Below are 70,225 nucleotides of genomic sequence, written 5' to 3'. Positions count from 1 at the left end.
ATCATGCGGAAACAACCATTAACCCAGGATTACATATTATTTACACATAATCATATAGCATAATTTAGATGCATACTCTTTGTTGCGTGCCCTCCCTAGCTGCGCCCGAACCGAGCAAGAACAAGTCTTTAGGACTCCAAGTGTCGTCCCTCCGTAGATAGTCCACAGTACGTCCGGATCCGCCTTAAGATTGACCAACTAGAATCGCCCTTAAGGTACTAGAATTTTCGGCACTTTTGAGCAAGATGTGTGGCTGAATTTTTCTCTCAAAAACTCACTTTGAATACTTTGAAAACTCGTTATAAATTGTGAACCCAGGCCACATATTTATAGGGGTATGGAAAGGGAATTGGAATCCTATTCAGATACAAATTAATTAAACCTAGAATCCTACAAGAACTCTAATTTAATTAATTTATCAAATAGAATTAGGAATTTAATCATTAACCGAACTCTGCACGTTTTAGGAAACGTGCACGAACACAAACACTTACACACGCACACACGGCAGCCACGATGGGCCGCCCATGCGTGCGCACGAGCAGCAGCCCACGCAGCGAGGCCTGCGCGAGCTGCAAGCCCACGCAGCTCCCGCGCGCGTTGTGCGCGCTGTGCGCGCTGCCACGGCCTGCTGGGCCTGGCCTTGCGTTGGGCCTGGCGTGGCTGTTTGTGCGGCGCGCTTGGCTTGCTGGGCGATGGCCTGGCTTCGTGCTGGGCCCTCGTCCGGCAGGCCTCGTCCGATGCTTATTCGTACGATACGCTTCCGATTAAATTTCCGATTCCGGAATTCATTTCCGATACGAACAATATTTAACATTTCCGATTCCGGAATTAATTTCCGTTTCGAACAAATATTTAATATTTCCGTTTCCGGAATTATTTTCCGATTCCGATAATATTTCCGATTCTGACAATATTTCCGTTTCCGGCAATATTTCCGATTCTGGTAATATTTCCATTTCTGATAATATTTTCCGATACGTACCATGTTTCCGTTTCCGGCAACATCTACGACTTGGATAATATTCATATTTCCGATACGATCCATATTTCCGTTTCCGGTAATATCATCGTTTCCGGAGTATTCATTTCTTGCCTGTGACGATCTCAGCTCCCACTGAAAACAAGATCCGTCGATTCCGAATATCCATAGATAGAGTATTTAATGCCATTAAATACTTGATCCGTTTACGTACTATTTGTGTGACCCTACGGGTTCAGTCAAGAGTAAGCTGTGGATTAATATCATTAATTCCACTTGAACTGAAGCGGCCTCTAGCTAGGCATTCAGCTCACTTGATCTCACTGAATTATTAACTTGTTAATTAATACTGAACCGCATTTATTAGACTTAACATAGAATGCATACTTGGACCAAGGGCATTATTTCCTTCATTAGCGTGGGCTAGGTATTATGATGGTCTCCCGCGTTGGGCTGTAGCTACAAATGGGTTTGTGGGTCTTTCTGAAAACTATAAGTTGTGGATGAGTTCCGATGACAAGGATGTGAGGACCGAGGCTCGTAATGGGGAGCCGGCTGAGCTTTTGATACCTCGTATTCGTGTTAAGTATGAGGGTCCTGATTCTGCCAGACCTCGTACCTATAGTTTTAAGACTGTGAAAGCTCGTCCTGATCGAAAGCGAAAGGAAGTTCTTCCCCGTTCCAGTGTCAGGCCTAAAAAGGTGCCTAACATGAAGGGGCCTGCTGTTGTTAAAAGAAATGCAAGCTCTCGCGGAGATCGTCGCCGGAACAATGTATGGGTTAGGAAGGCTCAGGCGCCTGTAGAAACAGTGGCTAGTCCAGTTGATGATAGTAATCCTTCTCCCACCACTGTTTGTGCCCTTAAGGCTGAGCGGGCTATAACTGAGAATGTTTCTAAAGCTTTGGCATCTTTGGAAGTTAGTGTCCAGGAGCCAGTTCTTATGGAGATTGATATTGGGGCAGCGCAGAAGACTATGGGGGTGGATCCTGCGAACATTGCTCTCTTCAAGACTTTATTTGATGATCCGGAAGAACTAGAGTAGTGTAGTTCTTTGCTAGGGTGTAGGTGCCCTATATTTATTTCAGTTGTGTTTGTTTTTATTCCTAGCACTTTGTTTTCCTTCTTATTATATTTTAATAAAGGCGTATTTTTAGTCTCCATTCAATTTTGTTTATATGTCTAACACTTTTTACACAAAGAATATAATTTTTTTTATTATTATTTGGACCGAATCCTTGGTAAGGATTGCCTACGTATCTTGTCAGAATCAGGTCGCGCGTAGTTCTTAGCTTTAGAATAAGTTCTAGTATGCCGGATTTCGGTAGATATGTCCCGAAGTGGAAACATATTACTTAATCGGTCAAATGAGTGAAGTATTTGCCATTATTTTCATCTGCCGTTTTCCATAGGTTGCGTAAAATTCGACCAATTTGTTGGTAAACCTATTTGGATACGTACTGTACCCCCCAAGTGTTCATTATTTTTCCGTTGTGTGCGGATAAAATGACGAGCACTTTTGAAAAAAGGAAAACTTTTGGCAGGCAGAGAGTTTCAACGCCCAGGCTGGGGCGTCAGAAATTTCGGCGCCCAGCCCTGGGCGCTGAAAATAACTTGGGCGGTCAATTTTGACGTTTTTGCTTCACATGTTCTTGCGTTTATTTCTATTTCGTTTTTTTTGCCTTGATATTTTGCTTCGTAGTTAAAGTTAATTTTGAGGCTATTTTGGAGGCTTTTTTGACTGTTAGCGTGAAACGCATTTTTGTCCAGATTAATTTTTTCTATTGGTGACTCAAAACAGTTTTGAAAATGGAGTTAGGGTGCGGAACTTATGAAGATCTTTGTGGAGGGTATGATGGAATCTATGTGAAACAGCTGTCGGTGGATTCTATGTTTTATGAATTTATTTTTTTGGTAACATTCGCATTTGTTTTAAATTTTTGCTCTCCTTTTGATTTTGGGTTGCATGGATTGGCTCTCATGATGACGTTGGTTGGCTTTTTAGGGATAGTGTGGTTTATTTTATGTGTTTCGGGAACTGGTTCACATGGCATTATTTCAAAACCGAGTGGGTTTTGTTTATTGGGCCTATAGTGGGCCGCTTCTTTATTTTTTTTATTTTGCAAATACATTTGGTGTTTATTTAGTGTTAGAATAAAATTTTTAGGAGAAATATTACGCCTTTATTGATTCGGAAAATAAGGAAAACACACTGAAATAAAACCGACCCATATTCTAAAGGGCCTTAGGACCATCTAAAGTCTCTATTATTCTTTTCTATCAATCTAAAGAACTACTAGGCGCTTTTTACTAATGGTGCTCTATGTGGCTCAAGCCTGGGGTTTAGTCTCATAAAACTTTGGTCCTTCACCGGTACTCATCTTGAATTCCATTCCTTTTGCGTTGACCCACTGATATGTCTTCATCCATCCGTTCCCGACCTCTTCTAGGGTTGATGCAGGAGAGATTAACCGGGTTGGATCGAAACCTTCATCTTGTAAAGCTAGGGTAGTCATCACAGTCTCGTTCTCCATAGGCCTCGATTCGTTAAACAATGTCCATAGAGCCTGGTTGTCCAATATTTCAGCTGTTTTAGTCTTGGTGAGGTGGGGTGCCTAATCCAAGGTGTGGCAGTCATGGAAAATTTCAAATCCGGGTTTTAGCAAGCCATCCTGAACGAAGGGTTCAGGGAAATCACAGCATGGGTGTTCTTCTCCTTCCCGAACAAACATCCCGTTAAGGGTCCTTTGATATGGGGGAAGGAGGGTGGTTTGTTTGGCTTTGTTAAGGCTTAGCCTAGATAGGCGGTCAGCAATATCTTCCTCCGTTGGTTCATAACCTAAGCCAAAGGGAGTAGATTTGTCGGGAAAAGGATGGAATGTGCATTCCTTCTTCCTTATGCCCAATGGGGTTCCTGGGAAATAACCTTGAGCCAACAGCATTCTAGGGATGACTCGGGATGCATGCGGGTCTAGGAATGCTGGATCATAATCTTCGATGAACTGGATTGATTCTTCCATTTGAAACCCATAAAGGTCATCTGCAGTTTCGGCCGTTCCAACTGACATCGAGAGGAGGGGCGCGGATTTCTAGTATTACCCCGTTATGGTTAAGTTTAACCATTTGGTGCAAGGTTGAAGCCACACCTCCTAAGTCATGGAGCCAAGGTCGCCCCAAGAGGAGGTTGAAAGTGGGCTTGATGTCGATTATTTGAAACTCCGTGGTGCGTGCCACAGGCCCAGTTTGTATGGTAAGGTTGATTTTTCCCAACACAGGCCTTCGGGAGTTATCATAAGCTCGTACCCCTTGTGAGGAGGTTTGGAAGTCATCGCTTCCTAGCCCCAAGCAATGGGCGGTTCGCAATGGGCAGACATTGACCGCCGAACCATTATCTACGAGTGCTAGGGGGATGTTTTGTCCTCTGCATCCAACCACTAAGTAAAGGGCTTTATTGTGAGCACCCCCCTCTTTGGGTAAGTCTTTATCAGTGAAAACTATGGCCTTTTCTCCGGCATCTCTCGTGACATGGCTAACCAATGAGTCAGGTGTGATATCTGTGGGTACTGAGATGAGGTCAAGTGAGCGAATAAGCTTTTCGTGATGTTCCTTTGAAGTACACATAAGATCCCAGATGGTAATCTCAGCCTTGGTTCTTTTCAGTTGTTTCAGGAGAGGATTTTCAATGACTTCCGCGACGGTGGCGTGCCGCCCGTTCTCAGGAGTTTGCCTAACCGGGATGTCGTCCATAGGAGGTGGGTGAATATCCGGTTGGTATATCCTTCCGGATCGGGTGAGGTTGTCGACCTCGGGCTCCTGAGGGGTGGTGTCAATGAGAGCATACCCGGGCCAAGTTTCAGTGAAGAGGTCCTGGCCCGAGACTTGAGATAGGTAGATATCTTCAGCATCATCGTTCCACACACCGCACACTTCCCCCTCGATTCGATCCATAGGTACCACAGCGAGTGGTGCACCTTGAGGTGTAATATACACCGTGGGGTCGAAATTCTCTGGTTGGTCGAGAGAGATGTGACAAGAGCCGAGTGGGCTCTTGTTGTTGTTGGGTTTGCCAACGTTAGGGAGAGGTATTACTTCATCCTCTATCATGTCCTGGATCGTATGTTTTAGATGCCAGCAGTTTTCAGTGTCATGCCCATTTCCTTGATGGAATTTGCAGTAAGTACCTTCGACCCAATATTTGTTTTTGACAGGAGGGTCACGGGTGGGGCCTATAGGTCTCAACTTTCCTTGATTGGTTAGTCTTTCAAAGGCTTGTACCAAAGTTGACCCGAGTGGGGCAAACTTTCGGTCTCGGACCCATCTTACAGGGTATCTTCGGGCGAGAGCCTCTTCTACAGCATGGACTTCTTGAGCTTGGGGTGTGTTACCCCGATTATAGGTGTTGGTCTTATATGCAGGTTTGCTCTGTATGGTTTTGGCGAGGTCGTCCTCGATTTTTATTCCCACATCATAAACCCTTTTGAAAGTGTCGAGTCCCAGGTACCTAAGGTGTTGTCTGTAAGCCGGGTCCAAGTTGTCAATGAATTTTTGGACCAATTCTGTTTCGGGAGGCCTATTGATTAGCTGGGCCGCCTGGTCCCTCCATCTAGCAAAGTAGGTTGTGAAACCCTCATTTTTCTTTTGGAAGAGAACTTCCAGCTCGCGCATGGTGACTTGGAAATCCATGTTCGACGAGTATTGCTTGATGAAGACATTGACAAAGTCTTCCCAGGTGGGGAAGAGCTTAGGGTCCTGGTGATAGTACCATTTGAGCGGCACAGGTTCCAAGGACAAAGGAAAGGCAGGTAGGTACATGGACTTGTCCACGCCTTTCAAGTTCATGGTATTCACAAAGCTCAGTAGATGATCACGGGGGTTGTCCGTGGCCTTGAACTTTGGTAAGTCAGATGAACTGAACTTTTCTGGTAATTTGCCAGAAAAAGGTTCAGGCTCGAGGGAGAAGTATTTGCTCCCCATGGTTTTCCGTAGGACCATTTTTTCGATCCTCTTCTCGTTTTCGAGGTCATTTTTGGCTTGCGCAGCCGCTAAGGCTTCGTTTTCCATTTTCAGTTGGCCCATGAGTTGGGTCATTTGGACCATCTGGTCTCGCAAATCTTCGATTGACATGTTTGGAGGTGCGAATCGAGGTTGGGGAAGCGGAGATCCTTGAAATGAGGGACGACGGACGGAGCTTGGAGTTACTAGACCTGGTGTTGGTGATGTATCTTCGAGACGCACTAGCCGTTGATTCCCTGATCGGCACCAAGTGGCAGGACCAGTCCTAGGCATAAGATAAGCTAAAGTTTAGGTTCCCAAAGTTTCAGGCATTACTTAGTCTAGACTTCGACTCTCTAAATTGGTTTTTCACTTTTTCGCTCTTTCTTCTGTCGGTACACTTTTTTTTGGGGGTTTTTTTTTTTTTGGTCATTCTTTGGATTTTCGAAACACTTGCCTGTGTGACATTCATATTTGTTAGCATGTTCGGTTTTGGGGCCGAGCATTGCCGTCGTAGGAGGCCTAACGACGACACAAAGAGTTATTAATTTTTCGCGAGTCGCCTTTTGAAATCGAGTGCTTTTCTTACGCCCTCGTAGCAATTCTTTTGATGAACATTTTTTGTGCTACGTACTTTCTTTTTGCTTGGGCACCGAGGCTGCTGCGCCTGACCAGAAAGTCAAGCAGCAACTTCAGCGCCCAGCAGTGGGCGTGAGAAATTTTGGCGCCCAGCCAAGGGCGTTGAAAATGCGTCCCTGGCTGGTTCTCGTTTTATGTTTTCTGTTTATGCAACTTCGATTTGCGTGCTTTCCTAATAACGTCCTTTACGCGTAACAGCGTTTGTGGGATTCGTTACAGGCCATCCCGAGCGTCGCTTATTTTGTGGCGATCATTCGGGTTTGCGGAACACGTGTTTCGGTATAACTCTTTGGTAAATTAGTCTATGAATGTTTGGGAAATTTTTAAGGTCATTGGTTTTCTAGGATAGTTTGTCACACACAATCACATATTTCGCTACACATAACTACATTACAAACATGGATTTGAAAATTAAATATGCCACGTAGTTTATGATAGACTTCTATATGTAGTATTTGCGCCTGGCTTGGTACCGCTTCTATCGTAGATCCAACACGTGCCCCGGTCGAGGTAGTGTCTTCAACAGACGAATTTCGCTCAAGAGGCCAACCCGCAAGTGCAAGCCAAGGGGGCATGCAGGCAAGAGGGACCTAATGAGCGAGCGATTGGGTTCGGGATAGGTGTACTACCTGCACAAGTACCGAGTGGGAAACATGCGCGGCGTATGCACCCCCCTATTGGCGAAAAAAGTTATCCTTAGTCCCAACTCCCGAGGGAGCCGAGATTCGTTATGATGTTCTGCCCGTTCACATTAATATGCTGATTTTCAGGTCGTCCGAACTTGATGGGGAAATAAACGCGGGGTAGGATCGTTTCACCCTTCGGCTATTTTGATTACCTACAAGCACGAGTATTTCCTTTACTGTCCCCAGTGGAGTCGCCACTGTGAGGGGGTCGAAAAAGCGCGAGGCTAATGCGTGACCTTGTCCCTCGTGGGTGTGACGATTCTTTTTATTCAATCAAGTGTAATTGGATTTCCTGTGAGTATACACCCAATTGACTAGTAATATAGGAGTCGCCATTCAGTTTTTAACGACAATGAGAAAAACTGACAAAACCCGGTTATCGTGACATAAAGGGAGTGCAATTATGTTTGACCACGATGGCCGTAGGTTCCCTTGTGATCCCTGGTGTTGGGATCTCTCAATATACACCCGCAAGGTAGAGATTGAGGGTTCGGGGGACTGTAACTACCGAGAGGAGTAATTCGCTCGTCGATAACTCCAGAGGCAGGATATCCTTACTAGCTCAGCATAAATAATTGAAGGGACATGCATTAACTATTAAACTAATCTGAATTGATTTTAGCAATATGCAACATATAATACTAATTCGATCGTGATTATCTGATTTAAATAGCATTAAGGGACCTAGCATGATAATCCGATTTCCCAAAAATATTATATTTGTTAGGCGTGATAGAACAATCAAATTAGGTTAGTTTAACAGTTCATAAAAAGGGCGAGGAAAGTAGTTAAATCATCGAAATGGGACACATTACGACGCACCCTTGAGAGGTGCGTCACGGTTCTCAGAAAACTAACCACTTTGACTTTGCTATTTCTCCATTTTATTTAACGAATCTCGATTATGGGACAGGATACGTTCTGTTCGATTTATGGATCGATTGCGACAGAACGCGTGAACAGTTTCGCAGCGAGAGGCTTAGGCTCAGGGGTTTAGAGTCAATACTCAGAATATATTATGTGTTGTTGTGTGTTTCACGTCGAAACTAGGGGCCTATTTATAGGGAAGAGTTCGTGGAAAGATAGAATTGCAGAGTTCTAATCCGCAAAGAATTAGGAAAAGAAACGTACCCAGGTATTTTTAGCGCCCAGGCCTGGGCGCCGAAGATTTAGGCGCCCAGAGCCAGGCGTTGAAAATAGGGTCTGGGCAGTTTTTGTTTAGTCAGATTCGGATTCTAAAATCCGTAGAGTTTGATATTAATTTGAGTCTTTTAGCGCGTATCAATTTGTGACGGAATGCGTCTGGGCCCTTTACGAACTCTAGGCTCGTTAGGATTTTAATTAATACGTAACTCTTATTTCCGAATCCTATTAGGAATAGGATTCTCGCAGTTTTCTATCTCATTTAGGATTTATGTTGGAATGCAACACCTAATTCTGACAGGTTTCTATCTTTTATGATTTGCCACTTTTAGAAGCTACCTTTTACGGCAGTTACTATTTTTAGCAGGTTTCCATAAATAGCAGGTTTCAGGTGAAATGAAATAGGGAATCGAGATTCGTTTATTTTATAGGAGATGCGTTGTCAAGTGGAGTTTTTATGCTTTCATCATCGAACCTTTCCCTTGCGGGAATGGGGACAAAAGTAGGTGTCTACAAAACTATTTTTAGTTGATTAAAATAAATTTATTGTAATTTATTCAAGGTTTTGATTTTATTAAATAATTAGTATAACATTAATTATAATAATTAAACTAATTAAATTAAATTACGAGAAAAATTATAAGCACGAAATTAAAATTATTAAATTTGTCACTCAACAGAAAATCAAAATAAAAAAACGCACACAATGCCCCAATGCCATAGCATGCATGCGCAAGGCCAAGCCAAGGCCAAGGCCCATGCCTCTCCAAGGCCTAACATCAGCAACACACAACACGCGAGCCCCATGGCCGAAGTCCTCTCTTGGCTTGCCGCTGCCGTGTGCTTGTTGTGAGGGTAGCATGGAGCAACACACCTAGCCAGCGCCCACTCCATCGCTGCCTTGGTGCATGTTGCAGCAGGCGTGCAAGGCGCTACGGGCACGCGAGCGTGCAACTCGCCCAGCATTGCCTTACACTTTCTCTCTCGCCCTTGCTTCACTCGCACACCGTACACACAACACATTTCGTAGCCCGCACGCGCGCGTCTATGCCTTGCTCACTGCAGCAGTACTACATGGGCGACGAGCACCCTTGCTCGCCGTCGCATGCACGCACCATTGGAACACCCCTTAAGGGTCGGGTAACACTAAGCTTTCCATTTCTTCGTGCGTGCAAGTTTGTGAACGATTCTATAAAATCAAATTTTTATAATTTTCAAAATTTTATGACAAATTAATAATTCATATTAATTTCATAAATATTTAGGCGATAATCGAAGATTCATTAGAATAAAATTCAACAAACATTAGGGATTAAAATTAGGGTTCTTAAAACTTTAAAGATTCAAACTTTAACAAATTTTAGGTGGTCTTTTAATCAATAGATCCCAATTAAATAATCAATTAATTATGAAAAATTATATCAAATTCCAAATTATTTGAAATGCAACAAATTAATTATAATTACAAATTAGGTTGCATAATTAACAAATTTAAATCTTGAAAATTTTAATCTTATGCAATACGTCATATATTAAATCAAGATTATTAAATAAGATCCGCAGATATTAATTATAACATCATTAAAATTATAATTATCCATCATAAAAACTAAAACCTCCAAACAATCATAGTTATGCTTCGAATTTGGGAATTCTGGGTTCGGCAAAAAAAATGTCAAAACTTTAAAATGCTGTTTACATGCGGAATTCACTATAAAATCATAAGATTCCGATAAGATTCCGATGAGTATTGACAAAACTATAATTAAATAATCGTGTAAATTTGAAATTAATTATCACGACATGCATTAATTCACCCCTTTAATTCCTTGCAAATTTGTAAAACTTTATCCATGTTAAGTATAAGTGATTATGCAATTAATTAGAGGCTCGTGATACCACTGTTAGGTTATGAACAATCGAATGTCATGCGGAAAAACCATAATTGTCAGAACCCAAATTAGTTGCACATAATCAATTAGGATAATTCATTTTACATATTTTGTGATGTGTGTCTTCCCTAGCTGTTCCCGAACTGAACAAGAACAAGTTAGAACACCAAACGTCGTCCTTCCGTAGAAAGTCCACAACACGTTCGGATCCGCCATAGGTTCAACCAACTAGGATTTAATCTAAGGTATTATTAATTCGGGATCTCACTTTTATTGTGTGTGAGGGGGTAGAAAAATAGGCCGGGCGTACCTTTCCTAAGAAAGTGGCCCGAACGACTTTCTCCTCGGGATGTGGCAATCATATTAAGTGAACAGGAACTAACTATGGGCGTTAGCCTCTTTTTACTAGTCTTTAGGAGTCGCCATTCAGTTTTACAACTACATTGAAGAAAATTGACAAAACTCGGTTATCGTGATATGTCCGAAGAGCAAACATATTTGACTCACAACTGCCTTAGGTTCCCTTGTGATCCCTAATACGGAGATCGCTCAATGTACATCCAACGGAGTAGAGATTGAGAGTTCCGGGGACGTTTACTAATACGGTGAGTGCCCATCATTAGCCCACGCGGTGGTCCTTGCTAGTTCAACGTGACAACGAAAGGGACATGCATTATGCTACATTACTAATCCGACTTGGTTTTAATGCACAAGTAATTAACTAACAACTGTCAAAATAGTGATTTAGGTTAATTAAAGGTGCTTAGCAATACCAGTTTCTCCAGATATTATCTTATTAGGCGTGAATAATATAGCAGATTATGTGAGCATATTTATAATGGTGGAAAAAGCTATTAAAATGTAGATTCATATTACAGTATAATGTAGGCTATACTGTGGTTCTCTAGATCACTAACCACTTGTCTTTGCTAGCCTTCCTTTTCTGCTTCGAACTTCTTGGTAACTGACTGACTATTTGGTGAGATTCTTCCAGAATTTTCTTTGAATTCCTTAGTTTAATCTCGAGACTCGGTCAGAAATTTGGCAGTATTCAGGTTGGATTGAGCGATTATACGGGCAGGGTCTGCTTAACAGTGTGTTAATGCGGAAAACGGTTTGCAGAAACTGGCGGATTGAACTTCGGTCAAAACTCAAGATTTTAGGTGTTTGGGATGGTAATTGGTTCGTAACTGGTGATTGGTGTCGTTTCCGGACTTTAGAGGATCATATTTATAGTGTAGCAGGTCGAAATAGGATAACCGTTTGAAGAGATTGAATTTTACTGAAAGGCAAATGGTTGCGCCAGAATATTTTAGCGCCAGGTCCTAGGCGTGAGTAAATTCTCACGTCCAGGGCCAATTTTTACTTGTAGATACATGCGTGAAAGATTTATTGCGCCAGAGTTGGTGCGTTGGAAATCTTTCACGACAACTGGTATGCGTGAAATAAATCTTGCGCACAACACAGTTTACATAATACGAGTAGTTTACTTTTATTTGATTCATAGCTAATTAATTATTTTTAACGTTTTAAGCATTTTTATTAACTTTTATAATATCGTTGACTTTAAACTTAGCATCTGGTTAGTTAATTTCGCACATATCACATAATTTCTACACGAAACTAACAATTAGCATGAATTTAAGCTTAAATATGCACACTTAGTTTATGTAAGTCTCTATGGTATAATAGGCTTGAGTGTCAAAAGGTACCAAACCTATTTCCAATTCCCCGACAGGCCTCTGTCGAAGTAGTCGGGTTCTTTAACGACTTTTATCAAGGCCTATTCGGTAAACGCTGGAATGGCACGTATCGAGAAAGGACCTATGAGATAAGCGATTTGATTTGGGTGGATGTGCTACAATGCGAATGGGTCGAGTGGACAACATCCGACGCGCGTGCACCCCCCGGGTTAATAGGTGTCCTTATTCCCAACTTCCGAGATGAAACATGTCAAGGAAGCCAGAATTATATGTGGTTCTGTTCGGTCAAACGATTACATTGAATATTTCAGGTTGTCCCAACTTAATACGGAAATAAAGGCGGCGTAGCTTTAGATTTTTCCCTTAGTCTAGGTCCACTTACTACTTTTGCGATTATTTCAATATACTCCCCAGTGGAGTTGCCACTGTGAGGGGGTCGGAAAAAGACGGGTTTAGGGCCTCTTTCGTTCTCTTCCCTCGCGGATGTGTGGCAAGCAATATTAAGTAAAACGGGACTAACTGTGGGCGTTAGCCTCTTTTTACTAGTCTTAGGAGTCGTCATTCATTTTTAAAAAACATTGCAAAAAACTGACAAAACCCGGTTATTGTGATACGGAAGTAAAAGCTGAAAGCCCAGGCTTACGTATTTGACCAACGGCCGTAGGTTCCCTTGTGATCCCTAGTGTGGAGATCGCTCAACATACATCCAAAGGAATATAGAGATTGAGGGTTTGGGGGACATTTACTAATATGGGGAGTGTCCAGTATTAGTCCATGATGCGGTCCTTACTAGTTCATGTAACGAAGACGGGACATGCGTTACACTACATTACTAATTTGTATTGCTTTTAATGCACAAATATTAACTAATAATTGTCAAGAGGATGATTTAGAGTGATTTAAGGTACCTAACAATAATCCGTATTGTTCAAAAAATATCTTATTAAGCGTGATAAATGTATGGGTTTACAGTTAAATACATAATAAAAATAGCGGAACAACCCTAGAGCCAGGAATCATGTATAAAGTACAAATCAAGTAGACTTACGTTTGTAGCGTGTTTTCCCTAGATTAAACGTATCACGAACACGAACTCCAGATGTCATTCCTCTACTTGGTTCACCGACACGTTCAGATCTGTCTTGAGATCGATGGCTTAGAAGTCACTCAAGATTGTTTGCTTTTGGGATGAACACTCTAATGGAGGCACAGAGAGAATTAGGGTTCTCACTTGCCTTAGGCTAGAATAATGTTGTAAAATTAGAATGCTGAAAACATAGGTTTTAGGTTATTAAAATAACCTTTTAACCAACCAAGCTAACCGGCCAAAACCGCAAGGCCTTGACCGGCCAGCTTGGCCCACGGCAATAACACGCATAGCAGCGCAACCAGCAGTTGGGCCGCGGGCCTTGGCTGCTGCTGCTGCTGCCCCATTTATGCGCGCATGGCCAAGGCAGCAAGGCCATGGGCCCTTGTGCCTTGGTGCCTTGTTGCCTTGTGTAGGGGGGTTTTTTATTTTTTCCCCGTTTCCTACAAGGGGGTTGGCACGCGACGGTTCGTTTAGAGAACCGTTGAATTGTTTTTTGCACCTCGAAGGAGTCGCCACCAAACTTTATTTTAGGTCCCGTTTGGGAAGAGCGCAAAATGACTCTATTTTTGGATAAGGCCTTGAATCCTTGAAACGGATGGGTGAGATCCGGGCTCGGGAACGAAAATGCTTATTCAGCGAGCTTTAGAAATATTCAAGTACGTTGGCACAACATTATTTCGAAAATAAACCCTAAGATTAGACTATGTGGGTTTGAAATTTAGAGCAAAATAGAATTTCTAATTGTACGGTGATCACTTTGCTTTAAAGATTGATTTAAGGAACCTAAGGTCGGTTTGTCCAAAAATATCTTCGTTAAGCGTGATGTAACCTTTGTATTTTGTGGTATTTAGGTTGTTGGTGATGAAAGCGATAAAGCACATAAAGCACATAAAGCAACATCATAATACTAAATAAAGAGCGGAATTAGTAAATACAAGACCCACTAGAAAAGGACTAGGGAGTAGGTCCACATTGCCTAGAAATGGACTAGGCAAGTAAAGGTGCGGAATTGAAAGTGCGAAATTGAAATTGCGGTATTGAAATTGCGGTATTGAAAGTGCGATATTGAAAGTGCGATATTGAAAGTGCGATATTGAAAGGTGCGTTAATGAAATTGCGATATTGAAAGGTGCATAATTGAAATTTGTACTTGGGCACATGAGATTCGAACGCCAAGCGGCTCCTTAAAAATAAGTGCGCCCGACACGAATTCAAAGCCAAAAATCTCAACTTGGGAGAGGTTTCTCAACCCAAATATCCTAGATCTTGCATATTAAACTTGAAATTGAAAGCTTGAATATTGAAATGTTTGAACTTGAAATGATTGAAATTTGAACTTGAAATGATCCTAGTTTAGAGAGGTAGTTACCCTAAACATGGTGGGATCTTTGAAATTTGAAAACTTGAACTTGTATATTGAAAAATGGAGTCTTGAATCTCAAAAGACTAAACCTTTAAATGCTAAAAAGGTGTCATCTTTGATTACTCCACACTTGAAGGTGATTCTAGTTCAAAGAGATGAATGTAAGCAACTTTGAACATCCTTGAATCTTGAAAGTTTGTATTTTGTATTTTGAAAAAGTTTGTATTTTTGAAAAAGCATGTATGATTGTTGCAAGTGGTGTTTTTTACGGCAAAAAACACCAACTTGCTAATCATTTGAAATCAAAATAGCATGATTGATTGAAATGGGATTCGGATTTACCTAGTTAGGCTTAGGCACGAGCTTTTAATTGCTTTTGAATTTCGGAATTTTGTATGTGTTTTTGAGGAGTTTTTGAGTTTGTATTGTGAGGAGTAATGTCGAAATTACGAAGTTGTATGTGTTGTGCTCCCCCTTTTTTCGATGGCAATGAGGGGTATTTAAAGGAGGGAATGGTGCAAAACGCCAGCACACGCCAGCGCCTGGCGCCAGGCCAGCGCTGCGCGCTGCTCACGTGGCTTGAATGCCGCCAAAGCAAGGACGGGGAATCGTCCTTGTTTTGTCTTGTAATGTTGTACCCGTTGTACGAATCGTACTAGGTTTGGAGTTTTGTATTTGCTTGGAGGTTAAGGAATCGTTTAGCGTCTAAAAACAAGCATTTCTCGGATTTTTGAATTCCGATTTTACGGGGCCCGGCATGCTCGGTTTTGTGGGTCGGCGCCTGAATTTGACTTGCCTTATATGATTTTGAGTGGAAAAGGCCTAGTAAAACCAATGGGATGGTCCACTAATTGAGATTGTACTCGAATCTTGAAGTTGGATTTTGGAAGTTGTATTTTGTACCGAGTTCCGGGAGGGGAACGGCCTCGGGGATTGGATTTTGGACCTTGGATTTTGGAGGTGTTTTTAGAAATTGGGATTTCCGCTTGGAGTTATTCCAATCGCCTAACAAGGATAATGGTATCGTCATCATCCCAAAGGGGAGACACAAATTAGGTGTCTACAGAAGCCCCCACTTTGACTGAGCGTTCGGTTAGGAAAGCGCAAGTCAAAGTATTTCGAAAGGGACGGAGAATGGTCAAGATGTTCTGCAATCGAGACCACTCTTTGTACGCCGGTACCTGCATAAAACCGGCGTTAGAAAAAGGATAGAGGCTACCTCGGTGCGGTTGGTGATGACTCCGATTTGCACTTGTATTTTTCCGCCTTCAGTTCAGGACGGAGCTTGGCATCGAAAATTTAAATTTTTGAATCTTGAATTTTGAACTTTGACACCCGGAGTTAATCCGTTGGGATGTGCTTTGCTGGGGATAAGAGCTTTTTATTGGCCCTTAAAATTTTTGAATTTCGACTGACTTTCCCGGAGCTTGGGTCCGTTGGGAGTTGGGCGCCTGAGTCGTTGTATTTTTTGGACTTTGTATTCTTGAAATATTCATCTGTTTGTAATTGGAGATACAGGTGTATACCCGTATTTTCGACGGATGGTTCGATGCGACGCTTGATGCTTGGTGCGGAAGACCGTAGCAGCAAAGGACGTGCAATCAGCACGGGAGACCGCGCGCGCTGCAGATTTGCGCATGCAGCAGGTCTGCGCAGGGCGCTGGGTCGGTGCCTGGCGCAGGGCTGCACTATATAATTGCCCCTTGCCTTGCCATTTTGAGGCACATTCACTTGAAATTCTTTTGCTCTTTCTCTCAAAGGTCGATTAAGCTCTTCCCTTGGTCTTGTTCTTGCATTGTCCATGTAAGTTTTTCATGTTTTTGCTTATGAAATAACTCTAGGATTGCATGTAGTTTTGATTTTCTCGTACTTTGAAATGATGCTTGTATGCTTAAGTTTCTTGAATCTTGTAGAAAACTGTTTGATAGCCACTTGAACTTGAACTGTTGGAACTTGTACTTTTGAAATTTTTTTGAACTCGTATTTTCTTCGGCATGGATAGCCTAGGCGTTGATGTAGAACTTGTATACCTACTTCGGCGTGGGTAGCTTAGGCGTTGGTGTAGGAATTTGAATACCTGCTTCGGCGTGGATAGCCTAGGCGTTGGTGTAGAACTTGTATCTTGAATTAGAGGTCCACTGGGGATTTTGTTTTGCATCGTTTGACCTTGTGTGGGCCAGTATAGGATAGCCCCCAGTTTAGAATTTTGACACTTTGTATGCTGCTTGATTTAGTATGCCTCGTCACACTCGGAGAAAGCTCGCTGAATCATCTGTGGTTCGAGCTGCTGAGGAAGACGCTTCGGATGACGAAGCGGCTGCAACAAATGCCCCAGGTGGGGGTATGGTTCCCCGAGATGCGCCGGCTTTCCCTGGTGCTGGTTGGACCCCTTCCAACCTGGTGTTTCGGCCGGATTGGCATTTGTCTCAGCGGCCTCGCGCTGGCATGGTGAGTCTCGTACTGTGTTTTGAATTTTGTATTTTGTACTTGTATAGGTCTTGAGCTAACTCGTTCACCTGTAGGCCGATGGAAAGTCGTTCCGTACTTACTGGTCCTTGGTGGAGGTTCAGAGGGCCTTTAAAGCTCTCCGTGCTGATGCAGATGCTATGGAGATTTGGTCGCAGATGGGCCTGGCCGATTTCTAGCGCACCATGGGAGGTTCCCCGAGGAGAACGGGGATTAAAAACCGTTTGTGGGCTTTGTTAGAGCGGTGGTGGGATACCACCAACACTTTCCACATGGCATGGGGAGAGATCACTGTTACCCCTCTTGAGTTTGCTATGATTACAGGTCTTCCTTTTTCTGAGAGGAATTTGACCTTTGATTCTGAGCTGACGTGGCGCTCGACCATTGCCAGGGATTTGCTCGGCCCTGTTGTTGATTTGTCAGAGGACGACTCCCACGCTTCTGTGACGGTGCTTGTGGATGCTATCTATGGTGAGGGTGTGTCCGCGGAGCAGAGGGTTAGGCTCTTCCTCCTTGTCTTGGTTAGCAGAGTGATTGCCCCGAGTAGGAACAGTCGGGTGCATATTAGCTTCTTGTCCGCTCTGAGGGACTTGAGAGCTGTCTCGAGTTATAACTGGGGTGGTTTGGCATATAGCCACCTCTTGTATGAAAAGGGGCGGGCCTCCCGGACTGCACTAGGGAGTGACCCGAGCATGGCTGCTCTATGGAGCGTGCTTGAACTTGACTGATGTTTTGTTTGTTCCTTGAAAGATTTTGATCTATGAGCACTTTCCGACTTTGGCGTCGGAGCGTACTAGAGATGCGGCTTACCCGTATGCTGCCTCTTGGATAGGAGCGGTGCGCATTGGTGTGGCCCTGGTGGCTTCTCGCAGAGCTTGGAGAGTTTTACCTGCTGATAGGGTAATATTCTTGTACTGTTTTTCTCTCTTGTATTTGTATTTGTACTGTTGCATGAGTTATCTGCTTTGTAGGTGGTATGGCGTCCTTTTGCCAACGCGGTTGTACCTGCCTCAGTTGCTCGTGCCCATTTCCTGTCTGGGCGGCGGGTTTTGCTTCCAGGGGTGTACCGCCATATGTGGTATCTGGGGGAGCGGGTGTCCCCTCAGCACAATTCGGGGGAGAGACTTATCCCGAAGGACCCACCAGGGTCCATGCTGGCGTTGGATGAAGAGTTGGCCCGGCTCTATGTGGAGGCTAGGGGCGATGTTGTTTGCCGCTCTTGGAGGGATTTTGTATACAGGAAGGGGAGCTATGATGACTTCCTGAGGAGGTTGGCTCCACCAGTACGCTTCGTACTGCCGGTGAGCTTTGAACCTTGTATTCTTGTATTCTTGTATTGATGTATTGATTGGATGATTGTATGATTGTATGATTGTATGTAGGAGGAGGAGGTTGATCCTGAGGACATTCCTCATGCTGATAGGATCCTCCGCTATGAGAATTCGGACGGGGAAGAGGTGGTGGAGACCATTCCTTGGGCTTCTCCTCCGCACCGGAAATCATATGATGTTATACCTGAGCATTACGCCCCTGTAAGTATTGTTGCATTTTCGAAACTGTTTGTAACTTGTATTTGGAAATTGATCTTGAATTTTGTATGCAGGCGCCTCGGGTGAGAGTGCGTCGCTAGATGCTCTTGCTTGATTCTTGGAAGAGGCAGTGCGCCAAGCTGACCCGGAAGCTTTCTGGCCGGAACAGAGAGGTGCCTCACTTGATCTTGAAACTTGTATACTGGAAATTCCAACTGGGAAATTGATTCTTGAAATTGTATTTTGTATAGGAGCGCCGTCGAGACCGTAGAGACTCTATTGACAGGGAGCCTCAGGCTGGGACAGGGGTCCGGTGCTGGTGCTCATCAGAGGCATTTTGATGCTGAGCGGGGAGCTTCCCCTTTTGTACATGTTGATCCCACCAGGCATTCATTTGGAGGTGCTAGCGGTTCATGGCCCTTTGTTCCTCCTTCCGGCTACTACTTCGGAGGAAGTGGTCCTCAGCCTTGGGGTGCGGGTTCATGGGCTTGCTATGCGGAGATGGAAAGGATGCGTCAGGCTCAGATGTTTGGTTCGTACCCGTATATGCCGATGCCGCCGCCTTATCAGTATTCAGCTTCCCCTTTTGTACATGTTGATCCCACCAGGCATTCATTTGGAGGTGCTAGCGGTTCATGGCCCTTTGTTCCTCCTTCCGGCTACTACTTCAGAGGAAGTGGTCCTCAGCCTTGGGGTGCGGGTTCATGGGCTTGCTATGCGGAGATGGAAAGGATGCGTCAGGCTCAGATGTTTGGTTCGTACCCGTATATGCCGATGCCGCCGCCTTATCAGTATTCCTCTCCTCAGTAGGGAGTTCATCCCTCCACTGGCACACTTCGTATCTCGGAGGAGGATCCTAGTACCCCTGGGACGGAGCTGGATCGGGAGCTGGAGCGCCTTAGGAGGCGAAACAGGGACAAGGCGCCTGTGGTTGACGTCACCGCTGATGATGACTCAGACTGACCCTGCATGGCAGCGAGTTTCGGCTTGCCTGGGTTGATTTTGTATAGGCCGGATTGTATTGTGTTTGTATGGATTGAAACTTGAATTTTTGTATGGTTTGTATGGCTTTGAACTTGAATTGGTTTGAAGTTTTTTGAAGATTGGCTTTTGTATGTTTGAATGCTTGAAATTGTATGCGTGTTGTGTGCCTTGAAATTTTGTAGCTATATGCATGCATGACAATTTTGCGAAAAATTTTGAAAAAATTTGCCCATTTTTTCAGGTGTATGTACCCACTATAAGCCCCCACTTTGACTGAGGTTTTTTGGTTAGGAAAAGCGCAAGTCAAAGTATATTCAACTTTTGCTAATGCACATGCAGACTCGACTTAGGACGCCGATCTAGGATTAGAATGCTTGAATTTTGAAAGAAAAAATGATCCGAAATCTGCCCGAAGCGTTGATCCGGACTGCTTGAAATTGCGCGGCTTGCGGCTTTGGAATCTTGAATAATGGAGGTTGTACTCTGCTGTCCGAAACACTAAAGAGTGTGTACTCGGAGTCATAAGAGAGGACGGTGGCCTCGTCCTTTGGTGCAGGCTTCCGGCGTCTGGCGCGGGCTTGGCGCCTGGCGCCTGTGAGCTGTCGTGCAAGCCAAATCTTGTATAAATAGGGAGCATTTCGGATCGTTTCTTGTATCAATCTTTCCCTGCTATCATTGCATACTGCTTCCTCACGAAGAGAAAATATGGCTGTGTCCTTTGAAGGTGCCTTGAACTCGTGGCTTGGTTCGCTAGGCAAGTTGGAGAAAAGAGAGCTTGATGGGATGCATCTTGGGGTGCTCGTCTCTTTCCGGTTTGTAAAATTGGACTTGCACTTCATTCTTGCTGCTCTGGAGGCTTGGGACCCGAATCATCATGTCTTCCGCTTTGGAAATAATGAGGTATGTCCCCTCTCTGAGGAATTTAGTGCCATATTGGAGTGGCCCATGATGCTGGAGCCCTAGTGTTGAAGAACACTTTTTCTTGAGCTTTGAAAGGTATTTGGGCCTGAAGCCCCCACTTTTTACTGTTGTTGTGTATGGCAGAGGGGTGGATTTGTCCCTCTTTGTCACCTACTTTGCTGGGCTTGATGTTCCCAAAGTTTTCCGCTTGAGAGCCTTGAGTTTTTGTATATTTGCTCGCTTCCTCTTTTCGTAGCAGGGGTTTGGCAATGGCGATGCCTCCCTAATTGAGATTGTAGAGCAGTTTGCTAATGGTCGGGACCCAATGCCACTCGTGGTTGGCGAAACATTAATGGGCCTTGACATGCTGAAGTCGGACCCCTCTTCATTGCCTTTTAAAGTACAAATCAAGCAGACTTACGTTTGTAGCGTGTTTTCCCTAGATTAAACGTATCACGAACACGAACTCCAGATGTCATTCCTCTACATGGTTCACCGACACGTTCAGATCTGTCTTGAGATCGATGGCTTAGAAGTCACTGAAGATTGTTTGCTTTTGGGATGAACACTCTAATGGAGGCACAGAGAGAATTAGGGTTCTCACTTGCCTTAGGCTAGAATAATGTGTGTAAAATTAGAATGCTGAAAACATAGGTTTTAGGTTATTAAAATAACCTTTTAACCAACCAAGCTAACCGGCCAAAACCGCAAGGCCTTGACCGGCCAGCTTGGCCCACGGCAATAACACGCATAGCAGCGCAACCAGCAGTTGGGCCGCGGGCCTTGGCTGCTGCTGCTGCTGCCCCATTTATGCTCGCATGGCCAAGGCAGCAAGGCCATGGGCCCTTGTGCCTTGGTGCCTTGTTTCCTTGTGTAGGGGGTTTTTTTATATTTTTTCCCCGTTTCCTACAAGGGGGGTTGGCACGCGGCGGTTCGTTTAGAGAACCGTTGAATTGTTTTTTGCACCTCGAAGGAGTCGCCACCAAACTTTATTTTAGGTCCCGTTTGGGAAGACCGCAAAATGACTCTATTTTTGGATAAGGCCTTGAATCCTTGAAACGGATGGGTGAGATCCGGGCTCGGGAACGAAAATGCTTATTCGGCGAGCTTTAGAAATATTCAAGTACGTTGGCACAACATTATTTCGAAAATAAACCCTAAGATTAGACTACATGGGTTTGAAATTTAGAGCAAAATAGAATTTCTAATTGTACGGTGGTCACTTTGCTTTAAAGATTGATTTAAGGAACCTAAGGTCGGTTTGTCCAAAAATATCTTCGTTAAGCGTGGTGTATCCTTTGTATTTTGTGGTATTTAGCATGTTGGTGATGAAAGCGATAAAGCACATAAAGCAACATCACAATACTAAATAAAGTGCGGAATTAGTAAATACAAGACCCCCTAGAAAAGGACTAGGGAGTAGGTCCACATTGCCTAGAAATGGACTAGGCAAGTAAAGGTGCGGAATTGAAAGTGCGAAATTGAAATTGCGGTATTGAAATTGCGGTATTGAAAGTGCGATATTGAAAGTGCGATATTGAAAGGGCGATATTGAAATTGCGATATTGAAAGGTGCATAATTGAAATTTGTACTTGGGCACATGAGATTCGAACGCCAAGCGGCTCCTTAAAAATAAGTGCGCCCGACACGAACTCAAAGCCAAAAATCACAACTTGGGAGAGGTTCAACCCAAATATCCTAGATCTTGCATATTAAACTTGAAATTGAAAGCTTGAATATTGAAATGTTTGAACTTGAAATGATTGAAATTTGAACTTGAAATGATCCTAGTTTAGAGAGGTAGTTATGAACAACCCTAAACATGGTGGGATCTTTGAAATTTGAAAACTTGAACTTGTATATTGAAAAATGAAGTCTTGAATCTCAAAAGACTAAACCTTTAAATGCTAAAAAGGTGTCATCTTTGATTACTCCACACTTGAAGGTGATTCTAGTTCAAAGAGATGAATGTAAGCAACTTTGAACATCCCTAAATCTTGAAAGTTTGTATTTTGTATTTTGAAAAAGTTTGTATTTTTGAAAAAGCATGTATGATTGTTGCAAGTGGTGTTTTTTATGGCAAAAAACACCAACTTGCTAATCATTTGAAATCAAAATAGCATGATTGATTGAAATGGGATTCGGATTTACCTAGTTAGGCTTAGGCACGAGCTCCCAATTGCTTTTGAATTTAGGAATTTTGTATGTGTTTTTGAGGAGTTTTTGAGTTTGTATTGTGAGGAGTAATGTCGAAATTACGACGTTGTATGTGTTGTGCTCCCCCTTTTTTCGACGGAAATGATGGGTATTTATAGGAGGGAATGGTGAAAAACGCCAGCACATGCCAGCGCCTGGCGCCAGGCCAGCGCTGCGCACTGCTGACGTGGCTTGAATGCCGCCAAAGCAAGGACAGGGAATCGTCCTTGTTTTGTCTTGTAATGTTGTACCCGTTGTACGAATCGTACTAGGTTTGGCGCTTTGTATTTGCTTGGAGGTTAAGGCATCGTTTAGCGTCTAAAAACAAGCCTTTCTCGGGTTTTTGAATTCAGATTTTACGGGACGGGGCCCGGCATGCTCGGTTTTGTGGGTCGGCGCCCGAATTTGACTTGCCTTATATGATTTTGAGTGGAAAAGGCCTAGTAAAACCAATGGGATGGTCCACTAATTGAGATTGTACTCGAATCTTGTAGTTGGATTTTGGAAGTTGTATTTTGTACCGAGTTCCGGGAGGGGAACGACCTCGGGGATTGGATTTTGGACCTTGGATTTTGGAGGTGTTCTTAGCAATTGGGATTTCCGCCTGGAGTTACTCCAATCGCCTAACAAGGATAATGGTATCGTCATCATCCCAAAGGGGAGACACAAATTAGGTGTCTACACCTTGCTTGTGGGCTTGCTTTAGTGTTTGCTTATTAATTATCATTTGATAATTCATTCATGGTTTCGTACTTGGTGATCCATTGTCGTACAATACGATTATTCGTTTCGCCTAACTTACGAATATACGCAATCACGATATACGATTTCACGATCCAATGTTAAAATCGTATATTTATGTTTTTCGAACTAATTCCCGAAAAGCTATAAAATGAATTTCCGATTCATTTAATCCAGTGACCTGTTACATGCCAATGGTGTGACCTTATAGGTTCAGTCAAGAGTAAGTTGTGAGCCTAATATAGATTAGAACTCACTGATCGGAAGCATTGCTCCAGCCAGCTGTTCCGATCACTTGATCTCACTGAATTAATTGTTCGTAATTAATCTGAACCTTGGTATTGGACTAATGCACCTTGGGTAAAGGACATACTTCCTTCAGTCTCCCACTTGTCATTCAGACCAGTGTGCATTCCGATTCCTTTGTCTCTTGGTGTTACTTACTAAACATAAGGTAAGATCCAAGCCATCCTTATTAGGTCCAGAAGTACGTGTTTCTCGAATTACTGAGTTTAACTGTTAAACTTTTATAGAAGGTTAAGCGTTAACCATTCTGAGCACGACTATGCATTTTCACAGTATCCAACTCTTCGAGAGGCCTTGTACAACAACAACACCATATCCTATCAAAGATAGGAGGACAATCCCTTCTTGTAACTTATGAGCAACTTACTTTGATTCATAGTACGCCCAATAACTGCTTTTATAGTCTCCTTTTACGGTGTGACGTTTAGCGAGCATCAAAGCGAACTAATTCTCAAACAAGCAGCATAACTACTCAGGTTCTGAGGAATAGGTTCCAATCACCATTAATGAGAACTACTTATGACATGACTTTAATCTCTTAAAGTGTTCCCATGCTCAATCCGATACAAGATCCAATAAGTATTTATGCAAATGATTTCTGACATCCAGTCCATCTAGTTCAAGAAACTGAACTATAAATCAACTTGCAATCTAATCTTCATTAGTCATTGGTCGTCTAACCTTTCAATGACCTGGATTAGGGATCCTTTTGTGATTTAATATTCAAGTTCACTTATGGGTGTTTCTTTGTCAAAGAATCCATCTTGACATCCCATTTGAATGTTCTGAATCACTTGGACTTCATCATTTAATACTAAATCAAGATTAAATGACATATGAAATATAATTTCATAAATGATAAATGTTTAAACCGAATGCTTACCAATTTGTGGGCCTCTAACCCAAAATGAAGCATTTAATGTTTTACAGATTATAGGCCTTTCACCCAATACTTAAAACATTCATGGAGCTCAAATTTGATTTCATTTCTGCATATGAGTGTTGTCTCTCATTCGGTGCAGAGGTTTAGTTTATCATACTTTTCTATTCTTAGCATCCTTTCTATCGAAAGCCTTTCGAAGTAAGATGAAAATATCTTTGAACATGTTTATAGAATGATCTAGTCTTTCATCGCTGTTAGAATGATTCTCATATTCAAAATAGAAAATCATCCAGATAGCAGACTTGTGATCAACTTGAGTTCATTGAGGAACTCCCACTAGAAACAATTCCCTTTCATTTCTTCTTAGGCAATAATTTCAATTATGCAGAATTGTAAATGATGCTAACCTCTTGAAATACTCCAACCAGTTCACATAGATGTGGGTGATACATCTTTCAATTGAGAACTTGGAAACCAATCATTGATTCAGTTTCCCATGCATTACATATGGTTTAGAACCTATGTTACCACCTTTTAATCACGACGCCTAATTGCATGTGTATGTTTGTGGTCTACCTAACAACAAGATCCAACTTTTGATCAGGTTATGCATGTAGCATCAAAACTTTATTCATCTTCACTTCCTCTTATCAAGTTGGGTGAAGGACATATTGCCTTCAATAAATAATCTGATTAAGTTTGACAGATTTATAGTTGTGACTAAAGCAATAAAATAGATTAGGGCACTTTACAATATAGTTTTGGCTATATCGCGGTTATCATAAAACTAACCACTTGACTTTACTCGCTTTCCTTTTATGAAACTTACTTTCCTTGACTCGACTAGTCTCTTGGGCAGGATCCAGGCTTAATTTAAGTGCTTAGACGGGTGTCCGCTTAACAAGAGTTAATACGGCGAAACTACAAAATATACGGAGTGTACGGGACGATGATAAGGACGTATAGAGAACTTAGGCTTAGGCTTATAACTTATGGATAGCACGAGATTTTGGTTTGGTGCCCTTTATTCGGCTTATTAAGGCCATATTTATAGGAGAATAGTGCCGTGAAAGATAGGAATAATCAGAGTTGGAGGACAACTGAAAAGCTCTTGTGCCCAAGAAGATTCTTGCGCACAGTATGGGTCCGCGAAATATTTCTCGCGCACAAGTATTTGCGCCATATGTGCTTCAGAGTTTGTTTTGGATTTGGACTCAAGCGGGTTCGTGAGATATTATTTGCGCGTGGATTTGGACGCGAATGATGAGTTGCGCTGGGCCTTGTGCGCAAGAAACTTCTTGCGGACAATCTGTTTTCCACGCGTTTTATCCACTTTAAATGAGTTTAATTCGGTTTTATTCTGGATTAGAACTCTTTTATGCTTATAATCCTTATTTACGAGACATTTTCAACCAAAACTCTTCTTAATTTTAGGAATTTAATTGGAATGCAACTAAAATTCTTTAAGCTTTTAAATCACTTTTAGGGATTTAATTTGAGTGCAACTAAGAGTCCCTGATGTAAATCTATCTTGGACGGTTTACTATTTTTAGTTGATACTTAGGATGGCAGCTACTATAAATAGCAGTTACTATAAATAGAAACATGGGTTTGGGTAAATGAATCAGTCAATCTTAGAACGTTTGTTGCTTGATTAGGAATACATTGGTCAAGTGGATGTTTTGTTTCATCATTGAACTTATCGTTTCTAGTCAGAGGCCAAATGTAGGCGTCTACAATAACAAATTAACTAAAATAAACGTAAAATATTGTGTTTTTTACTTGTTTTTTTTTTTTTTTTTTTTGCGTTTTTTGCAGCATGGTGCTTGTATAACCATATAAAATTAGGGTGTGATTAAGAGTAAGACTAAGTTTAATTTGATAATAAAAAAAGAAATATTGAAGGGCTGAATCTTTTTTTTTTAACTGCCTTAATAGTTGCTTTCATGTTTGTTAGAGGAATCCAAATAAATTGTTGTTGACTTTTGGTTGTCACATGCATTGGAATTTCCTTATTTGCAATATCACCTTAAATATTCAGGTTTTAGAACTATTACAATTTAAGTTTTAGTTAATTAAGTTAAATTACAAACTTATTAAAGGTATTATAGTCTATTCCATAGGGAACACCAAAAATTATTTACTAAAATGATATCAGGAGTTCCCTTATAGAATAGAGATTAACTAAAAGTGAGACGGTTAAACGGGGTAACTTTTTTTTGACGAAGTTATACGAAGTGAGTAGAAAGTCGTCCAAAGGTATAATTTATGGTTCCACCGCAATAACGCGATAAGATACTCGTAGAAGTGTAAAGGTAAATTTGCCAAAAAGGACATTTTATAACCCAAATTTTGCGAGAAAGGACCTTATTTTTTTTTGTTGTGAAATCACACCTTAGTGTAATTTTTTTTGCGAAAGACAACCAACGACAAGTTTCCGGCATTGTCTGAGCTTTTCCGGGCATTGACTTACACGTGAGCAGCACGTGTGGCTTTATTCCAATTCGTTTATCATGAGCTCAACTGTCAAAATACTAGAGAATTTCTTGAATCACTTGTTAAAAATGACACAACCTCGATGAAAGATGCAATTTCTAGATTACACTCAGTTTCTGAAGAAGACGTGGTTTCAATTAAAAAAAAAGTACTTTTAGAATTCGGTTAGCTTCAGAAGAAGACAAAGAGAAATTGGGTGTGGTTAGAGCATCCACATTCAAGGGATTTCACCCTTTCCATTTGAGCAAAAATGGAAAAGGGATGGTTCCCATGAATGTTAGATGTGTCTCATAATTAGAAAAGAAATGGGGAGGTAAGAGCATCAACACTCATGGGGAAAAGGCTAGGGATACACTTGGTGTACAAAGGTATCTTGCACACCACCAATTATAATTTGCCACCTCACAAATCCCACTAACAAAGAAGAGGGAAATTAAAACTAAATCAGTGATTTTGGGCAGTATTTTTTTTCACCAAATTGCGCTATAAGCTCATTAGGAGCGGGATAACTTTGGTTGAGCGGGAAAAATTGCGCCATGGGGAAGGGTAAATGGCATCATCTCCTTCAAGCTTTCAGGTTCTACAAGTTCCCTTTCTGCCATTGATAACTAGAGAAACCTTCAATTACATATTTAAATTTCTGCAATTACAGATTATTTTTTCATAAAAATCCTCATTTACATATATAAAATTCGTGGAAGGATTTTCGAATTGGGATGAGTTCGTGTGTTTAATGGACTCTTCTCTTTCACTCTGCCTGTATCCCCTCTTCAATCCTTCTTCCACGATCTCTCTTTTCAAAACTCCTCTGTTAGGTCTTTGTTCGTTGGCTCACCTCTCCCTCTCAAAATCCAAATCCGTCTAGATTTGTCAGTGTGTTAGGGTTTTGTACAAAATTGGAATCGCGTAATTTGATTAGCCGGAGCTTTAACTGAAAAAAAATTAACCAGCGGTAGTTGTATGGTGATTGAATATTTCGTCGACAGAAGCGGCGCTTTCATCATTCACCATGTCCTCAAAGTCTCTCACTCCTCCGTTGTTGTCATTTTTGTCTCTTTCTCTCACTACAATCGCATTATCCGCTAACTGGTATGTTCAGCCCCCTTTTTTTTTCTTGCTATAATCGATTTTTAATGGTCATTTCTTGTTCCAATTGCATTCAGACTTGGGAATTCGATTCAAATTATGTTATGATTTTAGAGTTTAATTGTTTTGGTGGTTTGCATTTTTGATTTGCTTGAATTTAGACAATGATGCAGTTTGAGAATTACTTAGGGTTTAGTTGACAAGTTGTTAATTTTATGCTTTTGTTTTGTTGGTTTTCCAAAAAGGGTTTTGGATTTTGTATTAAAGTGAATTGAGATTGGTTATCCAGGTTTTATATAAACTCTGTAAGTTTATGGTTCCATTTAGAATTTTTCTATGGGGATTGGGGTATTTAGCTACTTGTGTATATGACATTGTAATTATAAGGTAGATTAGTCATTTGAATGATATTCCATGGTGTCTTTGTGACTAAAATGTAGAAGAAGTTGAGACTTATATGAGATGAAAATATATTTGATATTGTATTTTTTACTATAGAAGGTAAAAATGTTGTGTTTGTGCTTTTGCTTTAAGTTCAATGTTTGATCGGATAGCTGGCCTTGTCTTGGCATTTTGTGTTGTAGTGGTGTTGTTGGATTGATGTCCCTATTCTAAGAGCACATCTTCAAGTGCGTGTGCTTTGATCCCATGTTCTCAATGACATTGAGATACTTGATATGTTTTTTCTTATTCGTCAAGGAATCCCTCACCCATCTCGGACCTGGTTAAAAGGTTGCTTCTCGAGGACAAAAATGCCCCAGCAAACAACTCCAGAGTCACAGTGCCTCCGTTTTATGAGGTGAGATTCTCAGGATTTCCCATTTGTATAGTCTTACTTTTGATGTGCGCTGATAAAAGGATGATGTAAGTTACAAGAATTGTAGCAGTGTATTATTGATAATTGACTGGTCAACTGGCCGGTTATTAGGTTTTTAGAGGATAGTAAGAAAGAGAGTGGCTTTGTGCAGTGCCACAGAATGTATAGCAATAGGCTTAGATCAGTTAGTGCTATCTCATTGAGATGTTACTTCTGGTTATAGTTGGATACCTCTTGGCTTGATATTTATTTCTATGAATCATTCTTGACACGGGAGTTTCAACATGGAACGACAACTATGTTTATTCATAGATGTGACATCAAGGTGTGGAAGGGGGATATCTTTAGAACTGTACATCTCTGCACATTAGACATGGAGTTTAGTTCGAGTATAGTGGAACTGATAGGTTTGATGATCATTTTCTAAACAAATCCACTCAACCTCCTTGAGTGGTTCAACTATGGGATACTATGGGACTGCAGACACTTGAATTAGTTCCCAAAACATCATAATTATTACCTTCCAGCTCACATCATATTATATGTGAAAGGAAAATATGCCCATATCATGACTGAAAGATTATGAAAATAATCTAACAATAAACGTAGAATGATGTCCGTGTATCTTTTACTTGAAAATCATATGAAGTATGTCACATTATTGAATCCTTGTCGGAGTCTGTTTCCTTATGCAGAGTCTGTTTAACTACAAAAAAAGATAAGCTGGAGTGAAGGAATGGATTCCAATCTCTTCCATTCTTTTTCTTTTTTAATGCTGCTTGGTTCATTTTCTCCTGCTCTGATCTTTACACCACTGTTTCAGCCCTTACCATTTTCTCTCTATCTATTTTCCAAGTCTTGTTGTGATTGTTTGGTTGCTGTTAGTTTGCAGTCAAGGAGTTAGGAGGGAAGCCCTGAGTTTTTGGTTGTTGGACTATTGTTTTCTACTGTTGGATCTCAGGCATTGGAATATGTTTGTTGATTGTTCCTGATGTGAAGATTTGTCCATGTTGTAAATGGAGCAACTCTACTAGATATGTTTAAACCTATTAGCTTAAATGGTAGAGCACTATGCACATGCATAGGGGATGTAGGTTCGATTCCTACATAGGTTGTCTGTAAAAGTAATTAAAAAAAATAACTCAAAAATAAATACAAGAAACTCTAACTACGCTCACCCGTGTTCAATTCCTAACAAGAGGCCGAAAATAAAAAATTTAAAGTGTAAAAAATCATTTTATGGGATCATATTTCAGTCATAAAAATATCAAAATATTGGATGTACATTTTTTCAACCTTAACATGGATTTTTTGGGAACTCTTTGCTCTTATGTAGTTATGGGGACTATCAGATTTTTTTTCCCTCAATATAAAAAGGGTTTTATTGGTGATATAAGATTGGTTTTTTCTTATAATAAATATTACATATTTTTATGGTTATACAAGTGCTTATAATAAAACATAACGATACCAGAAAACAGCTAACGATCTCCAAAGAAGATATTTTTCTTACCGTATGTTTGGACCTGTATAATATTTACGATCTCCAAAAATAATGACCTCGTATGTTGTAGATAAATTGTTTAGGTTGTAACTTTGAAAAGTTAGGTTACATGTTGATTTTTTTTTTGTTAACCTTGATTATGATTATTCGGGATCATTTTACATTTAAAGAAATAAAATTTAAATAAAATCAAACTCGACTAAAATAGATGTGTAACTCCTAACATTTTTAAAATAACCTAAATTGTTCATATCCTTTATAATACACAATAGTTTTTCTACCACCAAGATTGAAAAAGTTAGCTGCAAAACATTGTGTTAACTTTGACTACCATTTTATGAGATTATTTTACCTTTAAAGGAATCATAATTAGAAAACATCTCAAACTCAACAAAATTAGATTAAGACAATTTCATTTCTAAAGATTGACGTGCTGATACCCCTTATCACAATGGTCATTGTTACGCTGCTTTAACTTCTACTTTAATTGTGCACCTGTGTTCGATTCCTAACAAGAGCCCACAATTTTTTTATTTAAGTATTAACAACCGTTTTATGGGATCATTTTAATCATGAAAAGATCAAAATTTGGATGTTTTTTTCACCTTTAACTATGAGTTTTTGGCTACTCGTTGCCTTTATGGGACTATCAGATAATTATTTGTCCTCATTATCAAAAAGATGTTGGTTGTTGGAAATATAAAATTGGATTTATCGTTTAATTATGTGTTACATATTTTTATGATTAAACAAGGGGTTACAATAAGTTTAATGATACCAGAAAATGTTTACCGATCTCCAAATTAAATTTTTTATTACTGTATGTCTAAACATGTAAAATAGTAACGATATCCAAAAAAATCAACTTCGTACATTGTAAATAAATTCTTTTGATCATAACTTCGAAGAGTTAGTTTTTAATTACTAAGTTTAGCTACGATTACACATGATCATTTAGCTTTTGAAGAAATTGAATTAAAATAAAACTAAATTCAAGTAAAATAGATGCGTAATTTCTAACATTTACATAAACATCTCAGTTGTTTGCTTCTTGTTATAATACAAAATTACGACCCACCACCAAGATTGAAAAAAGTAGCTAGAACACAAAGTGTTATAACTTTATCTATGATTAAACGGATCATTTCACCTTTAAAGAAATCATAATCAGAATTCCCAACCTCGATAAAATTAGACAAAATTATTTTGTTTGCAATGACTTACGTGCTGATACCCCTTGCTACAATGGTCACTACTATGCTGCTATAACATATACTCTAATTGCGTGTACCCGTGTTCGATTCTTGTCAAAAGCAAAAAAACCAAAATTTTAATTGTGACAAACCATTTTATGAGATCATTTTAGTCATTAAAATATCAAAATGTTGATGCTTTCCTTCACTTTTAACTATGATTTTTGTAAGGTTAAAGACATACGAAGTATTACATGGAATCATTACCCATATATAGACGAATCATATGAGTACATGCATTTTTTTCCAAGACATAATAATTTTTTCGATGAAGCTACACATGATAATTAAACTCAAAGCCTAAACTTTATTGTTTACAACAAAATATATTGTTTGAAACAACATTATATTATTCATAATATCTGAAGATTAAACTACATCTAAGGGTTTCTGATATTCAAAAGATTGTTTGTTGCACGCATCTACCATTATAGTCCACATCATATTCTTTTCGAAATAGCAAATCATTACTACCATATAACTGGATGAAAGATAACAATAATTGGATAAAATTTATGGATAAACTTACAAATAATCCCATAAAAAGATTAAATACATAAAGAAAGGAAGTATGATTCTGCATTTCTATTGAGATTAAAGTAGAATCTTTCCAAGTTTATCAAATCAGAATTTTGATTGGAATTAAAGATTCTTATTCTAAAGAATACATTGTTGGTTTATTAGATTTGAATTCAATTTGAATTTCTTAATTACAAACTTATAACATCTTAAATTAATTAATTTGGGATTTACCAATTGCAAATTCATTAATTTTGGATTTCTCAATTACAAAGTAACCACCGTGAATCCATCCAAAGAATAGTTCCATTGCGCGACGCTTTTAGTGTACTCCAAAAGGTACGGTAGTGGAAACGTGAATTAGATCTCTGGCGGCGCTTAAAAGCGTAGTAAGTCTGTAGCGACGCTAATCATATGTTTTACCGATGCAAAAGAATAGCGTCGTAATAGGGGGTAGCGGCACAGGCAAAGAGAGCGCGTTTGAAAGCGTCAGTAAAAGCACTTGCGGCGATTTTATGCGTCGTAATAGACATTTATAAAGCGTCACTAGAAGCCTTTTCGGTACTAGTGAGCTAGATTTAAATAACTAACTAAGTTTGACTACGTTTACACGAGATCATTTAACTTTTGAAGAAATTAAATTTAAATAAAACCAAACTCAAGTAAAACAGATACGTAATTTCTAACATTTTCATAAACATGTAAGTTGTTTGTTTCTTGTTATAACGCAAAATGACGACCCACCGCCAAAATTGAAAAACACAATGTGTTATAGCTTTATCTATGATGAAAATGATCATTTCACCTTTTAAAAAAATCACATTTAGAATTCTCAACCTCGGTAAAATTAGACAAAAATATGTTTGTTTGCAATGACTTACGTGCTGATACCCCTTGCTACAATGGTCACTACTATACTGATATAACATATACTCTAACTGTGTGTGCTAGTGTTCGATTCTTGTCAAGAGCAAATAAAACAAATTTTTAATTGTGACAAACCCTTTTTATGGGATCATTTTGGTCATGAAAAGATCAAAATGTTGATGTTTTTCTTCACCTTTAACTATGATATTTTAAGTTTAAAGATATGAGTATCAGTACATGCATTTTCTTTCATTATCCATAGACGAATCATATGAGTACATGCATTTTTTTTTCAAGACATAAAAAAAAGTTTTATGATGAAGCTACACATGATAATTAAACTCAAAGTCTAAACTTCATTGTTTACAACAAATACATTTTTTGAAAAACCATTATATTATTCATAATATCTGAAGCTTAAACTACATCTAAGAGTTTCTGATATGCAAAAGATTGTTCGCTGCACGCATATGTCATTACAGTCCACATCATATATTGTCGAAATAACATATCGTTACTGCCATATAACTGGATGAAAAGATAAACAAAATTGGATAAAATTTATGAATAAACTCACAAATGATCCCATAAACAAATTCAATGCATAAAGAAAGGAAGTATTGTTTATTATCATTCCGTAAATACTAAAAAGAAACCATAAAACAATAATAACATAAAACAACAATTTCCCAAAGAAAAAAAAAGATCCACATATAAAGGATCGAACGCAGGTCTAGGGGCAGTGTAAAGATGATCATATAAACTTTGTTGTAACCAGTTTGGCAAGGGGTATCAGCACATCCATTTGTGCTAGAAAATATATAATATATTTGAGATTTTGAGAATATAGATAAGGTTTTATAAGATTCGAATGTTTATATTTCATAATACATCAAATGATCCCACGTATTAAAGTACATACTTATAAAATTTAATTTTCATTAAAAAAACATACGGAGTACTTCCTAGTAAAAATATAATAAAAAAGCTTTTTTTTTGCCAATAATCCTTTATTGAATCAGGACCGAATATTGTATTATTATCTATGATTAAAAAGGATGATTTCACCTTTAAAGAAATCTTATTCGAAATTCTCAAACTCCGTAAAATTATATTAAAAATTTTCGTTTGAAATGACATATGTGCTGATCCCTCTTGCTAAAGGGGTCACTACTACACTGCTATAACATCTACTCGATCTAACTGTGAGAACCTGTGCTTGATTCTTGACTAGAGAAAAAATAACCAAATTTTTAAATGTGATAAACCAAATTATGGGATCATTTTATTCAATAAAACATCAAACTTAATATTGAATGTTTTTTTCACCTTTAACTATGATTTTTTGGTAAATCGTTATCTTAATGGGGACTATCTGATAAATAATTTACCTCATTATAAAAAAGAGTTGGTTGTTAAAAATATAATTTATTTTTTAAAAATTATATACTGCATATTTTTATGATTACACAAAGGCTTACAATAAAACTTAATGATACCAAATTTTCTTTATCAATCTCCAAATGAAATTTTTATTACCGTATGTCTAAACCTGTAAAATAGTAACGTTATCAAAAAATAATAACTCTGTATGTTGTAAATGAATTATTTAGATAAAACTTCGAAGAGTTAGCCTTTAATTACTAAGTTTGGCTAAGATTACACAAGATTATATAACTTTTGAAGAAACTAAATTTAAATAAAAATAAACTCAAGTAAAATAGATGTGAAACTCCTAACATTTTCATAAACATCTACTCAGTAAGTTGTTTACTTCTTGTTATAATACAAAATCATGACCCACCACCAAGATTAGAAAAGATAGCTAGAACACATGAATGTGTTATAATATTATCTACGATTATAAAGGATCATTTCACCTTTACATAAATCATATTTAGAATTCTCAAACTCGGTAAAATTAGATTAAAAGATTTATGTTTGCAATGACTTACGTGCTGATACCCCTTGCTACAATGGTCACTACTAAGCTGTTACAACATCTACTCTAACTGCGCAAACCCGTGTTCGATTCTTCTCAAGAGGATAAATAACCAAATTTTTAATTGCGGATCAAAACCATTTTACGGGATCATTTTAGTTATGAAAAGATCAAAATATTAGATAATATTTTGGTTACTCGTTTCCTTTATGGGGAATGCACCCATTGCTTTTATGGGGAATTAAAGATAATTAATTGATGATTGTTGGGAACTGAAAACAAATTTGAAATTCAAAATTAAAATTTCAAAATACATTTCAAATTTCAGTTTAAAATTTTCAAAAGAGATAGAATCTTTTAAAATTGAGGTGGCATATTATAAGTGGTGGTGTGCAAGATGCTCTTGCACACCTTGTGTACTTCTATCATCATCCCACTCATGGGGAACCCATGAGTTTCTCTCCCCTCTTCTCATTGGTCCAACTCACTTTTCACTAACTTTATCACATAACCTTCCCATTTCACAATTTCATACATACATTCATTAACCTCCCCATTTACCTTCTCTCTCCTACTTTTCCATACCCCACTACCTTTTCTAATAAATAAGATTTGTTATTAATTAAATCAAAATTTGTTAATTATAATTAAATAATTACCATTTAATTAATCGGATTAAATAATTAATTGTAGTACGTTAAAAAAAGCGGAATTTTTAATTACACTAATTTAATCGTTAATTTCTATTTGATCGTTAATTTAATCATTAATCGCGCTGATGTTGATGATAATTATGGATTTTTTGATGTGTTGAAAATATATCAATATTGGTCTCTATTTATAGAGGATAAAAAAAATATGATTGTTGGTGTTTTTTTTATTTTTTAAATACATTGTAATTTACCGTTAATTTAAGAAACGATAATATTACCGTTAGAAAATGTATGATGTTGTTGCTGCTGATTTCATCCAACGGTGATGTTGGGTTTTTTTGCTTTTTAAAAAAAAAAAAAAATATTAATACATGTGGGCTGATTGAGAGCATTGCCCATCCCACTTGCTTAGTTTTGGGACCACTTCAATATTGGAAGCCTCCCTTCTTATTTGCCTCCCCATTTTTTTGAAGATTATGAGATACATCTCACATTCATGGGAACCCTCCCTTTTCCATTTTTGCTCAAATGGGGAGGGTGAAATCCCATGAGTGTTGATGCTCTAAATAAAAAGGGAGGCTTCCAATATGCATGTGGTCCCCAACCTTAAGAGCATCCACATTCATGGGGAACCCATGAATTTCTCTCTACTCATCTCATTGGTCCACATCACTTTCCACTAACTTTATCACATAACCTTCCCATTTCACAATTTCATACCTACATTCATTAACCTCCCCATTTACCTTCTCTCTCCTACTTTTCCATACCCCACTACATTTTCTAATAAATAAGATTTGTTATTAATTAAATCAAAATTTGGTAATTATAATTAAATAATGGTCTCTATTAATAGAGGATAAAAACAATATGATTGTTGGTGTATATTTTTTTTAATACATTGTATTTTACCGTTTATTTAATAAACGGTAATATTACCGTTAGAAATGGTGTTGTTGCTGTTGCATTCCAACGTCATTTAGGCATTTTTTGGTTTTTAAAAAAATAAAAATAAAAATAAAACGTGTGGCTGATTGAAGGTAGTGGGAAACCACTTGGTCAAGCTTGGGGACCACTACCTTATTGGATGCTTCCTATATTATTTATCTCTCCATATCTTTTCTAATTATGAGACACATCTAACATTCATGGGAACCATCCATTTTCCATTTTTGCTCAAATGAGAAGGGTGATTTCCCATGAATGTAGATGCTCTAACCAAGTGGTTTCCCACTTCCTTCAATAAGCCACACGTTTAATTATTTAAAAAAAAAAAAAAAACCAAAATGCCCAATTACCGTTGGAATGGCAGCAACACCTACTCAATTTCTAACGGTAATATTACCGTTTCTTAAATAAACGGTCAAAATACTATGCATTAAAAAAAAAATACACCAACAATCATATTTTTTTTATCCTCTATAAATAGAGACCAATATTGATATATTTTCAACACATCAAAAAATCCATAATTTTTCATCATTCTTAAAATTTTCCATCTTTATAGTTATGGATCTCAATCATCCTAATTATGAAAATAGATATCAAAGAAACTCAAATTACCAACAAAATCCAAACCAATCAAATCCAAATTACCAACAAAATCCAAATTACCAACAAAATTCAAATATTAATTTTGATCCAAACATGCTAAACAATCCTCAATTCCTTGCTACGTACCAAGCATTTTACACCAGAATACTTCACAACATTCCTCACCCGGCACACTACGTCCAACATCTCCACAAGTAGATCCATATCCCACAACTCCCGGAGGTGACTGGAGTAGCACCAGAATGCCGTTTGAGAACCAATATCCAACGCAATCACTCGGTGAGGATGAAGATGAAGATGAAGATGAAGAGGAAGTTCAAGTTCAAAACAATGAAGTAATTAAAGTTAATAAAGGGAAGCAGAAGAAGGACATGTGGTTTGCAGAAGAAGAAAAATACTTGGTGCCTGCTTACATTAATTGTTCCGGTGATCCAGAGAAAGGAACAGATCAAAAAAAGGAAGCGGTATGGAATGAAATCAAAGGATCTTACGACGCATCAGTTGTTAATAATCTGAATGTCTTGCACAAAAGAACCATGAAATCTCTTAAAAAGCGTTGGGGTCAAATCAACGAAGCTGTTACTTCGTGGGTTGCAGCACTTGGTTTAGCTGAGCGTATGCAAGCTAGTGGTGAGGTTATTAACGACCTAGAGGAAAAAGCACATGAACTTTACAGACATAAAAGGAAAGATGGTCAACCTTTCATATTTCACCATTGTTGGTTAGGAATGCAACACCTTCCAAGATGGATGCATGGTAGAGATTCAACCATTGTGAGTGAAGGGAGTTCTAAGAGATCGAGCGATGAAGCCGGAATGCCAAAGCGTCCCGACGGGGTGAAGAAAGTGAAAGCCCAGAAGAAACTGAAAGGTGTTACAACTAGCTTGGATGAATTCAACAACACTTTAAGTGGGATGTCAAATGAGCGAGGTATGATAAGAAAAGAAATGTCTGATATGCTCGAGTACCAAAAACATCGAGATGAAACCAAATTGAGGTTTAAGATGTTTCAATTTTTGATGACAAAGTCGCATCTTGAACCATTTGAGGAAGAGTATCTTGCGAAGCTGAAGGAAGAGTTTATGAAGTAACTCATGTTTTATGATAAACTAGCAATTTTGCCCGTGCAACGCACGAGAGCGTCATATGAATTAGTTGAAATACTTAAACAATTCGTAATACAAACTTTAGATGAGGCATCAAAAAATAATTTTTGTTTATGCTACGACAAATATTTGATTAGCGTAAATAGAACCATTTTACGTCTATTGATCTTTCTTTACATTAAGCTACGATTATTATAAAATTACTTCAAACAAAATTTTGGGGAAACAATCAACGACAATGGTATAATTTTGAAGGATAATGTAACGTACAATATAATTTCTCTAAAATAGCAAAGAAAAATATTTAGCAATGAACATAATCAAAACAAATGAGAAAATTTGAGATTATACCATAGAAAAGAGGAACATACATAAAGTAAAAACATATTACCTTTGAAAATTGTATGATGAATTGGTACGGGGTAATATAGTTTGTTGTGTGAATGATATAACGAATAATGGTTGGTAGTCAAATTTATTTATAAGGGGCTTGGAAGATGAGGGGTTGATGGTTAATTGGGAAAAGATGTTTAGTTTTCTTGTACTCTTATTATTTTGTAAGTTAAGAATTTAAAAAGACTATTAAGTAATAACGTATCAGTACTAATATAAAATATTATTTTTATTGGCATAAAACATTAATTAATTAATCACAATTTATGTTAGTCTATTGATTAGTGATTATGCCTAGTTTTTTTATTATGAGTGTCTTTTGAGTTGTTTATGTTTTGGGAAGTATTGAATTAACATTAAAATGAGACAAACAAAAAAGAAAAGGAAAAATAAAAAAATGGAAGATAATGGAGAAGGTGACACATGTCAGTGATGTAACTATGGTTTGGGTTTTTAAATACTAGGTATAGATGTAATTGTGTTTTAATGCTTAATGTAGTAGTATTTTATGATTAATGTACTTGTATTTTAGTGTTTAATGTAATCGTATTTAGTTAATTATTTATTAGTATTTTATGATTAATGTATTTGTATTTCAGTGCTAAATGTAATCGTGTTTTCGTTAATGGAATTACTAATAAATTAAAATTGATATCTTATCCACTGACGTTATAGATTGCATTCTTATTTTAATTATATACTGGATTCTCATGGATAAATTACAATCTTATCTTCAAAAATAAAGGATGATAAATCTTATCAACAGAAATAGATTGCAATCTTATCCACATAGATAGAATGCTATCTTATCCGTAGACAAAGATCGCAATCTTATTTGCAGAGATATGGAATGCAAAATTATCAGTAGACATAGATTGCAATCTTATCCGTATATGTCTATAAAAGAAGAATTACATTGCACTTGATTTTCACAACAACCTTCTTCTTCCAACAAACACAAAAGCTTTCCCCTCTTCAAGTTCCTCACAAACATGAACCCAAATGAAAATTCTTCTAGCTCAAGTGATGATTTCTTTGATGACTATGTTAACAATATCATCGCTGTGAATGAGTGTCTAGATGAAGAAGAAGATTACATAATTGAGCAAGCTGCTCGATTCATTGTTGCCCCCAATCGCAGAAGAATCCAGCAATAGAAGAAGATCTTACAAGAAGAGTAGGTACATTGATAGAGATCGTGAAGCTGCAAACACGAGGTTAATGAACGATTACTTTGTTGATCGTCCATTATACCCAGAATATGTGTTTCGACGTAGATTCCGTATGCGTAAGCATATATTCCTTCGAGTTGTGGAGGCAGTTACTGCAAAACAACACGAATACTTCCAGCAACGTCCCGACGCTACTGGGAAACTAGGAGCCACTCCTATCCAGAAATGTACGGCAGCGTTGAGGATGCTAGCCTACGGATTTGTAGCTGATTCAGTTGATGAGTACATCAAAATAGCCTAGTCAACTGCAAGAGAAAGTCTTGTTCACTTCGTTAAAGGGGTTCGACAAGCGTTCACAGAAGAGTACTTGAGGAGGCCTACTGTTATAGATTTGCAAAGCCTCCTACATGATGGGAAAAGACGGGGCTTCCCAAGCATGATGGGTAGTATAGATTGCATGCATTGGCAATGGAAAAACTGACGCGTGCTTGGAAAGGATTATACCAAGAAAGGAGCAAATCTGCAACGGTTCTCTTAGAAGTAGTTGCCTCTGCTGACTTGTGGATATGGCACGCATTTTTTGGAACACCTGGAACTTGCAATGAAATCAACGTGTTGCAACAATCTTCGGTGTTTGATGATATATATCAAGGTAAAGCTCTTGAAGTGAACTTTACAGTCAATGGGAATACTTTACCAAAGGGTACTATCTAACTGATGGGATATACCCTAAGTGGGCAGTGTTCATCCCAGCTATTCGAATGCCAATGAATCCCGTGGATGATTTATTCACCCAGCGCCAAGAATCTGTCCGAAAAGATGTGGAGCGTGCCTTTGGCGTTCTTCAATCACGTTTCGCAATAATACAAAGACCAGCTCTTGTATGGGACGGACACTTGTTGTGGGAGATTATGTTGGCTTGTATAATTCTTCATAATATGATTGTTGAGGATGAGCGAGATACATACCAGAATTATCATGACATGTCGGAATTTGAGCAAGAAAACAAGACAGCGATTTCCGGATCAACTCGTACAAACTATTCTGTGCAACCTGGTCGATTTAATGGTGTTGGACTTGACCAATATATGGAAAGGAGAGCTGACACATGGGATAAAAATGTTCACAATGCCTTACAAAGAGACCTGACTCAACATCGATCTTTGGCAAAATTGTGGCCCGTCTACCGATGACGACTGATTATCTAAATTATTGGAATCTTTAAAAAAAAAAAATTGTATGGTTTCATGTCTAATTCATCTATGTTTCTTTAATGAATTTATATTGTTTTATTTCTAAACCAAGTTTCAAATCTTATTTATTAAGTATTTATTTGTTCCAATGATAAAAATTATCATCAACATCAGCGCGATTAATGATTAAATTAACGATCAAATAGCAATTAACGATTAAATTAGTGTAATAAAAATTACGTTTTTTTTAACGTACTACAATTAATTATTTAATTATAATTAATAAATTTTGATTTAATTAATAACAAATCTTATTTATTAGAAAATGTAGTGGGATATGGAAAAGTAGGAGAGAGAAGGTAAATGGGGGAGGTTAATGAATGTAGGTATGAAATTGTGAATAAAGTTAGTGGAAAGTGATGTGGACCAATGAGATGAGGGGAGAGAAATTCATGGGTTCCCCGTGAATGTGGATGCTCTTAGCAAAATAAAGTCACATGTGCTGCTCAATGGCCGGAAAAGCTCAGTCAATGCCGGAAACTTGCATTTGGTTGTCTTTCGCAAAAATAAATTTATATTAAGGTGTGATTTCAAAATAAAATAAAATTATAGAAGGTCTTTTCTAGCACAAAATTGGGTTATAAAATGTCCTTTTATAACAAAATAAAGCATTAAAGCCACACGTGATACTCACATGCAAGTCAATGTCCGGAAAAACGAAACTCAGACAATGCCGAAAATGTGTCTTTGATTGTCTTTCGCAAAAACAAATTATATTAATGTGTGATTTCGAAAAAGAAGATTAAATTAATTTTTTTTAAATAAAATTATAAGATCATTTTTCACAAAAATTGAATTATAAAAAAATCCTTACCAAATTGCCAAGTTTAAAAGATAGGGAATTCAAAACAATCCGCTTTACCCTTTCCTTTTATTTTACAAATAATTTTTTAAAATTATTTGACCCCCTCTCCAACTTCCCACTTCACTACAGGTCTACAGTTACATCCATCTCACCCAAAGTTCAAAAGCTTCCCTCGCAAGCTTCACTGTTCTTCTTCCACTCTCCTCTTTCTCTCTCCTAACATTTTCTCTCTCCTACTAATTCTGAAGAAATCAACGGTGCAACCATGAGAAGGAGCACGAGAAGGTCTACAATGGCGGTTTCCATCCACCAGTCCCTCGATTTGGACTCCAATAGAACAAGTACCAGAAGATCTTCCTCCATTTTACCTCAATTCGAAGAAACTCGAAATTTGGTATATAATTCCCGTTTCTTTACCTCATTTTTACTGCTGAACTTAGTTAATTATATTGTAAATTAGACAATGTGATTCGCAATTTTGCCGGGCTTTAATTTGTTGATGTCTTGAAGTTATTTTTCGTCCTTCGGATTTCCGTCAAATTAAGGGAAATGACGTAGGCAGGATTTGAACTAAACTAGTTGTCATGAATACCATCTTTTGAATTAGTTTAATTTGCTGGCATGTAGTAGTTAAAGATACACTGTGATGTTAGAATGAGGTAAATTCGAAAAGTACTTTTTTTTGTTTGAGAAAGTAATTTGCTGGGATATCAGAAAGATTCTTGAAAGGTCAAATTTTCACCTTTTTAAAGTTTTAATGGGATATGTATGATTTTCGTATTCAAATTACACTCGGGTGTATAACGAAAATCGCGGAATGTGGTAATTATAAAATTAAAATTGCTGGTAAATACTATAGAAAACCCTGGAACTGCTAATCTTTGTGTGTGACTATCTAATATTAACATTAACAATGATAGTTGATTAGTGAACACGATTATGTTTTTAGTTTACCAATGAATAGATACTTGGAGATTTGGTGGGTTGAATTGTGTGTGATCTATTAACCAATTGAAGTGCTTCATTTTCCATATTGGCAGGTTGGAAATTTCACGACCAAATTTTCAATGTCGTCCTTCGTTAAGAGAGTGGAAGAGCTTACCCATGATCAGAGGACTGCTATAGAAAGAGTTGGATTTGGGAATTTGCTACATGTTCACCACCACTCTCTCCGAAAAAACTTACTGGTTGAGTGGATGGAGCGCTGGGACAGCGACAAGAGAGCATTTATTCTTCATGATAAAGAGCTTACGATCACCAACATTGATGTTGCTTTGATATTAGGATTGCGTACCATAGGTAACCCTGTATGCTTGAGTGAAGAAGATCCAATATCTGAATTGGAAAAGGAGTATGGAGCTACTAGTAGGAGTAGGAAGATTAGCATCATTACACTTGAGCAAAGATTGGAATCTCTAGGTGAGATTGCTAATGAAGATTTTGTGAGGACCTTTTTGCTTTTCATTTTTGGGACACTTCTTTTTCCAAATTCAAATGCAAAAGTAGACTCGCGATATCTTTCACTTCTGAAAGATCTTGATGCTGTGTCTGAGTTTGCTTGGGGTATGTCCGTTGTTGAGGATCTTTACAATTGGCTCTCTAAAAGAAAAGAGGAACAAACAAAGAGCATTGAAGGGTGTCTTATTCTCCTCCAAGTAAGTTCTTTCTATTGTAATAATATGCTGTGTATGAACTATTTGAATTAGGTTGATGTTACCTATATTACACTAGCTTCAATAACGCACCCAAGACATGCCCCACAAACCACTGGACTTTACCAAGTATGAAGTAGTTGAGTTGCAGTTGCAGTTGCATTTCAACTATGAACAATGTGGACATTTTGGTTCAAATAATTGGAACTGATCTCGAAAACTTTGTGGTCCAAGCAGATATGGTCCTACGAACATATAGACATTGGACGTCCAAATCTGCTTAGTGGCTCCTTGGACTTCCCCAGAGCTTGCCGTTGGGAAAGTAGTAGGTGTAACAGCCCAAGGCATTGGTTTACTACAAAGTTCAATGAGCTTGATGAGAATCAGGTAAAGAATTTATTTTAGCTTTATGATCACTCTAGTCATAATATGTTTGGCACCAACACATTTCTGCTTTTCATAAACTGATAGTGATACCATTACAACATTGAGCAATGTAAAAAATTTCGTGCTTTACTGTTGAAGACTTGAAGGCGAGCTGGTTTTAACGTGGTTGATGGTACTTTCAGGTAACATGGAAGTTGCAACCAACAACAACTGAATTAAGTATTGAAATAATCAGAGAGCTTCTGGTGGAAGTGGCTGTGGGAGACAAGATTCCTTCAAAGACCACAACTACCACGATGAAGGATGTACCATCTAAGGTTAGATTTTTCAGAAACTAGCCTCCAATTTAAAGAGGCACTTGATTGGCAATTTGGCATTGAAACATACGTTTCTCAAGAGAATCTGATAAATTGAGAAAAGTTAAGAAATATATTAGCACACTACTGACTAGAAAATTAGAAATGGCAGGCAATGGTTAACACTATTGTTGTAATAGAAGTTTCAATCATATGAGTTCTTTTGGACTGAATTTTAATTCTTTTTTCATCTGCTCAACAGATCTTTAGTAGAAATATTGCTGTTTTGGATGAGGAACCAGAGAGAGTTGTTAGAAGAGGCAAGGATGAACAGCAAGCAGGTGTTCCAGAGAATTCTGGACAATCATCTGAAATATCGTCACTGATAGAAGAAACCAACAGAGAGGTTCTTTCAACTAGAACAAGATCCACAGCATTCGTGACTATGGGGCTCCCACCTAAGGTTAGATATTTGCGAACTTGACAGCAAGCCAAATAGGAACTTGATTAGCATGTGCATACATGTACATGTTGTTATGGAGGAAAGAGCATATATTGTTTTTTTTTAAAAGAATAAACAAAATTGGCCGTTGGTAGACTATTGAGCTGTCATGATTGAAGTTCTAATTATATGAAGTTCGTTACTTGAATTCAATCATTTTTTCTTCTCCTAAACAGAGTTTGAAGCAACATGCTGCATTAGATAAGGAGGCAGCCATAGATGTAAGAAGAAGCAAGACTACAACTCAAGATGACATCCGGGAGGATTCTAGGCAGTCAGACGTGTCAGCGATGACTGAAGATTATACAGAATGCTCTTCATCTTATGGTTTGCAAGAAGGCCAGATTGCTGAGATTTCACAATGTCTCAAGGTAACATTGTCGACTCAAGCATATTTTTTAGTACTGATGATCATTATCTCAAATAGGTTGAAGAAGGGAGGAAAAATGATTTTGCGAAATGGAAACAGAAACAACTTATAGTGATACCTTTTGGAGATTATTAATGGGTAATTCTTATGCACTGTGCAGGTAAAATGTGACTTAAATGAGGTGGATGAACTCAAGAGGAAAAATGATATGTTAGAAGAAGTGGTAGCAAAACTAAGAAAGGAAAATGCTGATCTTAGAGAAGACAATCAACGCTTGAGGACTTCTCCACCTCCTGATCGTATAGAAAGGCGCATTCATCAAATGTATGATGAAATTCAGGCAGATTTAGATCTTTATGGTTTACGGTAAGATAATACACCAATTAAATTTGTTACCTTTGTCTAATAATGTCTTATCTTGTGTCCCACCTTTCTTTTTTGTCATATCAGGCTAATATTTCATCATATATAGCTAACTGTAGCTCATTAAAATGTGATGCTGCAAACCAAGAATAGTTGGGACACAAGATAATATACATAACGAGATATACGAAAACGACTAAGTTAGTGTGGATGTGTTATTTATCTTGTCTGTTGTTTAACAATGTTGTCGCTGTGTGTATCGCAGATGAATACAATTCTTTCCCGGTAGGAGGTTTTGTCAGCTGATTATTTTGTATTGAATTTGAGCGCAAGGTGTTCAAGATTTTTTGTAACGGGTTATGAATTTGAGAGCAAGTGTGAAACAGAGTGCACATTTGACCAGTATGACTGCATCAAAAAAAAGGCCATGTTGTAAGTACTAGTTTGTATAGTGTAATTTAATTTGCTAGTAAAAAAGTTTGGAGGTTGTTATTAAGAACTGCTACATGCTCACGTTTTCTATTGTAAAATGTAACTTGAGACATGAAAGTCCGGCAAAAAATGGTTATAATACCTAGTTTATAAAAGCTGCAGTAGCAGTAGTGTATATGTTGTGAGGAAAACGTATCACTATCCATGTGTTTGTTAGTATTTGTACCTTGTTTTTGGTGTCTTACTGCACAATCTGGTGCTCTTGGGATTAAGTTTGTCCAAATGTCTTCCTGCTTTTTGTTACTTGAAGAGGATTACTTCTCTGGGATGCTTGTTTGTTCTTGATAACATGACAGGTTGTCTAGTTTGTCTCGAGTCAAGGTGGTTCATATTTCAGGCTATAACCGAATTCAATATTAGTCTTCTAATTTTTTCTGTAACTTTATTGATGGGTAGTTTTTAACTATGGAATCATGCGCAAGTACTTGAGAAGCTGGGTTCAGGTAAGGAACCATTTCACTAATGGTGGATTGAGATAAATTTTTGTGATGTCGTCAACCCATCATTATGGGTTGATTGACCTCAATTTATTCATGTAAACAAACTGTACATACAGAACATCAGAACTCCATTACAGAGAAACAGAAACTTAAGTAATACGAAGTATGAAAGAGGGACTCTTTGGTGTAGTCTCATGCGTGATGTTTATTAGAGAACGGTTTTCCCTCCTTGAAGCCCTAATTCATTCTGCATTAACATAAGAAAAACAAGAAATTAGTTATCTTTGTTACAGCTAATCAAGCCAAGAATTTTAAGAAAACTTAGATACTTCATATATAATTGAGAGGCATAGGTGGTGTATGGCATACACTTTGGTGCAGTCAGTGTTGGGGCTGAAGGTGTAAGACATGCTAACCCCACACTGTGCAGGCAGCTTAGCTGCATGGTCATAGTTGAGCCCTTTGGTGCTAGCTGCAGTGGATTTCATACACTCACAGACGGCCCTATGTTCACCCGTTTGTTGGGCTGTGGCCTTGACTGACCTTACCCCGGCACAGCAGTTCGTTGGTGGAGTTTCCTGGGTGGGCCCACTGCTCTTCAGGTGCGACATGCAGGGTGACAAGGAGTCACTAACTCCACTGCATGATATGGCTGCCTCTGTTGCACGTGAGGCGACTCCCAATATCACGCAGATGAACACAAAAACACAAGCAAGCTTGAGGAATGAGAAAGTTGCCATTTCTTTCAGGTTAGTGTACAGTTTTTTGCTATTGGAACTGGTTTAAAGAGTTGCTGCTAGGAGCCTAGGAGCGTATGTGTATTTATATACCGAGCAAAATAATAAAGAATTTGCTTAGGTTGATACTGGAGAAGGTGATGTTTGTTTGGGACTTGAGGGTTGATGTATGTTTATTTTTTTTGGGAGTTTATCCATATTTTGGTGTCTTTATTTGGGATATTTGTCTGCCGCATGAAACTTTTTGGATGAACTTGGGAGTTGGAAACTGGAAACATATGGAATGAGTCTTAAGTTGGGCGTTCTCATCTGATATTTACAGAAAAATACAGAAAGGAGACGCATCATAAAAATTGAAATATTAGGCGTTGAAACACCTTCAATGAAAATATCACAAAGTTACTGATATAGAATGATATCACTGCTCCTTTTGATTTTATAATTTGGAATTAATTTCTTATGTCGATTTAGTTGGTTAAATATAATTCACCTTGCTGTTTAAGTAGATATGTACGTCAGTATGTGTGTGTTAGGGGTATGTAGAGACAAAGAGTTATAAGCTTAAGTAGGTTATAGCTGACGTTAAGGAGCATGCTGAAGCACAGGTAATCTAATTGCCCGATTAAGCTGATCGATGGTTGAAGCCACAAGATTAGTTTTAATACTCTATTAAATCTAATTGCATGTTTCACGTAATAGGAAAAATGTAAATGGATTCGCGTTTGACTCGTTTTTTATGTTTGGTTGGAAGTTGTATCTGAGTCGATAAGTTACCTACTCTGTTGATGAATCGCTCATGGGTCATAGTTTGGATCACGTTGGAGGAAAGAGGAATAGCAAATGATGGTTGGAAGTTGGCTACGATGGCCAGCACAGGGTTTTGTTTGGACAATACAGGTATTTAGTTCCCGGCTTGTAGTTTAACACATACCAAGTTGCTTCTGAATTTATGTACCCAAATGACTGTTTTGAGTGCTTGTTTGGCTACACGTGGGAACTGAAACATTCAAAATATTGCATAGTAAAACGTGTTTGGTTCATTGGTTGAACATAGGAGATTTTACTTTAGCTTATTAACGGATCGAGTTCTCCACATTTTAGAATAAGGATTTGACAACATTTTATTATCGAAAATATAGAAATACATATAAGCAGCCGGAACATGCATCATCCTGCATCCATGTCTGGAAATCTAGAATTACAATATAAGCTAGAGCAACACGTATTATATTGAGACATTCATAATCTCAGAAATTTAATTTTCATGTCATCGCGTTTACTTCCCCTTCACAAGGCTTCACTGTATGCTGCAAAACACCAAAAATATACACATCAAATTTAACTCTAGATAATTATCCGTATACATATATAGAGTACTCGACTACTCGGTACATATGAATTCTGGTTAGGGTTTGAAACTTGGACTTGTACCTTTTTTTACAGCTTCCTAACATATACTCCGTAGATGAGAATAAATAAAAATAGACGTAAAACTGTAATTAATTATTACCTGTTGCAGTTAGTTTTGGGGTCAAAGTTGTAGTTAACGCGAACGTTACACTGAGAAGCAAGTCTAGCAGCGAGGTTATAATTTAGACCTTTAGTGTTAGCTGCCTGATTTTTCATGCAATTACAAGCTGCTCTACGGTCAGCTGTGGTTTGTGCCGCGGCCTTGAGACCCTGAACCCCGGCGCAGCAATTAGGCGATGGCCTAGGTCCACCACTGCCCTTCAAGTACGGTATGCATTGTGCTAGGGACTTGGCCACCAAGTTACATGTCACCACCGCCTCGACTGCATGTGGGGCCATCAGGGTTTCCACCACCATGCAAATCACCGCTAAACATACCAGCTTCTTCAACATTGCGCTTGCCATTTTTCGCTCTTTTTTTTACTTCGTTTTTTTGGTGGTTGTTTTGCTATGAAGTTGTCAAGTATGAGTATGTGTTTGCATGGTTTTATAGTGGTGTTGAAGGTAGTTGGGAGTTGCATGAATTCAATGGTAAGGGAGTGTTACATTTGATGGATATTTACGTGTCAAAGTTTGCAGATTTTATTGTAGGATTGCATGTACACATAACTAATTTTGAATTTTATGCTAACATATTATGAATGGAATTTTGTTTGAATGTATGAGCTCGAGAGTTGTGACCGCTGATCTTAAGGAAATGTATAGGTCAGACATGGACCACCCACCATGGAAATAAATACGACTGATCGGTAAGTGTATATTTAAATATATTTAGATAACCAACTCAAGATCTATCTACCATAAGCCATAGTTTTTTTTAGGGCAAAGATTAATTAGTGCATAGATTAACTCATGGACAAAGTGTCCATCAAAACATAGGGAGAAACCTCACAAGGACAATATATGGTTTTTCCAAACTTGTTCAAGACCAAAAGACACTAATCTGGCAAGGTGATGAGCTACGAAATTGCCACCCCTTTTAACATGAGACCAACAAACAACATCAAAAAAAGAACAAATAGTAAAAATATCCTCAAGAATTGAGTCTAAGCCTCTGTTTTGTTCGACTTATTTTGACTTATTTCAGACAAAATAAGTTCAGTTAAGTTCAGATAAGTTCAGATAAGTTCAGTTAAGTTCAGATAATATAAGTTCAGCAAAATAAGGTTTTTTCAGACATTTTCACACACAAGTAAGTTTATTTCAGATAAAATTTCAGATAAGTTCAGTTAAGTTCAGTTAAGTTCAGATAAGTTCAGATAATATAAGTTCAGTCAAAATAAGTCCAATAAAATGGAGCCTAATTCAGCAGCGTGCACCAAGGCCTTCGAAAGGCGCGAGACGAGGGCCAAGCTATCGGATTCCATGATCACTTTCTTGTAGCCATACCTCTTTGCTAACCTAACAACCATTAACATTGCTTTGCCCTCAGCGATGAGGGGCTCCCAGTGGCTCCTTACTCTCCTCGAAGCCGCAAATTTCACTTGGCCATGAGCATCTCTAGCAACATCCCCCATGCCTGTCCACCCCTCAACATGTAATGCCGCATCACAATTAATTTTAACGAAATCATCTGGAGGAGCTACCCACTTCTCTGGGCTTTGACAAGGCTGTTCGCGCACAACACCATGGATTTTGGTTGTGTATGTGTTAAAATCTTCAGCAAGTCTCTTCGTGCGCTCCACAATGAGAGAAAGGGTACCTCTTTTGCATTGAATATTTTATCATTCCTCCTCCCCCATATATACAATAGTAGCACGGCTCCCCTTTGTCGTGTCTTATCATCAACACTCTTCCAAGACACTATCACCTCCAAGAAGCTCTCCTCCTCCTTCCACATCATGTCCTCGCAGTCAAGCTCAACGCATAAGTCTCTTATTGTTGGGCAATCAAATAGGTAGTGCCTAAAAGTTTCAGAGGTACCGACACACCATGCGTAGCCCGCATTATCTGACATGTGTCTATACTTCAAGTAATCGCGTACCGCAAGTGTACCCGTGCACACTCGCCACAAAAAGTGGCGTACTTTAGGGGTCACATTCAGGTTCCATAACTCCAGCCATGCCTGGTGGTAAATACGGAGGTCACAAGACTTGCCTAGAAAGTAGGCCGATTTGACCGAGTACTCATCACTTTTCGTGAACGCCCACATTCAGTTATCTTCTTGTGGGTTGCCACTTAGGGGAATTCCAAGAATAGCTGTGACATATCTATCATTAAAATTTTGTACCAGCAGGTTGTAACTCCATTCGCCACCCTCCAATAAGTCACACACCAAAGACAAACCATGAATGCGGGGGGTGGTCACGTACATACCGTCATCATTCGCAACCCAAGAATCCTCCCAAATCCGGAATTTTGACCCATTATCGATCCTCCACAGCGTACCATCCATTATTAGCGACTTTGAAGACCATATACTACTCCATGAGAAGATACTTGTTGTACCCAAATATGAGTCAAGAAATTCTGCATTTTTATAGTACTTGGTAGACATTACCCGGGCCAAAAGAGAGGTGGGACTCTTTAACAGTCTCCAAGCTTGTCTTCCCAATAGCGCGGAGTTGAAAATCCCTATATCCCTGAATCCCATACCCCCTAGACATTTAGGAGTACATAGAGAGCCCCAATTAATCCAATGCATCTTATGCTTGGAGTCGGTGTTGCCCCACCAAAATTTCGCGGTCATTGCTTGGATGTCATGTATGACACTCACTGGAAGGCGGTACACTGCCATAAGGTAGGTAGGGATGGCATGTATCACAGACTTAATAAGAATCTCTTTTCCAGCTCTGGACAAAAGTTTCTCCTTCCACCCCTTCATTTCCTTCCACAGGCGGTCCTTCAAGGCAGTAAATACCATTCTTTTCGATCTCCCTATTATGGTAGGGATTCCCAAGTACTTGTCATGATTTTCTACATGTTTCATGCTCAAGAGACCAACTCTTCTTGCCGTGACATCTCAACGCCTTTGCTAAAAGAAATCCCCGACTTGTCATAATTAATTTTCTTCCCGGAAGCTGTTTCGTATGTGTTGAGGATATCAACTATTTTGGAGCATTCCCTTCGGTTGGCTCTTGCAAAAAGTCACCTGCAAAGAAAAGATGCGAAATCTCAGGCCCTACTCGCCTTGCCCCCATGAATATCCTTATTCTCAGCTGCGCTCCTTAACAATCCCGAAAAGGCATCTGCCACCATAATAAACAAATACGGGAGAGGGGATCCCCTTGTCTAAGACCCCGGGAAGGGACCACAGAACCGCATACATTACCATTAACAATGAAGGAGTAAGAGACTGTCGAGACACAATCCATGACTACTTGTACCCATTTTCCATCAAACCCCATCTTCACTAGTAGTTGATGTAAGAACGACCACTCTACTATGTCATATGCTTTGCTCATGTCCAGTTTGAGCGTTATTGTACTTTTTTTCCCCTTACTCCTCTTTTTCATCATATGAAAGAGTTCCAAAGAAATTAAAGCATTGTTTGTTATTAGCCTGCCCGGAACAAATGCACTCTGATTCTCGAAAATTACCCCCGGAAGGATCGATTTAAGCCGCAACACAATAGCTTTGGACACAATCTTATAAAGCACATTACAAAGAGCAATGAGGCAAAACTGGGACATCATATTAGGGTTATTAATCTTAGGAATCAAAGCAACATTAGTATTATTAATGTTCCTTGGAGACCTTAAGACATGGAGAATGCTGAATTTTTTTATAAAAGATAGCGTGCATACCATCTGGCTCTGGGGCCTTACAAGGGTGCGTTTGCGAAATAGCTTCAAAAACCCCTTCTTTAGTAAAAGGACGAAGCAAGGCTGCATTGTCCACACTAGAGATCAACGGTTGCATGGCTTCTAAGACTGACTTGCATGCTGCATTAGACGGGCTATTAGAAGTGAACAAGCTCGCATAAAAGCTCTCCACTGTACTCTTAATTTCCTCCTCCTCCGTGCACCATTTTCCATTATCATCCATCAACCCTTTAATCTCGTTCTTCCGTCTCCGCTGCGAAGTTTTATGGTGAAAATACTTGGTATTACTATCCTCGTATTTGATTTTTGCTGATCGGGAACGTAGGTACCAATAAGCTTCTTGCCTTTCCAGTAGCTCTTCAAGGCTCTTCTCTAGCCTTTAACACTCTTGAACAGAAAATTCGGTAACTTCCAGTTCTTGAGCTACTTTGAGTTGTTTCTCCGCATCCTTGATTTTCTTGGCCAAGTCATCCAACTTGCCCCTTCCCCAACCTGTGAGAGCTGCTACCAGCATGCCAAATCTATCCTCCATAGTTCCACCATTCGAGTCTTTCCATGCCCCTCGAACTATCCCTTCACACGCCTCATCAAGAAACCATCCCGTCTCAAATTTGAATCTTTTTTTTTTTGTCTTTCTCCTGTTGTTTTTCCTCCTTTTTTGCGCCTCAACTTGCAATATAATCGGGGTATGATCCGATTTTAAATCGTACCAAGTGACTCACAACAGCTTCAGGAAACCGAGCACACCAAGCATGGTTACCAAGAAATATGTCTAAACGTTCACGAACACGCGTTTGAGCTGTCAACCCATGCTCCCAAGTGTACCACTGCCCTTCAAACCCCAAATCCTTCAAGTCACAATCGTCCAACATTTCTCAAAACTCCGGAATGGCACTCCTAATACAATCACCCTCCTTTTCATCGTAGCTTAGAATCTCATTAAAGTCACCACCTATGTAAATAGGTGTATGCACATTCTCGCATAGGTTTCGAAGTAGAACATAAGCCATAGTTAAATCTACATTAACATAGTCAAATTAATAATGTGTAATTTATAATAATAATACTATAAATTTGAATAACATTCATTTTACGAGTAATATTGATCATGTGTTTAATCATTTAACCTATTAATAATTGAAGTTTTTATTTAAATATTAATTCTGAAAAATCAAATCAAAAAAATAAATTCAAAATCAGACTAGATCAGGAGAAATAATGTAACATAAACGGAGCCTTTAGCTTAATCATATCTATACCTACTTTATAAAATCAAACAATTCTTTTTAAATGTAAGATGAATTGCCATATTGGGCCGAAACCCCACACAGGTCAACCCGGTCAGGGTTAACGGACTAGACACTTTAAGAGTGGAGGGAATGGTAAAGGTAACCCTCCTCAAAGTGTTGGTTGAAAGTTGAAATTATTTCCACTACGCCAAGGAATTGGTTGGTTTTACAGAACCGAACATACTAATCACCTAAATACGACTATATGAGTATCCATAGTACTATATCTCTATTATATAAGGGAACGCCTAAGGCGACGTAAATAGTGATTGCATATTGTACCCTTTAGTAAAATTAAAAAAAACAAAGCAAATTAAACACCAAACATTTTTATATTACAATATAAAATGGAATCAATTAAAAGATACTCCCTCCGTATTTATTTAAGAGATACATTTGGTCGGGCACGGGTATTAAGAAAAAGAATTGAATGAAATAAAGTAATAAAACAAGTGGGGTTGAGTAAATATTTTAATAAATCAAACAAGTGGGGACCATGTCATTTTAGGGGATGGGGCGCGGGGGTGGGGATGGGGTATAGATAAATTATTTAATTAGATGGTGGGGTTGATAAGTTACTAAAAATGGCAAGTGTATCTCTTAAATAAATACGGCCGGAAAAGGCAAGTCTATCCCTTAAATAAATACAGAGGGAGTATTTACTAAAATCACAAAAAATATATACTTCCTCAGTTCCATAAATAGCGCAGCATTTGGTTTTTACACTATTCACACTACGATTTTGGCCTTTTTTGTGATTCATACGTAAGAAAATTGTAGTTATCTTAGATTTGTATCGATATATATTTTCTAAATATCAATTTTTTACTTACACACGATTTGAGATATTAAGAGTCAAAGTAATGTGTTAAAGTAGTAAAGGTCAATTATGATGCGATATTTGTAGAACGGAGGAAGTATATGAATAAATAGGGAAAAAAATTATTAACGAAATATTTCCTCTGACCCAGTTTAATCGTCACACTTTCCATTTACGCTCGCCCCAATTTAATTGTCACATTTCCTTTTATGGAATGGATCCACTAATATTTTATTACATCTCTCTTTCAACTACCAAAATTTATGGCCCCACATCTCTCACATTCAATTAAAAACTCACCCACTATCTCCCATCTCATCTACTTTTCTATTAAAATATAATAGATAATCATGCAACAACTTATCACAGAAAACTCCGTGAAAATCATGGTACAACAGTTAAATTGGGAAGGCGGGAGTAAGTATTATTTTGTGTACGTCTTTAAATTACAAGCACGCAAGTAAGGACGGTCAAATCGGGTCATCGATCGGTTATGAGTCGGGTATAATCGGATAATGTAGTTGTGCGGGGTCATTATGCTTATGCGGATTGAATGTGTGATTTTTTTTGGGATCACTTTAGTTTTTGTCAGAAATCGGTTGGATCAGGTCAGTTTTTGACAACCCTTATTGTCGCAACGCATGCATAGAAAACTAGTAAGTTATATCAGAATGGACATTAGGGGTGGCGATGGATCGGGTTTGGATCAGGTGAGACTCAATCAACGTCCATCCATGACATTTCATCCGTCATTTAACCCACTTATCATCCGTTAAATACTTCATCCACATCCGATCCATCCACCATCCACGGGTGATTCGGGTGGATCGGGTATAAATCGGGTGAAATATATCTGTAGACATATAAAAACAACTCAAAGTGACTTGACATATTGCAATTAGGAATCATTAGTCCACATATAGTACACGTGACTATTTTTCTTTTTGAAAAAATCATAGCATGACTTTTACAAAGCTTTATAATTATCAGCGTGTTATCCTAGTAAAGGAACGTTATATTTTGTGTTATGCTTATGTCTATTATAGTTTTATTTACAATAATAAATATATTAAGAAAGTAAATGATGAAAAATTAAATCTTACAACTAATGTAATAGAGTGATGGATTGGATGCATCTTCATCCATATCCGACCCACCCGTCATCGATCCATCTATTATTCGTCAAGCATCCACTTATTTTTGGGTTCTCGTCCATATAATCTGGATCAGGTGGATGGATATCCATCGGATGATACCAAATTGGGTACTGAGTAGTGGGTACCCACTTAAATGTATGATGGGCCCTTGTTGATTTTAGATAATACTACATGTACACCTACTGTACAAGACATCTTGTACACCATGCTTTCTATTGGTTGAAATGGCATATTTATTATTTTTCGGCCCTATTTGGTTCATTATTAGTAAAGGAAAGGAAGAGAAAAGAAAGGAAGGGAAAAGAAAGGAAAAGAAGGGAAGGGAAAGAGATTTTATTTTCCTGTGTTTGGTTTGAGAGAAAGAAATGAAGGGAAGAGAAATGAAATATAAATGACAGCTTTTAATTTTTTTCTTTCATTCCAAATTCCTCCAATTTTGGGAGGAAAGGAAGAGCGATTTCCTTCAATATTGTTTAAAGAACGTCAAATTCCCAAAATGCGCCACTTTTTAACTTAATTCCCACCATACCGTCCACGTCAGCATTAAAACCGGTCTCTTTTTTTTTAACCAAGCGACACTAAACCGCTATCTCAGGTAGCGGTTGACTTAAGTAAACCGCTATCTGAGATAGCGGTTTATAATCACGTAGGTAGTACTATTTATAAATGGTTAAAAATTAAAAAAAACTGCATCAGCTAGGGGGATCGAACCCACGACCTTTTGGTTAGGAAATAAACACTCTATCCGCTGAGCTACAGACACTAATGTTGATAAGTTAAATTTAGAAATGTTTATAATTAATATTAATAAATGGTTAAAAAGAAATAAACACATCAGGTAGGATTCGAACCCACAACCTCCTGCGTAGAAACAACACACTCTATCCACTGAGCTACAGACACAATTGATGTCATAAGAGGTTACTTCTAAATTATATTTCTATTTAAACTGTAATTCATGTTAAAAATAATTTACAATTAAGTAAACCGCCATCTGAGATAGCGGTTTTGTTTTAATACAAACCGCTATCTGAGATAGCGGTTTATAACATTGAACCGCCATCTCAGATGGCGGTTTGCTTTAAAACGAAACCGCTATCTCATATAGCGGTTCAATGCTGAACCGGAAAAAAAAATTACTTCTCTTTCTCCTTTGCTTACGTGGACGGTATGGTGGTAAATAACTTAAAAAGTAACGTATTTAGGGAATTGTTGGATCTTTATGCAATATTGAAGGAAATCGCTCGGAAAGGAAGTGAAAGTTTTATAATTGAGCTTTCCTTCCAATTCCCTTCCTTTCCTTCCACTTCCCATATAATTATTTGTACCAAATACAGTAAACATTATTTTTCCCTTCCTTTCTTTTCTTTTCCTTCCAATTCCTTCCAACCAAATAAAGCCTTCATTCTCATTTTTTAATGGATGGATTTGATGATGTATCAACAAATTAACGGTAATGTACAAGAGGGTACACTACGTGTACATATTGATTTTGGTCCTTTCACAGTTTCACTCCTTAATTTCTCCATTCATGTTACTTCGCGATCTTGCGCTTCTCCTCGGATATCTTTTCTCTTCCTTTAGCTGAAAAAACTGTCAGAATTGAAAAATTTACCAATTGCGACGAAATTTAGGTTTAGAGGAAATTTATTTATATGATCAATGGCAGAAGCAAGCAAACACCGGTAATTATTTCAGTGATTTTCTTCAAAAAAAAAAAAATCAAAATTCGTATTTTTTGTAGTTTGCTTGGTCGATTATGTTTAGGTATTTGCGGAGCATTGATGCGAACGGAAGTTCTTAAACTGGGAATTACTTTCATGTGAATTTTGAATGATGAAATTTGTTGATTTCTGGTAAAAAGTCGGGAATTTCAGATGAAAATATGCTAAAATGCGACGGAAATTGTGCTGAGATTAATTTATATGGTTGCTCATTTGTTTGTTTCCTGCAATTGCTGGAGTTCTTTTAGAGTTTACTGGATGAATTATGCCTTGAAACTGGTTTGTTATTTTGAATTGTTAAGCATATTGATACGATTTTCGTTACTGGATGAATGATGCTATTGATTATTGAGTAATGATGCTTTTGAATTAATTGATGATACGTTTCAATTCCAGTGTTGCTGGATCACTTAACTTGTGAACTAGCGATCGCTTAAAATATAAAATGCCGGTGGAATTTTACTGCTCGGTTTTGAATACCAATACAATAACTTAGGAAATACTTGTAAATTTGTGTGAATAAGTTTAATTGACAAATTTAATATACAACTATTTTGGAGCTGGAAAGTATATATGAGAGTTTGAAGGCTCTTAATTTGTATCTTTAGAAGCCGAATTTATTGAGTAATGATTCTCTTAGTATTACTTAAAAAATGTTGTTTTGGATCCATGGTTGTGGTTACAAACTTATAATACCTTACGGAGTTTATGTTAGTGCTTGAGTGGTTAGCATCACATAGAAGTTTTTGAGAAGTTTTTGAGAAGTTAATAAATTCGTCTACTTTGTCAACTAGAGAAATGATTCGACGAAACTAATAGACATTGGAGTTGTCTTTCATGGTTATGCATTTTGTGTTAATTTGTAAGGGTGTTTTTCTACTGATAACCTTTTTCTGCCTAAAGGTTCAATGAAATGACATTCTTAATAGGTCACCCGTGGGTACAAAAATGTTCTTCCACTTTTAGGTTTGGGATATACTTCGGTTATTTTCCATTGATCATTGATCATTAATCTCTATATCTCTTGTTGTTACAGATGTCTGAATTTATAAGTTTTCTCTGGTGGAGCACAGTGCCATTTTGAATATGAAGCATTACAAGGGTTTAAAGAGATGATAAAGTATTTCACACTTTCCAGGTATGTGTAAAATGTTGAAGATGCTGTCTAATAGTTTAATGGCGCTCATATAGTTATTGTATAGTTTGGCATACTTGATATGTTGTTCTTTTGCTCGATGTGACAACAAAAACACATTGGTGCTAAACTAAGCTGTGCATAGAATTTGTTTCTCTTGGAAATTAAGGATGACATGATAGAAAAGAGTACTCCATCCTTCCCTAAAAGATCGACCCAATTTCCTTTTCGGTCCGTTTCTTTGAGTTGGCACCATTTATAGTATGTGGTCCTCACAAGTCTCCTCTCACACACTATTATTTAGTTTAACAAAAAGACAAGACTACCAACCCACTTGTAAGTGAAAAATTTGGTTTGGGGTAATCTTTTGAGGGAGTAGTTCTCTAACCAATAGATCTAGAGACGAGTTGTTGTTTAAACATCTGGATTTAATTTACCACATTAATCAGTAACAGATTTCATAAGACTGAAAAGGTGTCGGATGCACCATTACTATCTTTTACTTGTACTTCGTACTAAATGAATAATAGAAGATCCAAGGTACATTATGTTCTTATTGGACATCAAAGGACTGTCTTATGGGCTTGTAAGATGACTTAATTTCTTCATCGCTTTACAGCTAGGTTAGGACTGTCTGTTGGTGCTTGTAAGATGGCTTGTAAGATGACTTAATTTCTTCATCGATTTACAGCTAGCAATCTAACGGTGTTTCATTATGGGAGCCTTGCCGATTGTGTTACATCATCAGTATGGGAGCCTCTGGATGTGTGTGCCATGATTATAGAGAAGTAACTCCAGCGAGACAGTTGTGTTTGTGGCGATTGGCTACATAGGAAAACCTGAAAATGCCAGGGATTTGCAATGGTTTTGAAGCTCCAGAGCTTGATCCCTTGGGTTTGTTACATTTAGTTGATTTAGATAAATCACTGGGGAGTTTCATCTGAACTATAGTTGCTTTTAGTTGAGGATGATTGAACGATAAAACATGGAATGAAGAAGTAAATAGATGAATAGCTTTATTTGTCTTCAAGTTGTATGTTGTGTGTAAGCAATCTATTTAACAGATGCTAATTACCATTTGACAATATTTATTACATTGCTTAAAAAAGTGTAATGCATTAGGTCTTTAAGATGATTTCTTGGTTTTCACATACGGACTTACGGGACGTTTGTTTAGGGGGTTTGGGATTATGGAGAGTAAGGGGTGCTGTGGGGATGAGGAATTGATAGGAAGGGCTTTCATTCATACAATCCCCATCCCTTATTGACATGTGACAGGAATAATAGTAGGAATTAATGGCTAATTTTTCATTAGTAGAGAAATCCCATTCTGATACCTGCTTCCCCATGTATTATTTTGGTGGGAATATATGGGGTTAACGGGGTTTTAATCCTCATTTCAGTCCTCACATATAATCTCATGCCTCCGAATTAAACAAGAGAAAAATATTTTTTGGGATGTAATGGACTAAATCAAAATAACTCTTAAAACCTCTTCGCTTCCTTTTCATGAAGTAGAAGATGGTCGTCCCGTTGTCGTCCCGTTATTGGTTTTGGGTCAATTGGAAACAACCTCTTTGCAATTGCAGTGGTAAGGTTTCGTACGTCCGAACCCCCCTACCCCGCTTCTTGCGGGAGCCTCTTTGAGGCAATGGGGTAATGATAATGATGATAATGACTAATCCCTATCCCCTTCTTTTATTCCTCGAAACAAACATCCCATAAGAGACAAGCTTAAGCCATGTTTAGCCAAAATGTATGTTGGGATAGGCTCTGAAGTTTATTAAGCTAAGGCAACTCAAAAACATAGCTCGAGCTGAGAATTGAACAACTTAATTCAGCGGATATTGGGGAAAAAGCTCTTGTTAGCTTGTACAGTAACTGCAAAATACTACTGAATATTAAGCTTTGAGCTGTGCTACCTCCAAGGATACAATTTTATTTCAGTTTGAGGTTGGGTATATGTACTACCTCCGTTCCTTAATGTTCTTTACGCTTTGGAATATGTGTCAAAAGTATGAAAACTTTGACCGTGGATTCTCACTGTTATATACATCAAAATGTTATCATGTAAGATCTTGTTAGTTTGGTCTCGTTGTGTATTTTTACAATATCAAATTTTTATATTTTTTTCACATACGGAAATGGATATATAAGTCGTTAAATATTGCATTGGAGTCCGTGCAAATAGTAACCGTAAAGAACATTAATGAACGGAGGTAGTATTTGGTAGTCTTAATGATGTAGCTTATTTCTGACTGGTTTCATCAATATATGCTCTTGATTACTTGTTGGTCTTTCATGTGTTTCCTCTTCATGAATGGTAGAGAGGCCTCGAACCCCTATGGAATGAGGCAATGAGCTGAAGGTTCCTCCTTGTTAGTTTGTGGAGAGGAAGATTAAATAAAAAACTGACAAATGATGTTGTATGGAGGAAATAAAGGATAGTTCAGTTTGATGATGGTAGAGAGATCAGGAGTCCTGCACGGTAATTTCTTTGAGAAAGAAAAATGTGAAAACTATGAATGGCATTGAAAAAAACATTGGAAGGTAAAAATGTTATTTTTCCATAAATAGTTTGGTCATACTTGAGATGCATCACGGGAGCCCTTTCTATGCTTCCTACCTGAATTTGAGTTATGTTATGACCAGATGATCCAAACCAAACAACTTTAGCTTCTGCCAGAAATGTAGTTATAACGGGGAAAAAAAAATACACACACAAATATGGCCAGAGGAAGTGAAACATGGTGGTTTTTCTATGGTAAAGAAGATGGAGGCTTTGCATGGAAGAAGGTTTATCAAGAGAAGTTGTGGTCAAAATGACAGAGAAGTTTGCAAAATTACGGGCCTTAAAATTGAGATACATTACTTAGTTGGATCACTAAGGGGTTCAATTCTTTCTTTCACATGATTTCACTAGTTTGTCATTAGAAACATCTTTTCCTTCCAATAGTTTCTTAATTCTAACAATTGCCAAAGATGTGAGGAGGACTGAGTTAGGGAATTTCGAAAATCTTTCTTTCTTCTTTGATTCTTCAATAACGGGTTAGTTTTGTCCGTTTAGTAAATTGGCACACCTACTGCCACTGAGTTCCGTCGTTCTATTTTACTGGGGTTCATTAGAAGTTTCTGACATGGTGCATAAACCTTCTCTATGTTGGTCTATGAATTTTGGAGGATAATACCAATCATCTTCTGCCATTGGAAGTGTGGGCAATGCTTGCAAACAATATTCCATGGATGCTACTATGCTAGACAAAACAATGATTTGGAGTATCAAGCTTGCACTCAATTTGTTGGATGAAAGGGAGGATCTGTTGGATTAACTCAGTAGATTTTTCATGTAGTACATCCTTTAATACTGAGATTACTGACCATGCCGTGTTGAAGCACGTTTGACCTTTGTTATGGGTGTTTATCCTATTTTCCTTTAAAAGTTTTAGGTCCGTAAGAAGTAATTGACTTGCCACAAGCATCCGGAAAATTTTCAGCCTTTGAAGTGGAATGCTTTTATGGTTTTGAGATGTTATGAGTGGGTTTTATATAGTGTTATACAGTAGTAGTCATGTGCTTGTTTGATTGGATCCTGTACGGGATTTCTTCTTAGCTGCCTGTCAATTCATCTGACGTCATTTATTCGATTGCCTTGCATTCGGTGAAGAGCTGCCTCATCTAGGTTTCTTGTGGGATTTGTTGCCCTCATGCTTAGATTAATTTATATACTATTGAAGGAATGAAGGTAAGTGATTATCCTGCCTTTAAAGCATAGATTGATGTTAGGCAGATGTTCTTACTATCTGTCAATCATCACAACTTCAATCTTTGCATGACAAAGAAATGTATAACTCTTCCCTATGGAAGTGTCATGCAGATTCTGGAATGGCGGGATTTCTTGTTTAGGCACTCAGTTATTGAGATTAGAAAGATAAAAGAGATTTTATTTAAATATTTTATCATCCTTTATATCTGTCACATAGAGGAATTAGATGATATATGACACTCAAGATGTAAGTAACATACATATTGTATATGATAAATACATTGATCATCTGAAACTTCTATAAGCCTACACTTGATGAGAAATATTGGGGAACTTGTTTTGTATGAACTCAGAACCCAACCAGGTTATTTTTGGTTTACTAGTGCTTTGCTCCTGGAAACTTCAGGTCTAATTTATCCTGCAACATAAGAGTAGGGGGGGCAAAGGAAGAAGTTAGATGTGTTAAATGTTATAAAACTCGTAGTCTCAAATGAATCTTTATTTTTAGTGCAAGCTATCTTCTGTGACTGCGACCAAGCGAAAACATTTCTATTATTGTTAGACATTAGATGGAGTAAAGTTGTAAACTACGTATATCTGACTTGAAAGAAGAATGCAAGTAAGAAAGAACTGTACTGAGAGCAGTCTGTTTTGGGGCCAACATCCCCTGGAATGCTGACCCCACATTTGAGTGGAAGTGCAACGCTGTTTGTCTGCTTGATACCAGGAATGGCTGCAGCTGTTGATTTTATGCACCTGCAAGCAGTTCTTTTGTCTTCTGTTGTAGTTGCCAATTTTTTGAGGGTTTTAACACCATCACAGCATGCTGCTGGTGGTCCTTGACCATTCTCTAGGAATCCAAGGCATGGTGCAAGGGTCTGAGAAACCACACCACAGTTGATGGCAGCCTCTGCATGTGGTGCAACCACAATTACGCACACAAAAACTGCACATAGCAGCCTTAGGTTAGCTGAGCTAGCCATGCTCAGATTTCTGCTAAACTGATCACAGACTTTTAGATTGAGGTCTAGAGAGGTTGGTAAAAAGTTTAATGAGAAGTAGATGGTGTGGACACCTCCGTTTTGGTATACTTATAGAGAGTATGAGGAGCAGGGAAGTACTCAATGGGTTATAATTAGATTAGGAGATCGCAGTTGAGTCTTGAATTCTTGATTGCAGTTAGTATTGAATGCCGGCCCTGGCTGTGTATTATTTGGTAGGCTTCATTTGCTGAATTGTTGCTTATTACGATTGGGATCGTCATAATTTCTAAGCAGTTGAGAATCTTGAGATCTTAAGCCAATGCTGAAATGTATTTGTGCTTGACAGGTCCTCTATCGTGTCAATCACTTCAGGCTTGTTGAGCATTAAATCACCTTCCTTTGAAAAGTTATCTCATGAGCACATACAAGCATGTGGTTTGGGTATCAATTATCATTAGTTTGGATACTCGCTAAGAGTGCAGTAGAATATTAAGTCACTAGATACACTTTTCTTCCTCTATAGTTATAAATTTCTGGTAACAGTACAATTATAAAGAAGATTCTTGTATTTCAATTTATTGTTCATATGATGCAACAAAAGGAACACAGCACTTGTGACAGTGTTTCTTTGATGTTCATATTGTCCCTGTGTCTTGTTTTATCTCCAGTCTATTATGTCAAGCTCCTACATCAGTTAGTGAAGAGTTGTGTATTGATTGATAAGCGCGGTGATATTCACATTTTCTGAAGTACTGTTTGCTGAGTTTAGCAGTATATCTATACTTGTATGTTCTATGACACTAGATTTTGGTTATTTTTTACAATTTTACCGAATTATCTTAGTTTCTGCCAACCACCTCTACTTTAAATTTTATTACATCACACCTAGAAGTGGGGCTTCTATTCAATGCCCATACCATGCATTCTTCTGTAACCACTATGTGTTGCCATGAATTAATGTTTACATTCTGGATGAAGAAGTTCTATTAAATTACTCCGCATAAGGGATTTGAACAGTATGATAATTATTTTTGGTACGTGGGGACAAGGTATTACTCCCTTCGTCCCTTTTTGATTGCTCTATAGAAGAAACTTTACTTTTTTAAGAATTGGGTGTAAATAATGCACATTATTTAGTAAAGTGGTCACACGAGGAGAGAGATAAAGAGAAAGCAAGTGGGAAAACTTATCATTTAAGGTATTGAACAATCTCAAGGGGACATCCCAAGAAGAAAAATCGGGCAAATAAAAAGGGACGAAGGGAGTATAATTTACTAGTCACATGGATGGCAAATGCGCAATGATACATATTAATGGTTAGCAACCATAATAATGTGATTGCTTTTACATAATTTATTTTAGTTGTACATAGTTCATTTCATAGGCATGTAGAGAAATACGTTAGCAAAGAGAATAGCTTTTAGCACACATGAACTGATGGCCATATGAGCTTTTAGCACACATATGCTGGTTGATTATGAATGATGTGAAATGTAATGGCCTATGAAAATTAAGTCTGAATCCAATTTAAAGCCTTGGGTCAGTGGTTGCTTTTGTACATTTTACCAGTTTTTCTCTACATGCCTATGCAACCATTTCACTGAATGCAAGAGCCTCTAATAGAGTTGATCCGTTTACTAATATGTTGTAGTTCATGTGGGCTGCTTAGACTATAGGAATACTTTAGGCTTCATAGACTAGGCTATGAAAATATGTAATTCATAAAATTTCTCTGTAATTTACTCCTTATGAATGTAAATATTTCTCATTTTCAAATGCTGGCGTTACCAAGTTTTTTTTTTCTTCATTTTCTAGGCGTGTTGATGGAAGTTTTGCCTCCTACAAAAAGAAGTGGGTCTTCTGTGTCCGATTAATGGAGGTGAGTTAGCCATTGGATTCAAGTACTCATTTATCCTGTTTATTTCACATGTTGAAGTGGGGAACACAATATTCTCATGTATAAGAAGTAAATAGGTAATAGATACGGAGTAACAATAATTTATAAGTGGAGAGTCAAGTACAAATATGCATTAGATAGAAAGATGAATGGACTTGCAGAGATAGTAACTCTATCAAGATCTTTATTCTTCAAGCTTTTCAGCCAATAATAGGTGGTTACTTCTGGTATTCTGTTCAGCAGGAATATTATCCGTCTAGTTCACCCTGCAACGTAAGACATACGGAACAAACATAAAAGTTAGTTTATGGAAAGTCAGATTTCTCAATTAATTTAAAGTAAGTTGTGTTATGCGCTTAGTAGTCATGGTCCTGATTAATCTAGCAAGAAATTAAAAAGTGCAGACCCCATCTTTCTTTCTTAGATGGCTGCCATATCACTTGGGAATATGTGGTTCTAGGTGTATCTAATTGGTTCTCTGTTGTAGGCCACTTATAGCTGCACTCTTTCAGCCTAACTGAAAGTACTTGTTTAGTACTCTTCAAAACGGACTCTACATGTGGTGGGCTTATAATTTTCTTAGGGATGTATTCAAAGTACAGGGATGAAGGTAAGACATAGAAGTTAGAAACATAGAAGCATACTTAGAGCAGTCAGTATCGGGGCTAATGGTATAAGAAATGCTGACGTTGCATTTAGCCGGAAGACCTGCTGCCTTCTTTTCATCAAGACCGGTCATGGAGGCAGCTGCTGTTTTCAGACAGTTGCAAGCAGCTTTCTTGTCTTCTGAAGTGGAAGCCAAGTTCTTGAGGGTCTTAACCCCGGCGCAGCAAGCATCTGATGGGGTGTCCCCACCCTTTAAGTAAGTAATACACTGTGCAATGTTTTTTGTCACAGTGCCACAGGTCATGGCTGCCTCTGCATGTGGTGCTACAACCAGCATGCACATTAATATTACACAAGCTAACTTGAGAAAACCGGAGTTAGCCATTGATCGGTTCTTGGCTCGTCAGAGAGAAGGGATTATCTATCAAGATCTTTCTGGTAATTGCTGTTTTGATTTCTTTCTTGTGTTGTATTTAACTATTTATAGAGGAGTTCAACAGGTGTGGTTGATTGATAACTTACTAACTTTAGCAAGGAAATGGGGATTAGTTGGTAATTACTTGCTGCATCTTCAGATACAGGTCGTACCTGATTTTCATAACAGAGAGAATACACTTAGTCTAGTCTTTAGACAAAGTTTTGTACAAGTATTACCTATTGGATCATATCTTAGGATTAATTTAATCCCTGAGTCCAGAATTTGTCGTCACATGGTTTCAATTGCTGATTTGCTCATACTTGAGAATATAGCATGATTTTATATAAACACCCTTTATAGACGATTTGACAAGTCATTTTTATCCCCTTCCAATACTAATGACACCTTGAGAAATTTATTCATAAACCATAACTATGTTAAAAAAGGGGATAAATTTTTCCGTCAAACTATTAGAAATATGGACAAAGTCATAGAATTTGCAAATTTTCAGGCCCAATATGATGGGTGGAATACGTGCTAGTTTTTTTATTTTTTGTTTTTCAGGTCCAAAACCGTGTTACTTGGTAAGGTGGTAGAAGTGTTGTCGTTGTGTCATTGATGGGGTGATTCATTTTTGTTCAACAAAGTTGGCCTATATTTGTAAAACATTGGTTACATTTTTCTTTGGATTTCAGTGAAACATTTAAGCCTACAAAAGTAAGACTTGAGTAACAAGTTAATTCAATATTGCAAGTCTGAAATAAAATAATGTGCGTTTTAGATTATTGTTTAAAGATTTCTTGAAGAAATGGGGTTGTGATTCTGATGTTGATGAAATAAGATTGTTACAACTTATAAGTTTTTTTGCCGTCACTGTCGTGCTATATTTTCTTTTAAGCCAATGTGCATATTTTGTCCTTTGAATTATTTGAGTGTAGGTTTGAAAATCCTGATTGCTACATGCATAAAAAGATTGTCGTGAAAGTAAGAAAAAAACGATTTCCATAAGAAAAAAACGTTGATTTTTAATCATGCTAATTTGATGGTAGAAGGAGTTATTTACCACCATATCATGCCTTGGAACTTTAGCATAGTTAAAAACTAATGTTTTTTCTAGCAAAAATTGTCAAGTGGTGTTGATTTCTAAATTTTTTTGTTTTTTAAGGTGTTTAAAAACAATAGAAAATAAGTAAGGTGTTAAATTACAAAAACTGGTTTTTTTAAGGTGTTAAATGACAAAAAATCCTTAAAATTATCTTGAGGAATCTTATTAAACTTTAATTTTTACAAGATTACTCTCGAATATAATTTTTAGAGAGAAGGGACAAGCACGAGGTTTATTGATAAAACAAGGTTGATTTTGTTTTTTCCACTTAATATTGATCATTGTTTACACTTCACAGTCAAATGTTATCATCATTGTTACTTAGGCTGTTGATCGAATTGGATATTCCAGAGGTGAAAGTAGAGGATAGAACAAGACTGCAGGTTTTCTTTTTATTTTTTTTTGTGTTAGCACCCGGTTCACCCTTAGGGATAATCCGGATTAGGGGCGAGTTTTGGGTGGTTAGGTTCCAGTCCCCTCCCAATTGTTGTTGAGGGGATCGAACACGAGTTCTCCCTACCAAATTCAACCCCAATCACCACTGAACCAACAAACAATTGGTAGACTGCAGGTTTACGAAGTACTTAGAAAACCGAAGTCATAATTAAGTAGAATTGAAACATACAATACATGAAATAGCAAAATACAAGCGACTCGTGGAGTCGTGTGATCACTATGAGGACGTACTCAAATGAACGGGTGGAGGAGTCTCATCACTATCAAGACTCAGTCTTATTATACACACGTACTACTACTGAGTACTGACATATGATAGCACATAGATACTTCTCTAGTTCTCTGTCGCCTGAAGCTCAGATAACTACTGTCTAGTTAATCCTGCGAAGTAACAAGTCCAAGATAATATATGCAAGTTAGAATAAGGAACTGCTTTTACAGCAGAGATAGATGTTATGTGAAGGAATGAACTTACTTAGAACAGTCGGTTGAGGTGCTAAATGGGTAGGGAATGTTGACACCACATTTAGCAGGAAGGGAACTTGCTGCGGAATAGTTAATACCCTTAACAGAAGCAGCCGCAGACTTTAGGCATCCGCAAGCAGCTTTCCTATCATCTGGGGTGGAAGCCATACTGTTAAGGGACTTAATCCCACCACAGCAAGCTTTAAGCCGGGGATGGACTTCCGTTTCCCTCAAGGTATCCTATGCATGGTGCTAGGCTACTGGTAACCTGTCCACAAGTTACAGCAGCCTCAACATGCATCAACATGCACATGATCAAGAGTGCACAACCTAACTTAACAACAACAGCAGAGCTATCCATTATATTGGTCTAAGAGAATGTGGCTGTGTTAAAGGATATAATGCTCTCTTGAATTAATTGGCAGTTGATATATGGTTCAGGAGTTTCATTGTTGCTTCTATTTATAGGGAGCTTAAAATTGATTCTTTTCTTGGATTGGGTGTGGGTTGTTAATTACTTGTTAGTTGTTAGTTGATAGTTGGAGATTATTTAATGCTACCTTAGTGATTGTAGTATGATGACTCACCTTCTTGGTTAAACGGTATACATCAACTCATCAAAGCCTCTTAAAAAGTGAGGTTGTACACTTGTATCCTAGGCATACGTACATGTCTGCATTTCATTCATAAGTTCAGTCGGGCCGACCTTGTGATCTTTTTTTTTGGTGTTAACACACGGTTCATCCTTAGGGCTAATCCGGATTCGGGGCGAGTTGTGAGTGGAGAGGTTACAGTCCTCTCCCAATTGTTGTTGTGGGTGGCCTTGGGATCTGTGTACATGTTCTCATCATCTAAAAATTTAATGTTTGTCTAACAACGTGCTCTAGAAAGGAAATTGATAAACGTATCTCTAGCCTCGGGGGGTCGTAGACAAGAAGCTAATGGAGAAATGGTAGAAATGTGATATTATCATATTATGTACTCCGTACTAAACATTCATTATAACCTTTAGGAGTTGAGGGTTATGAAATTACAATTTAATATACTTAGTAATCATCTTCGAAAAAAGTGTAATTTAGGGATTGTTTTAATCACCACAAAGTAAATATTTCGTAAAGTTACTTATGGCCTGTTTGGATACCATCATTTCATTTGAAATGATGGAATTGGCCCAAATACATTGTTTGGGAATTAAAAGGATTTGGATTTGGATTTGGTCCAAATCCAACCCTATGCAAATTAAGCCCAACATGCTGTCATTTGAAATCCATTTACAATTGCTGTCATTTGAAATCCAAGAAAGACAACCGCTCTTTCTCTCCCCTTTCTCTCTCCTCTACTCCCCCAAACTCTCCAAGCTCCATTAACGAATGGACGCTATTGAAGATGAAGAGGTTCGCGATCAACTTACTCTCATCAATGTTAATGTTCTTCGACATCTTCTTTTTGTCAATCAACAACCTTCTTTAACTCCTTGTTAATTCAATATAGTAGATGTCGTAGTCGAGAAGATTAGCCATGGCTGCAACAAGTGTTGATTTTCCAGTCCCTGGAGGACCATAAAGAAGATAACCACGCTTCCATGGCTTTCCGATTCGCGTGTAATAATCTTTCAAGCTCTTGAACCATATGGATTTCTCCATCTTCTGCCATAGACAGATCGACGTCTTCGTCGAATTAGGTTTTATTATTTTGGGGATTTGTCGCAAGTCCTCGGATTGTTATACCACCACCGATTCGCAACCTTTGTCGCCATCATTTCCAGACACCATGGCAAGATTAGGCAATGAAATTTGGAAATTTGAAAAGTTAGGGTTTAGTGTTTCCCAAATTCTAATGGTTCTAAATTTCTAATTAACATGTTAATTTGATTTCTGTTATACAATGTTGATTAATCAAATAATTTCAAGAATTGACATATTTAATTGTTGTTGAATTATCACAGTTTCATTTGTTTGGACTATATTATCTAGGATTGTCAGATTCAATTGAATGCAACTATTTATGATTTTTTGGATGT

The 70,225-nt window shown here is 38.1% G+C and overlaps 11 protein-coding genes and 1 long non-coding RNA gene across 12 annotated transcripts; 5 read left to right on the top strand and 7 right to left on the bottom strand.

Annotated features, from left to right (window-relative positions):
- The first annotated feature begins 37,427 nt into the window (after positions 1-37,427).
- Positions 37,428-38,276, top strand: LOC130461383 (uncharacterized). The gene has a single exon (XM_056829469.1). It carries the CDS (start codon positions 37,428-37,430, stop codon positions 38,274-38,276), a length of 849 nt encoding a protein of 282 aa, XP_056685447.1.
- An 805-nt stretch (positions 38,277-39,081) lies between these two features.
- On the top strand, positions 39,082-40,157 carry LOC110791456 (uncharacterized). The gene is made up of 2 exons (XM_056829468.1): positions 39,082-39,100; positions 39,826-40,157. Exons 1-2 carry the CDS (start codon positions 39,082-39,084, stop codon positions 40,155-40,157), a joined length of 351 nt encoding a protein of 116 aa, XP_056685446.1.
- A 167-nt stretch (positions 40,158-40,324) lies between these two features.
- LOC110791455 (uncharacterized) lies at positions 40,325-41,049 on the top strand. Its single transcript, XM_021996201.2, has 2 exons — positions 40,325-40,508; positions 40,598-41,049. Exons 1-2 carry the CDS (start codon positions 40,325-40,327, stop codon positions 41,047-41,049), a joined length of 636 nt encoding a protein of 211 aa, XP_021851893.2.
- A 957-nt stretch (positions 41,050-42,006) lies between these two features.
- Positions 42,007-46,107, top strand: LOC110791451 (uncharacterized). The gene is made up of 8 exons (XM_021996198.2): positions 42,007-42,308; positions 42,955-43,569; positions 43,804-43,953; positions 44,136-44,270; positions 44,512-44,712; positions 44,928-45,122; positions 45,282-45,487; positions 45,750-46,107. The coding sequence occupies exons 1-8, from the start codon at positions 42,180-42,182 to the stop codon at positions 45,751-45,753; spliced, it is 1,635 nt and encodes a 544-aa protein (XP_021851890.2). The 5' UTR covers positions 42,007-42,179; the 3' UTR covers positions 45,754-46,107.
- A 392-nt stretch (positions 46,108-46,499) lies between these two features.
- LOC110791450 (non-specific lipid-transfer protein-like) lies at positions 46,500-47,505 on the bottom strand. The gene is made up of 2 exons (XM_021996197.2): positions 46,786-47,505; positions 46,500-46,663 (listed from the first exon to the last, which is right to left on the bottom strand). The coding sequence occupies exons 1-2, from the start codon at positions 47,154-47,156 to the stop codon at positions 46,654-46,656; spliced, it is 381 nt and encodes a 126-aa protein (XP_021851889.1). The 5' UTR covers positions 47,157-47,505; the 3' UTR covers positions 46,500-46,653.
- Positions 47,506-48,241: 736 nt separating this feature from the next.
- On the bottom strand, positions 48,242-49,066 carry LOC110791449 (non-specific lipid-transfer protein-like). Its single transcript, XM_021996195.2, has 2 exons — positions 48,664-49,066; positions 48,242-48,460 (listed from the first exon to the last, which is right to left on the bottom strand). The coding sequence occupies exons 1-2, from the start codon at positions 49,026-49,028 to the stop codon at positions 48,451-48,453; spliced, it is 375 nt and encodes a 124-aa protein (XP_021851887.1). The 5' UTR covers positions 49,029-49,066; the 3' UTR covers positions 48,242-48,450.
- Positions 49,067-49,897: 831 nt separating this feature from the next.
- Positions 49,898-50,580, bottom strand: LOC130461382 (uncharacterized). The gene is made up of 2 exons (XM_056829467.1): positions 50,326-50,580; positions 49,898-50,233 (listed from the first exon to the last, which is right to left on the bottom strand). Exons 1-2 carry the CDS (start codon positions 50,578-50,580, stop codon positions 49,898-49,900), a joined length of 591 nt encoding a protein of 196 aa, XP_056685445.1.
- Positions 50,581-50,775: 195 nt separating this feature from the next.
- On the bottom strand, positions 50,776-51,486 carry LOC110791454 (uncharacterized mitochondrial protein AtMg00310-like). Its single transcript, XM_021996200.1, has one exon. The coding sequence runs from the start codon at positions 51,484-51,486 to the stop codon at positions 50,776-50,778; it is 711 nt and encodes a 236-aa protein (XP_021851892.1).
- A 5,674-nt stretch (positions 51,487-57,160) lies between these two features.
- On the top strand, positions 57,161-59,647 carry LOC110791448 (uncharacterized). Its single transcript, XR_002534087.2, has 3 exons — positions 57,161-57,338; positions 58,414-58,515; positions 59,204-59,647. It is a non-coding gene; the product is annotated as an uncharacterized lncRNA (long non-coding RNA).
- Positions 59,648-62,423: 2,776 nt separating this feature from the next.
- LOC110791447 (non-specific lipid-transfer protein Lac s 1) lies at positions 62,424-63,378 on the bottom strand. The gene is made up of 2 exons (XM_021996194.2): positions 62,912-63,378; positions 62,424-62,693 (listed from the first exon to the last, which is right to left on the bottom strand). The coding sequence occupies exons 1-2, from the start codon at positions 63,256-63,258 to the stop codon at positions 62,684-62,686; spliced, it is 357 nt and encodes a 118-aa protein (XP_021851886.1). The 5' UTR covers positions 63,259-63,378; the 3' UTR covers positions 62,424-62,683.
- Positions 63,379-65,238: 1,860 nt separating this feature from the next.
- On the bottom strand, positions 65,239-66,225 carry LOC110791446 (non-specific lipid-transfer protein 3-like). The gene is made up of 2 exons (XM_021996193.2): positions 65,800-66,225; positions 65,239-65,421 (listed from the first exon to the last, which is right to left on the bottom strand). The coding sequence occupies exons 1-2, from the start codon at positions 66,144-66,146 to the stop codon at positions 65,412-65,414; spliced, it is 357 nt and encodes a 118-aa protein (XP_021851885.1). The 5' UTR covers positions 66,147-66,225; the 3' UTR covers positions 65,239-65,411.
- Positions 66,226-67,865: 1,640 nt separating this feature from the next.
- On the bottom strand, positions 67,866-68,651 carry LOC110791445 (non-specific lipid-transfer protein 1-like). Its single transcript, XM_021996192.2, is given in 3 exon segments — positions 67,866-68,121; positions 68,216-68,409; positions 68,411-68,651. Coding segments are annotated over 3 exon segments (360 nt in total). The 5' UTR covers positions 68,567-68,651; the 3' UTR covers positions 67,866-68,111.
- Positions 68,652-70,225: the final 1,574 nt, after the last annotated feature.

Source organism: Spinacia oleracea, chromosome 5 (genome assembly GCF_020520425.1).
Source record: "Spinacia oleracea cultivar Varoflay chromosome 5, BTI_SOV_V1, whole genome shotgun sequence".
NCBI classification, from domain to species: Eukaryota; Viridiplantae; Streptophyta; class Magnoliopsida; order Caryophyllales; family Amaranthaceae; genus Spinacia; species Spinacia oleracea.
This window is presented reverse-complemented; position numbering and strand designations above follow the sequence as displayed.

What these genes read in the sequence shown, in the direction of transcription:
- LOC110791449 (XM_021996195.2), bottom strand. Translation starts at nt 49,028, where the DNA reads ATGGCAAGCGCAATGTTGAAGAAGCTGGTATGTTTAGCGGTGATTTGC.
- LOC110791446 (XM_021996193.2), bottom strand. Translation starts at nt 66,146, where the DNA reads ATGGCTAACTCCGGTTTTCTCAAGTTAGCTTGTGTAATATTAATGTGC.
- LOC130461383 (XM_056829469.1), top strand. Translation starts at nt 37,428, where the DNA reads ATGCCGTTTGAGAACCAATATCCAACGCAATCACTCGGTGAGGATGAA.
- LOC130461382 (XM_056829467.1), bottom strand. Translation starts at nt 50,580, where the DNA reads ATGTCAGATAATGCGGGCTACGCATGGTGTGTCGGTACCTCTGAAACT. An exon ending in AAATATTCAATGCAAAAGAG is followed by an intron (nt 50,234 to 50,325) that starts GTACCCTTTCTC and finishes GTGCGCGAACAG; the next exon opens with CCTTGTCAAAGCCCAGAGAA.
- LOC110791447 (XM_021996194.2), bottom strand. Translation starts at nt 63,258, where the DNA reads ATGGCTAGCTCAGCTAACCTAAGGCTGCTATGTGCAGTTTTTGTGTGC.
- LOC110791454 (XM_021996200.1), bottom strand. Translation starts at nt 51,486, where the DNA reads ATGGTATTTACTGCCTTGAAGGACCGCCTGTGGAAGGAAATGAAGGGG.
- LOC110791451 (XM_021996198.2), top strand. Translation starts at nt 42,180, where the DNA reads ATGAGAAGGAGCACGAGAAGGTCTACAATGGCGGTTTCCATCCACCAG. An exon ending in ATGAGCTTGATGAGAATCAG is followed by an intron (nt 43,954 to 44,135) that starts GTAAAGAATTTA and finishes TGGTACTTTCAG; the next exon opens with GTAACATGGAAGTTGCAACC. An exon ending in AGATTTCACAATGTCTCAAG is followed by an intron (nt 45,123 to 45,281) that starts GTAACATTGTCG and finishes TGCACTGTGCAG; the next exon opens with GTAAAATGTGACTTAAATGA.
- LOC110791455 (XM_021996201.2), top strand. Translation starts at nt 40,325, where the DNA reads ATGGAAAAACTGACGCGTGCTTGGAAAGGATTATACCAAGAAAGGAGC. An exon ending in GTTTGATGATATATATCAAG is followed by an intron (nt 40,509 to 40,597) that starts GTAAAGCTCTTG and finishes CTAAGTGGGCAG; the next exon opens with TGTTCATCCCAGCTATTCGA.
- LOC110791450 (XM_021996197.2), bottom strand. Translation starts at nt 47,156, where the DNA reads ATGGCAACTTTCTCATTCCTCAAGCTTGCTTGTGTTTTTGTGTTCATC.